Genomic DNA, 72,089 nt, shown 5'->3' with positions numbered 1-72,089 from the left:
GCTAAATCATTTCCAGTTTTGTCTGGTCCCTCTACTTTGGAATGACCCTTGATCTTTTTCCAGTAGATGGTCATCCCATTCGAGGTGACCAGATCATCAATGTTTTGAATTAACTTCCCATGTTTCAAGGGTTTGTTATTAGCACATAACATGCCTCTGGTTTTCCAATTACCAGGTGCTCCACGAACCCGTTCCGTACATAATCCGAATCTCTGATTATGACCAGTTCGTGGAGTTGATGTTGGACAGCAGTGAGAATGGCTTGATACACAGCCATCAATTCTGCCACCTGACTACTTCGGGGACCAATTTTGTATCCAGCGGAGGGTTCTGGGGACTCATCCACCCTTGTATTCCCTACGCTGGCCACAAGTTCTTTTTCCCCGTTGTTGTCAACATGGTAAGAGCATCCATCCACATAGACAGTGGGCATTCCCTCACACTTGTCTTCTTCAAAGACTTTGTGTGGGGAATTAAGGTATGCCTCCATGTTGTCCTTGATTTTTAGACTTTCGTCCTCTAGACAGTTTTCTCTGGCACATTCATGCAAGTCAGCCAGACCTTGCGCGAGGGGACTCTTCTTGTTTTGGCCATATCTGACCTCCACAGGAAAGCCTTGCATTGACAGAATCCAGGAAGTAATTCTGGAATAACTCACATTTCCAGCCCTGATTCTGTCACTTTGGAGATATTGCAGAGGCTGGTGTGGAGTCTCCACTATGATGTGTTCCCCCTGGATAAACGGGCGGTAATTTTTCAATGCCCACACCGTTGCCAGGAGTGCCTTCTCACAATCGTTGAATTTTTCCTCCACAGAGGATAAAGTTTTACTCGCATAGGAGATTACTTTCTTGACCTTGTCATGCTTTTGATATAATACTGCAGTAAAGCATGTATTAGAGAACCCTGTCTCCAAGAAAAACTCCTTGTTTCTGACAGGGTAAGCTAGGCAGGGCACTTGTGAGAGGCTTCTTTTGAGCTGTTTTACTGCCTCGGATTGTTCTGGACCCCATTCCCACTTGACCCCCCCCATTCAAGAGATGAATCAGGGGTCTGGTGATCTCTGCGTAGCCCTCAATGATCTTTCTGCTGTAATTGGTCAGTCCAAGGAGGCTCTTTAGTTCCCGCAGAGTTGTGGGGTCTTTCAGTTTCTGAAGTGCTTCCACTTTCTTTTCCTGGGGGCAGAGACCCTGAGGAGTAATCTCATGCCCCAAGAAATTAACATGGGTTTTACACCACTGTGCTTTCTGAAAGGAAAGTTTTGCTCCAGCGGCGCTCAACTGTGTCAGAACATAACGGATCTCTGCTATGTGTTCCTCCACAGATTAACTTTTGATAAGGACATCATCTACATAAGCCAGGTTACCCCTGGCACCCAGGTCGGGCATGGCCTTGTGTAGGAAAATGTTGAATTAATTTCCTGACTTGAGGTCTCCGAAGGGAGTCCAGGTCCATGTGTACTGCTGGCCCCCAAAGGTAAAAGGCAGTTTGTATTGGTCCTCCCTACTGAAAGGCACTGTCCAGTATCCATTGGTCAGGTCTATTGCAGTGAATACCTGTGACCCCTGAATCTGGGCCAGCCATTGGTCAATGTAGGGCAGAGGCCATCGGGAAGTATGGACCCGTTTGTTGAGCTCTCTAAGGTCGGCACAGAGTCTCCACTGGCTGTTTGGCTTCAATATTCCCAGCACCAGATTATTGAAGGTGCTGTGGACTCAACGGATTATTCCCCCGGACTCAAGGTTCTTAATTATTTCAGTAAGGGACTCCATGGATGCGACAGGCAAGCGATATTGCTTCAAAAACACTGGAGTCATGCCAGGGTCAGTGGGATATGTTGTTGTGTGGATGTCGGTGCGACCACAGTCATATGAGTCTACCGCAAAGAGATCTTGGAAATCCAAGAAAACTTGTTTCAACTTTTGCTTCTGTTCCAGAGTCACGCAGGCATCCGTTAGGTTGACTCTCTCTTCCACCATCTGCCTGAAGCCTGGAAAGACTTCTGGCTTTGCTATCTCAGTGGCCTCCTCCAGCTGGGTGGAGAAGTCCCTGGTCAGAGTGCTGATTTGGACTGGAGGCTTCAGGTGGGAAAGGCAGCCCTCATGGACCTGGAAAATCACCTCATCCTTTCTGAAGTCACAAGTCCCATCTTCCTTACCATAAGGACAGGAAGTGTACACCAGGAAGTTCCCCCCATGCTGGGTAAAGATCCTGTCTGGTGTAGTATTGTCATCACTGTCACTGTCACTGTCAAAACCGGCCTTTGGGATTGGTCCTAACAGTTCATTTCCTAAATCAATGGAGAAATGTCGGTCATCAACCGCCATTCCAATAATGGTGCCCGCGGCTAGAGTAATACTCTTTAAGTTGCTGTTATCCTCCTTTATTGGAATGGTGTCATGTTCTATGTTGACTAATGGTGTTGGGTTTAACCCAACCCTTGCTGTTGGAGAGAAGCATTTAGATGCATATAAGCATCAGGGTTTTTCAATTTTTGTCCTCTTTTAACTTTCTGGGATGGTGACTTCCTCTTTAACCTGAATTTCAACTGCATAAGGTAGCAATTGGGCTGACCTAAATGCTTTTTCTGGATCATCAAAGCCCATGGGATTATCTGCTAATCGGGACCAAGCTTTGAAGTTTATTAGGTCCAAACTAATGGCAAAGTGATTGAGAATATCACTGCCTAAGTAAAAGGCGGCAGTGACGTCTCGCACGACCCAACAATTATGGACTATGCTCTTGTTGCCAATGGAGATTTTGAGCATACACCTGCTTGGCAGGAGATGTTTGGAATTGGGTGTTTCCAGATCCATTTCCCATGTGTCTATCAGTTTGAATGTGGGAATGGCTTTTGGGAGTTGGCGGGACATGGCTTTGCTGATGAAGCTCTTACCGTTGTTCACACACACTCGGGCGAGAACAGAGTCCTTCCCATCACTTAACTGAATAGGGATGAACAACTGCTCTCCAATTTGCTGAACATCAGCCAGGCTATGAGCTGATTTCACATCTTTCTGGACTATAGGAGTGGGAGTTTCTGATTGTTGATTAGTAAAGAATTTCAGAGTATTTCCCTCCAGTGTGGAATACCACCTTAAACTGGAGGGAAGGTTGATTTTCAGAAATAGAGAGGACCCCCATCACCAGTCTGTTGTCCTACTGCTATTATTGTCACATCTGGAATTTGGTTGTTCTGGAAGTTAAATTCTACTTGGTCAGATTTGTGTTCACCCATGTGGCAGGTGCCGTTCAAACTAACATGGTTGACGCTCTGTTTTGATTTTATTGGTCGGCTAGTCTGGGTCCAGAGGACCTTGTTTACGCAATCTATTAGGGGTGACAACCTTCTCAGGAGGTCATTCCCTAGTAAACAAGGGGTGTCCTCTGGAGTCACTACTATGACCGGGTTTTTCACCTTGTGGCGCCCAATTTTGATGTGCAAATCCGCAGTCCCCTCGACGGGAATTTCCTTCCCGTCAAAGTTCTGAAGTTGTCCAGGAAGCGAGGTGAGAAGAATTTGGTAATTCTCCCCCCTTCCTAAATTAAGCTCATCAAAGGCCCTTTTGGACAGAAGGGTAGCTTGGGAACCCATGTACACCAGTGCCAAAATTGTATCCTGCCCCTGTACTTGAACCGGGGCATAGTATCTTCCCTCCTTCTCTGTAATGGGGCACAGATAATGCACATTTTTTGGACAACTGGGGGGCTAATTTTCTGGTTTTGGACATTGAGAGAGAAGAGATTTGGGCAAAATTCTGTGGAGAGTCTCGGGAATCTGAAAGAAAAAGTTGGCAACTGGATATGGTTTTGGGTTCCCCTGGTTCAGGTTCTGGGTCGACCCCCCCTTTTTGGAGGCAGTCACCAGGATGGGTTTGAACCAGGGGTTTTCGGTATTGTTGGTTCTGGGATAGAATGATGGGCGGCGACAGCTCAATCCCCACATCTACCCAGTATATGGAAGCGGTTTTGGGTTCCCCTGGTTCCGGTTCTGGGCCACTCCCCCCTTTTTGGAGGCAGTCATGAGAATGGGTTTGAACCAGGGGTTTTCGGTCTTGTTGCTTCTGGGATAGAATGATGGGCGGCGACAGCTCAATCCTCACATCTACCCAGTCTGGGTTGGAATCCCTTGGGACCCATTTTTCCTTGGGAGGAGTTCCCCCATCTCTGAAGGAGAACATCCTTTTCCCAGGATCCTCTGAGGATCCCTCTCCCTCAAATTGGAAGATCTGTACCTCCTCCACAAAATGGGTCTGTTTGGGTCCTTTGTTTCTCCTACCTCCTCTCTGCACCTTGGGAGGCAGACTTTCAGGGGCAGCAGATTTTGTTTCCGGTTCCTGGGTTTCCAGGGGCTGTTTACAAGTGGGGAAGGAAGTTTCCTCCAAGGCTTTACACCCCCTTCCCCTTGTGCCTCCTCCCTGGGAACCGGTGGGTTATCGGGGTGCTGCCCCTGTCATTGTTCTGGAGCACCAGGCCCAGAGTTTGGTGCATTCTGTGCCGGCATGCCCATCTGAGGGTTCTGCTGAGCCTTTAGCACGCAACCCAGCTCCTGTGCCATTTTTTGGACCTGGCGCTCAAGTTGGGAAACCCGCTCAGGCTGATACAGGGTTCAGTTTTCTCCCCTGGGCTGATCCCGGGAAGGGTAGCTATCCCTTCTCTGGTAGTATCCTGGGTTGGGAAGATTTGGGTATCCCTCCACCCTTGGCCTCCCCTTCGGTTGTCTGGGCTCAGGGAATTGGGGAAAGAAGCATGGATGATTTTGGGGCTGGAAGTTGGGTGGATACCTGGGAACAAGTTCTGCCCAGGATTTGGTGAATTTCTGCCCTCCTGTGGGAAGTTAGGAGGGAAGTTCCCTGTGTCAGGTGCTTGGCTGGACCCCCCCCCTTGGGCTGGAGGAGTCCACACGTAACCCAGGATGGGTCTATTTCCCTTGTAGCCGGGACTACCATAGTCAGTGGGGCGAGGGACCCCATTTGTGGGATTACCTCCTTGACTCCCTGTCTGTGACTGGCCCGAGGGCCTTCTGGGCTGTGAAATATTCAGTGCCGGCAGGTTTTGGTCCCCCCATCTCCAAATCTAAAACGGGGGCAACCTTTACCTCTGCCACCTTGGCAGCAGCAGGGGTGCTCTTGGTTTTGGGGTTTTTGGGCTGATTCTTATTTTCCACCGGTTTCTGCACCTCATAGATGCGGGTGGCTTGCTCAATGACCCAGTCTAAAGATCTTTTCTCGTGAAAATCTCTCACAAGCTGAGTCATTATGTATTTGGGTAAGGCATCGAAAAACGTATTAACAAATTCTTTACTGTCCGTGCGTACTCTTTTTGTAGTCTGATCTTCCAGGTTTTCCCGGATTCTGCGAGCCTGGGAATGGCTGGCAGAATGTGGGGACCTAGTCTCCTGTGTCATGGGCCACACAGAGGAGTCTTTAGATCCCTCCTTGCTGCCAGGATTTGATGGGTACCCCCCCCACTGACCTAACTGGGCAGAGGTTTTTAGGATGCTCTTAGTGGGCCTACTTTCCTGGGGTTCCCCACTAAATTTTCCTGGGGTTCCCCACTAAATTGCACTGTGCTTGGGTGCCCATACCTGGATTCCTGCCCATCCATTCCCGGGAGGTACTGGCCTATGAACGCCATACTTTTGGCTGGATAGTAATCTGCCATCCCTGTGGCCCTGTGCTCATGTGCAACAGGGGACATGGGGGTGGCAGAGTCCAAGGACTGGGAGAGATGAAGGCCTCTGGTACTAGGGCTCCTGAGGTTATGCTTAGGTGTTTCCCTTTCCCAGCGAACTTCATCTCTGTCAGCCACTGCTCCCTGTTGCAATGCAAGAGCCTGCGCTTTCAGTTCCTCAAGGCCTTACTAGACTCTATCAGTCTCTCCTGGATGGCTACCTGTTGCTGGAGCCTATCATTGTGCTGACAGAGAGCCTCATTTTCTCTCTGCGCTTCCTGGTTGGTCCTGGAATACTGGGCCAGTCTTTGCTGCCGGAGGGTTACCTCCTGAGTCCCATCTCTACTGGCCTGTTCCTTTTGGAGGTCACCCAGTCCCTGTAGGGCCAAGTGATTTTCTTCAATTTCTTCTTTTAATTGACAGACTTCCTGGCCTAAGGTGTCCCTTTCCTGACTAAGAACCTGCATCTGTGCCGCCAGGTCGTCCCTCTGCCTTTGAAAGGCACCAGCTTTCTTGCATTCTTGATCAAACTCTGCCTGGGTATCCAGGTCTTTCAAAATCAGTTTATTGCTCTCTGTCTTCTCCCTATCTAGGTGGCTTTGCAGGGTGACTACCTGCTCTGCGCATGCCCTATTGAAGTCCAGTCGTTGCTCCAGCTTTTTCTGGCTCTTTTTCTGCAGTAGGGCATCCAAACCTTCTTGGTACTCCTTCTGCAAGGCCAGAAATCTGTTATCCTGGTCAGACTTTTCCTGTTGCAGGATATCCATATCCTCCTTTATTTTAATAATATACTGTCTACTATCATTTTCTGACTCCTGGCTCCTCTGCAGCCTCTGCTGCTCAGTAGAGACCAGGTCAGATTCGGCCTTCTCTAATGCCATCAGTTGCCTATTTGCCAGATCTTGGCCTTCAGCACATTTGTCCTGTGTGGCTCCCATATATAAATATAAATATGCCGCTACCCTGGCAATCTTGTTGTGCTCATCCTTGGCCTTAGGGGCCATATATAGTTCACTCAGGGCCACATGTAAGGGACCCTGATCTCTCCATATATCTGACCCTGTTTCAGTGATCTGGGGTACGATTGCCTGCAATCAGACCGCCTGGTCCTGATGAGCCCACTCACCTCTCACAAATAGCTTATGTAAGAGGTGTTCTCTGGCTATTTTGATATCTACCAAGGTCGTCATTCTGGAACTTGATTTCCTTCCTGACTTACAGAAGTTTGTATTTTATTTTGCAAAACAGACCGTTTCCTCAGAGTGTTCCTTTGAGGGGTGTTTTTACAATGTAACACAGCGTGGTGATCCAACAGGATTTATATATCCTGTCAGTTAGCACACTGTATTAATCTGCACAAGTGATAGTTCTAATCCAGAATCCCCGGCTCGAACCCCCAATCTATTAAGTGACTCAAATCAAGCACTCCCACTAAGTCAGTGCCTTGTCTGGGATTGCTCAAGGGAAGCCCTTATTTATATATTTTTATGACAAGTTATACTCTGGATGATAAACCTTTATATAACACCCCTCTCTTTGAATCCCTCTGACCTCACTGAGCCAAGAAGTAGGTTTGTTTTGTAATTTAAAAGATTTATTGGAAAAATTAAACAATATATATATATATATATATATATATATCAAATTTTTATAATAAATTAATATTTGATAGCACCCATATGAATATAATGTTGATCAACAATAGATAATCTGACACTAGCACACTTCTTTACAATCAATGAGGTGTAGGAAGTATAGTAAGGATAAGGCAGCAGAAAATACTTTTATGGTTTCAAGGAAAAGCAATGAGGGAAAATGCAGCACAGAAATAAACTTGATATGATTTCAACAAAAGATAATGATATGATCACGTTTTCTTTGACAATTCCCTCCCCCCCTATGCAAGATAAAGAGTTGGAAAGCGAGCACACAATTCTCAGGAATACAAAATGCAATACAAGTTTCCAGTTCGCCCCAGCGAGCTTAGAGGAAAACAGGTATGATTTTAAAGCAGGAAAGATCCTTTTAAATGTGGTGGCAATGAAGTGAAAAATATGCTGAAAATGCAGTTAATTCCCTCTAGAGGTTCAGGGTGAGTGAGAGATACTTTAAATCAGTTCAGGACAGCCCTACCAATGATTCAGGGATGGTTATCAGGTTGAAAACGGGATTCAGTAATGGAAGCAAAAGACAGATATTTTTACACGTGGTTGAAATGAAGCAAACTGTCAATTCGCTGCACTTTTTCCGGTAGGGAGTCGTTGAAAAGCTTAGAATCTTAGCTTTAAGATGAAAGTTAAACCACATTCCTAGCACCTACGATTCCAAAGATACGGACGATTTTATGAAGGTAGTTTTTCAGAAATTAAATAATGATTCAAAATGGCAAAATTACACTTTTATAGGTTTAAAATCGGAGAAGGGACACATGATTCTATGATGCAGTTCTGGACAGTTTGCAATAGTTTGAATTAGATTATTTTAAACTAAAAGATTGGTTTTGCACAGTTCTGGCTGAGTACTCACACTATGAATTTGAAATAGGCCGTCAGGGTCTGGTCAGCAGGTTGGACTGGACTCCGGCGGGTGGTTCTGAAGTCACAGCTCTCTGGGTCAGCTCTACTCTGCACTTCACGGCAGTCTGGTCTGTGGTTCTCTGGTTCTGGTCTCTCTGGTTCTGGTCTGGTCTGTGGTTCTGCTGTCGGCACTTCTTTCTGGGTCTGCTACCGGTTCTGGCAAAAGTTCTTGGTAAATAATCCAACAGTTTGCCCAGCTGTAGAATAGTTTGGTTGGATTGCTGGATTCTGATGGCCTGCTGAGAAGAGTTCTCAGCTTGTGGGTTAGGCCCTGGCTTTAAGTTATGTAGTCTATCTGGAGTCTAAGTTCTGGATGTTCCTTCTAGATGTTGTGCGGTCCAGCAAAATGGTCCGCAAGAAAATGGAAAATGAATGTCTTGCCGTAATTAGCTCCTAGGTCCCTTTGCGGGTTGGTTTTTTAACGCCTGCAAAAAGTAGGCGTTAAGTACCAACCCGCAAAGGGAACCTGGAATAGGGTGGTAAGGGTTTAACGGCACCGGTTTCGTTACCGGTGACAGTTAACCCTTACCGCCCTACTCGGAATGACCCCCCCATGTGTTGTATAGGCCTCTTACAAATAACCAATACATTAAAAAAGCATAATAATAATAATAATATAAATGTGCGCATGGTCCTTCCAATGGGAACACGGCGAGTTAAGCTGGTCATGACTTCTCACTTCTGCTGAATTTCAAGGATTTAGTTGTGTCAAATCCGCTCAACTTAACTGCACCTTAACTAAAGATTGTTCAGTGAATTACGAGGGTTTTGTTATACCCTTGTTTTTTGGCCATGTCCACTGTACATGTTCCCTCAGTAGGTTTCTTTTGGACCCACTTGGTGGCCAAAGCCTGTGACCGTGGCCAATATACATGTCTTTTGGGCCTACTTGCCAGGCGCTTTGGCCCTGACCAGTGAGCATGACTTTCGGCTGTGCCCACTGTATATTTTAAAACACTACCAGGCCGCTAGCCATGGCCTTTGGCACGGTTATGCAAAAATGATTGAGTGCTGACCCTGCTCCTCAATCACTATGTTAAACAAAAGACAAAAGTACAATACAAAATGTAACAAAGCATGGACTTGTCCACTGCACATCCACACTGGACTAGGGGGACATTCATTAGCCTGCATTTAAGGAACTGCTTGTAAAAGCACCTTGTACGATGCTCAATGTCACACCCTAGAAGTTCAAATAGTCAATCTCAATCTCCTAAATGGAACAGCCAAAGAAGTCCTCAGACAAATAGAACACTTACAAAGTAAATATTTTGGTACTCAACAAGAATTACAAAACACAGTTAACTTACAAAACATTAACCAACAACTTTTGAATGCTATTCTCCTTGCAAATACAAAGAAGAAATAGCAACATTTGAAAACACATCTGCTGAAATTCCAAGTATGTGTCTGTTGTTGCATAACTTGAAATGTACACACATATTAGATATTTCCTACAAGATAGAAGTCAGTGAGGAATCACAATGGTTCCAGCTAGCCTTATATTTAACAGCAGAGCGAAATTCCACTTCCAAATGCTCTCCAACAACTCAATCTATATTAGTGTATCATAATTCAAACAGCACAACCATTCAAAGTTATAATACATCTGCAACCCAAAACTGCTAAATGTCATCCATCAGAATTATTCAAAGACATTTGTGGCAAAGTAGTATACTTCCCATTAGACCTTAACAAAAATGTGGAAACACTATGAGTAGGACAACCAGTGCAATAGTTTTTGATTGTACTAGTTAATAGTGTGCAAACAGAAGACAACAAAATGGGCAATAACTAGTTAACTTAAACAAAGTTAAAGATGTCTTAAATCATCTTAAACCAAACAATGAATGCAGCAAAGACATGAGCATAGAATAAAATTTAAAACAAACAACACAAATGGTTGAAGACACACCACAAACTGGTCAATTTGATTTTTTTGATCCTATCACTATGGACACAATTCTTGACCAGTATACAATTCACCCACTACATTACAGAGAAACCATGGAAGATGCATTAAAACATATAAAATCAAGTCAAAGGGTCTTCAATGAGTATATGGGAAAACACTTTTAGAAGCACATAGTTTTCCATTACTCCCGGTAGGATAGCTCAGCGGCAACATGCTCACCTTGGAAGCAAGACAACATGGAGCAACACAAATTTGAATCCTGTGTCCGCGCTTAGAAACCTCTCGGTATTAAGCGCGTTATAAATAACCTATCATATCATTTCATACTCATCCCTACAGGAAAAGGAGGACAACACGATGAAATTCCTGTTACAATCAGTGCTTCAGAATATAATTTCCTACTAATGTATTCTGAAGATCCAAGATACCAGCAAGATGTTGAATACATTTTCCATCTATTATTTGAAAGCCAAATAGCAACCCTATGTTACTGAGTTGCACACACACTTAAAAACCGGCACCTTTTTCCTAAACATGTTACATTCTGAACTCCTTCAAAGGGCAAAAGACAAAGATGTAGTATTACAATTATCTACAAATATGCATGGAACAAAGGAATACAGGTTCCGATGTCAGGCTGATGTATGTTGCATGTTAAGGAACATAGCCCCCCCAACATGATTAATTACTCTAAGTTGTGCAGAATATGCATAAGATGACTGACACAACTTTCTATGGACTCCAAACCAAAATAAAGAAGGAATAGATATAAAATGTACAGGAGAACTCTGCTCTTTCGATCCTGTCCATGTCTCAATATACGTTCACCATGTTCATCTGTAATAAAAGACTGTCCTCCACTTAAAGAAGTAGAGAAGTTCTTTTAGAGGAAAGAATATAGATCCAGAGCACCACACATCCACATGCTTTTGTGGATTAAAAATGCTCCCAAATATGACCAAAACTGTGATGACACTGTTTCACAATGTACTGAAAACTTTATTACCTGTGACATCCCTTCAGAAGACATACATAATGACCTATGGACACAAACCTTACATTTCCAAAGACATGTGTATGGAAAAAACTGCAGACAGTGATACAATAATAAAGGAAAATAATTCACCTAATGTTTTGGAATCCCTACACCAATGTTGTACCAAAGGTCAAGTAAATAGTTTAATATCTTCAGTAAGGCACAGTGTCAAAAACAAATCTCAAAAAACACATACAACATTAAATGAAATGAAGCATCCAATCACATCAATAATTACAACCCTATCATTCCCCTCTTGTGTAATGTTAACATAGACCTTCAATGCATTGCAGACAATTCAACTGCTGTTGCACGATATGTCATAGCTTATCTAATGAAAGTTGAGAAAACTAATCTAAAATACCTCTGGGATGACATATTGTCTGACAATAATCCATTGCCAAAAATCATACTTCTTTGACATCAAAATGCAATGCTGTCACATATAGCATATGGGTCCTACAAAGCTGCAGATTGTTTAAACGTTACTGAATTGTATGGGAATTCTGAAAACATTCTCTGACACAACCTTGGTCCAGCTTCATCACAAAAAAGACTACTTAAATCCTACTGAGAAATTACATCTATAGCCACAGAGAATCACCACAGACAAAACAACTTAAACAAATAATAACATTGACACATACTATCCAAAAAGAAGTACTGTTTGGAAAACATGTGCCTGTTCAATATAGGCCAACACTTTACATACAAAAATAATGTTACGCCTAATGAGGCAAATGGAAAATACTCAGTAGTGAATTGTGAAGGTAGTCGTGTAAGACCTTCACACCCCATTCTAATTAACCATGTACAAGTATCATTTAAATCTACAGAATATAAAGAATTGTATTACATGATCTTACTTCCACAAATCAAACCTTGGAGAAAGGAGGACACATTGCTAGTTGACCATGACACATTTGAAGCTGCATTCAAGGCAAATAAAAGCAGTATAACAAATGATGATTTTAAAAAGTACAAGGAAATGTTAGACAATTACCACAAACAAGAAAAAGACATAGAAAAACAACTACCTGAAGATACTTCTGAAGAAAGTCAACCATCTCTTACAGGAAACCATGAACCACTTGGAGAACAACTCATTTAAAATGAAGGAGAAATAGAAATGAATGAGTTTGTCGGTCCAGAAACAAAGGTGCCGGTAAGCTTACCAGCACTGTTGATTCCGGACCAGAAAAGTATGGCTTTGCCTGTTGGAGCCGCTATGCCCGACAGGTCTGATCCAGCTGGACACAGCAGGCACAGCAGGCAAAGCCGTCACGGAAGCACCTGCACCATTAACAACTGTGCCGGTGCTTCCATGTCCCCACTCCCATAATGTCCGAAGGGACTCTATCGGAATGGGGATTAACAAAATTACCGGCACCTGACATCCCGGCCACCAGACTTGGAATAACCTGTTGAATTTGTGAAGTCAGGTGCTGGTAATTTATTACAGGTCCGGCAGCACTGGCACGGTTACCGCTGGGCCCGTAATGAAGCCCTATGTGTCAATCCAAACAATCTATAGAAGATTTGCCACTGCTAAAATTACGGTTAAATGATGAACCAATAACCTAGAAAAAACTGAAGAAATTGAACATGGACTAAAACATAAAAACAATACTTGCAGTTGTAAAAACTACAAACATCTGCTCTTGTACTTAGGTGGTGAAGCTGGTTCAGGCAAAATGTTCTTAATTAAACAAAAACAGAAATGTTTTAGAAGGACAAACAAATAACTACATAACATCTGTTGTAACACCCTCACAGGTCTAGCTGTTTACACCATGTGAGGTGTAACATTACACCGACTACTCCTCCTTCCAGAAGAAAAAAGTAGAAAAAAAAAACAAATTGCAATATTACAAATTGTCATCAGAAGCTGCAACTGAAGTACACCGAATTCTATGACAAATGATTGTCTTCCTAGTAGAGGAAGTAAGCATGGTTTCCAACCTTATGCTTGCTTTAATTCATCTAAGAATGTAGGAAGTACTAAACTCTGGATATGAGGAACTGCTTGGAGGAAAAAATGTTATTGTTTTTGAAGATCTCATGTCATTAATACCAGTGAAAAGGCAACCTATATGTAAAACTCAAAAACATGTAGCAAGTGCACCTCCAGAAAGAACATGGCATGATAACCTGTTCTGTGTTTTTTTTCCCACTATGAGAGTTTGCAGCCATCACTTTATACTCACTGTACTTTTCACACAGGAGGAATATCCATTTGCATTTAAAACATTTAGCTACAAAGAATGCCATAATACACTTACTGAAGATGCAAAACTATCCTTGAAAAGGAGATTAATAAATGAGCTGTATGGACAAAATGCATCTGCCCCTGATGTAAAGGAGCAATTAATGACTCAGAATTTGAACACTGAAACACAAGTGCAGAGCTGTAGAACAGAAGCGGCAAACCTTAGACTCACCCTCTGACAAACTGGGCATGCAAAGTAAATGGCCCACATTACGGCATGATATCTTGTGCATCCAACAACCTGGCTTAACTCTTCAAAATCTGCAGTCTCCTGCCCCCCTTCTTCCATCCCAGGTCCCCTGCAATACACTGGCTAGAGACTTCACCACTAAAACTCTGGGCATCCTGAGCACCCTTGCTACTCTCTCTCTCCCAACCGCTCCCACACTACCTTGCATCATATGGCCTCCCACCCTCCTTCCTCCTCTCTCTCCTCCTTCTCCCCTGTCACACCTGAGGAGGTCGCCAGAGGTGTCCACTCTATGAAGGTCTCATTCAAACAGGCTTCTCCTTACTCCTACAGAACCATAAAGGACAACATTGGCTTGCTTGCCCCCGCACTCCCTGATTTCTCCAACCACTCTTTTGATACTGGTAATTTCCTCTCCTCCCTCAAGCAATCCCTTGTACACCCTCCCTTAAAAACCTTCAGCAGACCCTACCTGTCCAGCCAACTACCACCCTATTTCTATCACCCCCTTCCATGGGAAACTCCTGAGGCAGCTGGACTTCCCCAACTTACCTCACCCACTGAACTTGTTGACGGTCTGACAACCATCAATCTGGATTCCGAGCATCCAGAGGCACGGAAGAAAACTGCTCTTCTGAACACCCATGAAGAACTGCTCACATCTCTGGATTCTAACTCTCCATCTGTACTCATTCTACTGGATGTCTCCTTTGCCTTTGTCCGCTCTATGAAGATCTCATCCAAACAGGTTTCCCCTTGCTCCTACATAACCATCAAGGACAACATTGGCTATTGCCCATAAACTCACTGATTTCGGCAACTACTATTTTGCTACTGGTTCTTTCCTCTCCTCTCTCAAGCACTCCCTTGTGGACCTGCCTTAAAAATCTCCAGCAGACTCTACCTTTCCAGCCAACTACAACCCTATTTATATCACCCCCTTCTTTGGGAAACTCCTGAGGAAGCTGGCCTTCCCCCAACTTACCTCACACACTGAACTTGTTGGCGCTCTCCACGACCATCAATTTGGATTCCGAGCATCCAGGTGCATGGAAGGAAACTGCTCTTCTGAACACCCATGAAGAACTGCTCACATCTCTGGATTCTAACTCTCCAGCTGTTCTCGTTCGATTGGATCTCTCCTCTGCCTTTGACAGGGGCAACCACTCCATCCTCATAAAATGGCTCCATGATACCCTGGGTATCTCGGAGTGAGCACTGGACTGGCTGACCATGTTCTTAACTGAACATTTGTCCTAGGTTATTCTGGGGACCTACTCTTTATGTACTTCGTCCTCCACATGTGGGGTCCCCCAGGGCTACAACCTCTCTCCCTGGCTCTTAAACACATACCTTGCTCAGCCTGCACACCTCATTTCCTCCTCATCCCCCAACTTTCAGTGTTATGCAGATGCCACACAACTCTTTTTCAAACTTCCTGCTGACCCTCTTGCATTTTCAATCCTCCTGGACTACCTATCTGTCATCCAGTCCTGGTGCATTGCCAATGATCTCTGCCTCAATGCCAGCAAGACTTAGAGCCTTCCTATTGATGCCTGCTCCCTCTTTCTTCCTCTTACTCTGGCCATTCTCTTTGGGTTCTACCCCTTCTCATTCATCTGAAGCCAGAAACCTGGGAGTCATCTTTGACTTGTCCTACCCCCCTCACATTCAGGACATTGCCAAAAAGTACAACTTTCAACTTTTCCTTCTCAAAGGAATCCTCCCTTTTCACCCTTTCCCTTAGGAGCTCAATGTTACCAGAGCTTTGGTGCTCTCTAGGCTTGACTACTGCAATAGCCTTTCTTGAATCTACCCTCCTCCTCTCTATGACACCTCCAGCTAATCCACAATAGGACAGCAGGACTTAGCCTTGGCCTCAAGCCCAGGGACCACATCCCTCCTTCCCTACAAACTCTCCATTGGCTCCCGGTCAGTGCAAGGATCAAGTTCAAATCCATCTGCATCATCCATAAGACTGTCAGGTCCTGGGACCACGCTATCTGCAACTTGCCCTTACTAAATTCTCTCCCTATAGACCTCTACGTTCCTCTCGTACCAACCCTCTGTCGGTCAAGCGATACACTAAACAGCGGTGGCCGATCTCTTTCCTCAGCTGGCTCCCTCTTATGGCACAGCTTCCCCCTTCCTCTTTGCCTTGAGCCAGACCTCCTCAAATTCTGGAAGCTCTTCACACCATTGCTTTTCACCTCCTCCTTCCCTTCTTCCCTTCTCTGCTAATCTCTCTGCCACTGTTGGTTGGGTAACATGGCCCTTATGTGTCCTTTGGGGCCGGACCTGCCACACCCAATCACTGCAGCCTCTGCCTACTCACAGCACTTGCCTTGGAACTTACTGGCCTTCCTCACTCTAGAACTACTTTTTTATTGCATTTATTTTTTATAGTTGAAAGTTCCCTAGCACTTCCTACACTCGGCACTAAAACCTTTCTGCTCACTCACAAGCACGGACACTCTAGCACTTACTCCCTCTCCCTCTTCCCTTTTCCTTTCCCTGTACTTGCACGCTCTGAAAGCTCACATGGCCTGGTAGGTTAGTCTTTATCCTCCAGTGTATTCATTGTTTTCTATCCCACGTTCCCTCCCTGTTGCCCTGTGGGCACTTTGATACACAATTTTACTTATTGTGTAACCACCTAACAAATGCACAATAAATAAATAAATAAATAAACACAACAGAATGAAAAATGCTTGTGCTTAATGCCAACCCTTGCAAACTGTAACCAATTTAACGAAGCGGTGCTGAAAAAAGAGATGCACACCATAGTTCACATCAGCTGCACAGTCAAACTAGATGTGCATGGCATGACACTCCCTATGTGTCAACATGCAAAAGCATGACTACATCACCTTGAACAATCTATCCGAAACCCAAATGGATTGGAAACACTATTAACTATTTGCCTACACAGCAGAGTGATACTAAAACACAACCTTGACTTAGTACAAGGTTTAGTCAACGGAGGCTACAAATGTGAACAAACAATATAAATGTGCCACACCACCGCACGTTTCCTTCTTTTTAAATATATGCATGTATGCAGAGAACAGTTCTCTCTGTCTCTTGCATATGATGTTACCATTCACAAGTCACAAGGTCTAACCTACAATCTCACATGTGTAGACATTGATCGTACAGTGTTCAACAAAGGTATGAGTTATGTAGCACTATCACGTATGTGTCCACTCTATTACAGTCTATTATCTACCTTTGATGCTAACATAGTAAGCGCTGACATCACTTGCATCCTAGAATACAACCGGATGTGTGCACTGTACACTCTACATCTGGATAGGTATCCTGTACCTCAAAAAAGAAAGTCCTTAAACAGACAAGAAGTACAAACAGTAACTATATCAGATCTTCCCACAATCCCTGTAAAAAAGAAGATACAAAACAAATACAAAACCTTCAAACTCCAAAGAGACAAAAGGTTATTGTTCTTTTCAATTCAACAACACAACGGGAGTAAATTGCTATGCAAATATAGCAATCATGCTCCTATTCCAATTGCCACCCATTGGGCACAATATTTACTTGAATGGCTCAGAACAGGTTTGTTTTCAAATGTTCATTGTACAGAGAAATGCAACTAACAAACCTGACACTATCTACAGCATCTCAGTTATAAGACAGGAATTGTACAACTGTGGAGGAATTGTAAATTCACCATAAACACAGAGGAGGATCCACAAGAGGATCCACAAGAATTCCTAATGTACTTACTAGGACACATCCCGAAAACATACAATCTTGCACATTTTATACACTTGGAAACATACATGCAGTCTCTGCAACCATGTTTTGCAAGAGCTTGGGCCTCATTAGGAGTTTGGAGGTAGCCATGCCGTTTTTACCGGCATGGCTACCCCCAAACAGGGTACTGGGTCCGGGTCCCAAAAATAGGGAATTACCGGGCCATGCCAACATTAGCGGGTATGGTAATTCCCATTCTCGGAACTCGGACCCAGTACATCCCCATTCCCATTTGATCCCCCATAGGGCTCAATGGGAATGGGGAGGATGCTAACAACGGACCCGTTAATGACGGGTCCGTTGTTAGCATCCTGGTTTGCTCATGGGTAGCGGTATGTACATCTGGTCTGGACCAGACGTGCATTCCGCCACCCGCGAGGAAACCCGTAATGTGGTGGCCCGGAATGAACGGTGCCGGTACCTTACTGGCACCGTTCATTCCGCAGCCGCCAGCCTCCTAATGAGGCCCCTTGTCTCCAATGAACAATTGGTGTACCCATCTATACAAAATTGTAATTCAATTCCTTTTCAACAATTAGTCCAAAATGCAAATCATGGCATATTATGCACATTTTGCATTTTGGGAAATCTTTCACACATACAAATAGATTCACATGCCCAATATCTAATATTAATACTTTTAAGATCCAATGCAGTTGGCATTAAAAATAACTGTAAAAGTATTTCTTGGCATGAAAACATTTACAACAGTAGGCATAATATACCACACTGGTGTCACAACCACGTTAGGTCGCTGATTCTCCCAAAATTCTGATATGATATTGTATTAATATACAGCGCCTATACAAAAACAGGCCGATTCATGGAATTAATGTGCGCCGAAAATTTTGGCGCAAGCGTGCGAAAACATGCGATTCGCAGTGAAAGAGCGAAAATCGCAGTGCAAGTGCGAAAATCGCAGGGAAACCAGCGCACATCGATTCATGGAAGTCCGTGCGCGAGAAAAATATTGGATGTGCGCTGATAACAAAAGTAGGCGGAACACGGGGCGTGACACGCGCAATGGGGAACAACTCGTGAAAATATGGGCGCCACGGGGGAAGTACAGGAGGCAAGTGCACGGAACGCCCACACGCTCGCCCACAACACGTATTCATGGAATCGAATAGGGCAAACCAGCGCATGGGCAAAGATGCGCACAGGCCCATACACGTCCGCCATACGAAAGCAGGCGGTAGCGCCCCTGCGCATGAAAAAAATGTGCGCCAAAATGTGCGCTAACAAAAAGCACGTATACACAGCTCTGATGAAAGTCCCATACTGTGGCCCTCTAGGACAAATGACGTGCAAAGGGGTACGCGACAAACACGGACACCCGCTGTCTGAATAATAGAGTGTGCGTGTATTTCGTGGGTGCACGGGAAGTTTTACACGCGATCAGGCCTGGGGGAGCGGGGTACGTGTATTTCAGGGGTTCGCGGGAAGTTTAACACGCGATTGGGCCTGCGGGAGCGGGGTACGTGTATTTCAGGGGCTCGTGGGAAGTTTAACATGCGATCGGGCCTGGGGGAGCGGGATACGTGTATTTCAGGGGCTCGCGGGAAGTTCAACACACAATTGGCCTGGGTATGTGTATTTCAGGGGTGACTTTGGACACCTTTCCTTTGGATTATGATTTGTGGTTTTTCATTATTTTACGGACATGCTGGTTTTGGTTTTTGATTCCCATTGTCGTTTGTTTATTTTTAATTCCATTTATGTTGATTTTAATACATTTATTTAATCAAACTTCAATGTCTAGTATCATGTCATTGGTTTCATGCATATCATGATATGGGTTTTGACATTCACTTACACACATTGTGTGTATGTGAGGGGCATGTGTTCATTTACATACTTGCCATTGGGGTTGTATCATGTAATTGGCATTTCTAAGTGGGTGGATGCAATACTTGGGTGGGTGTTTGGCATGTGGATGCTGCGCATAAGGGCCAGGGATCTAGATTGTGATGACGTGTTGGCTGGGGGACATGTGTCAGGCCTGCTGGCGGGTGCCCCGCAATGCTGGTGGATGGGGGTGCAGGGGGACATGAGTGGGACATGATTGGGGTCCTGCTGGCAGGTGCCCCGCAATGTTGGGGGGTGGGGGTGCAGGGGGACATGAGTGGGACATGAGTGGGGGCCTGCTGGCAGGTGCCCCGCAATGCTGGGGGGTGGGGGTGCAGGGGGACATGAGTGGGGCCTGCTGGCAGGTGCCCCGCAATGTTGGGGGGTGAGGGTGCAGGGGGACATGAGTGGGACATGAGTGGGGGCCTTCTGGCAGGTGCCCCGCAATGCTGGGGGTTGGGGGTGCAGGGGGACATGAGTGGGACATGAGTGGGGGCCTGCTGGCAGGTTCCCCGCAATGCTGGGGGATGGGGGTGCAGGGGGACATGAGTGGGACATGAGTGGGGGCCTGCTGGCAGGTGCCCCGCAATGCTGGGGGGTGGGGGTGCAGGGGGACATGAGTGGGGGCCTGCTGGCGGGTGCCCCGCAATGCTGGGGGGTGGGGGTTCAAGGGGACATGAGTTGGTGATCAGTAGTGCAAGGAGACATGTGCCTTTGCTGGGGGGCATGCCCATGTTGGGTGGGCTGCCTGCGGGACATGACCAGGGATGCAGGGTAGTCCCCTGTGGTGTGTGCTGCCTGCAGGGGCCGTGGAGGGTGTACAGGAAACACGTGGGAGGACCCACACTGCCAAATCACATGTAGGACTCCCCGGCACCCCCGAAATACACGTACCCTGCTGAAATTGCGTGTGAATCTTCCCGCGCGCCCCAGTAATACACGTACCCTGCTGAAATTGCGTGTGAAACTTCCCGCGCACCCCTGAAATACACATACCCAGGCAAATCGCGTGTGAAAACACCCACGCACCCCTGAAATACACGTACCCAGGCAAATCGTGTGTGAAAACACCCGCGCACCCCTGAAATACACGTACCCAGGCCAGTCGCGTGTGAAAACACACGTGCACCCCTAAAATACACGTACCCAGCCCAGTCACGTGTGAAAACACACGCGCACCCCTGAAATACACGTACACAGGCCAGTCGCGTGTGAAAACACATACGCACCACTGAAATACACATACCCAGGCCGTTCGCGTGTAGAACTTCCTGCGCACCCCTGGAATACACGTACACTGCTTCCCCAGGCCCGATCGCGTGTGAAGATTCCCGCGCACCCCAGAAATACACGTACCCAGGCAAATCACGTGTGAAAACACCCACGCACCCCTGAAATACACGTACCCAGGCCAGTCACGTGTGAAAACACACGCACACCCCTGAAATACACGTACCCAGCCCAGTCGTGTGTGAAAACACCCGCGCACCCCTGAAATACACATACCCAGGCCAGTCGAGTGTGAAAACACACGCGCACCCCTGAAGTACACGTACCCAGGCCAATCGCGTGTAGAACTTCCCGCGCACACCTGGAATACACGTACACCGCTCCCCCAGGCCCGATCGCGTGTAAAACTTCCCGCGCACCCCTGGAATACACGTACACCGCTCCCCCAGGCCCGATCGTGTGTAAAACTTCCCGCGCGCCCCTGAAATACACGTACCCAGCCCAATCATGTGTAACACTTCCCGCGCACCCCTGAAATACACGTACCCAGGCCAATCGCGTGTGTAACTTCACGTGAACCCCAGTTATACACGTACCCGCTCGCACAGGCCCTTTCGCGTGTGGAAGTTACCGCGAAACCCGTAATACACGTTCGCCGCTTGGCGTTTGCTGTTTGGCAGTCCGGTAAACTGGTTTTGGGTTGTCGCAGACCTTTGCGCTGGATTGGGGATTTTGATGCCTTTTCCTTGCGCAAGGGCGTTCTTGGGGGCGTAACTGGCGCTGCTGCAGGGTCGCTGCGCCACGGCTGGTTTTGGAGGCTAAAATCCATGAATACGCTGTGCGCTGAAATGGATTTTATCGCACACGGCCGGCGCCACTTTTGTGCAAATTTCCATGAATTACCCTGACAGTGTTTAAAGCACTTCAAAGTGGGAAAGGGAGCAAGGGAAAAACACAATGACATTTTTACAAGGCCTTGGGCCTCATTACGACTGAGGCGGAACTGGTTAACAGGCTCCGCTAAAGGAGGCGGACCCGTTAAACCCATTCCACCTCATTACAAGCTCCGCTCGCGGGACCCCTTAAGTAACGCCTGGTCAAACCATGCACCCAAGAGTCTATGCTCTGGCCAATAGCACTGCAGCATATCACACTCATAGTGGCTTATAACTTTGATTCAAAAACAAATTTATAAGGAGCATTGCTATAAGCCAGTATGGGTGTGATATGCTGCGATGGTTGTATTTATCATTTTATACTTACTATTTGGTTTAGTAACGGGAGTCCATGTTTTTCATGTTCATTTCTGTGATAAAAGAAAATAGCATGTTAGTATTAGTATTTTATAAAGACTTATTACATTGTACAATCAACATTTTCTTCTTTTTTTTACCCTCATATTTAGTAGATGACAAACCAGAGTACTGTGCAATTTGCTCAGTTTCTGTGTTGGTTGCTAAAATCATTGGGTTTTTGGGAGCAGTAAGATACTAGGTATTTGTTTGGATATTGTAATATTTTGGAGCAGTTAGATACCAGTAGACGTATTCTAACTGTTTATTTTTTTATATAATTTCGTGGTATTGATTTATCTGTTTGGATATTTCTAAATTTTGGGACAGTTAGATACCAATTGGTGTATTCTAACTGTCTGTTTTTTTCTCTATTTGAGTGGTATTAATTTATCTGATTCGTTATTGTAGCATCTTTGGGCAGTTAGATAGCTTTTGGAATATTGTGACAGTTTATATTTTTTTACTACAAGTGTACTTAAGGTTTAAGTACAGTTTAGTTATCAAATTTTGGTTTTAAGAACATTAAATAAGCGTTTGTAAGATTTGCTGGTAATCTCTGCTATAGAGTAATGGTACTATCATTACATTCAAACCATTCACATTTCTTTTTTATATATGCCGTGTAGTGCCTTGAATTGGTTGTGGCTCCTGCGTGGTAGATTATACCTATTGTTGTGAAGGTTTTCCTACCAAGTGATATTTGACCATGTGTGAATCCAGTCAGCATGCAGTTGTTTTTGGTACCATCTGCATTGTAATGTAGAAGCATTAGTATTACGTATTTACTATGTGTTTGTATTACTAACGTGGAGCGATTATCTGAATTGCAGGTCAAACATAATCTACCATGGTTTGCATTTTGTACAAGTTGCTGAAATGGAACGGATTCACAATTAGGTATTGATATATACACAAAGCGTTCATTGGGGATTTGTGCTTGTGTCACATTGTTGCAGAGAGTGCATGTATGTTTCCACATGTATGAAATCTGGAAGATTTCATTTATAGGTATGTTTTTGTTTTCCAGTACTAATAGTAAGTACATTAGAAATTCTCGTGGATCTTCCTGTGAGTTTATAGTGAATTTCACCATTCCAGCACAGTAGTCCAATTGTAGTCTTATTCCATAAACACTATACGTGTTGTCAGGATTGTTTGCTGCGTTTCTGTGAAGTACTAACATTTGCAAACACAATGGGTCTGTACTGTGTAAGTAAATGTTCTAAACAATTGGTGGTAATTGAAATAGAATCTTCATTGCTACATTTGCATAGCAACTTACACCAACTATATTTCAGAGTTTAAATGGACCAAGTAGTTCTGTATCTGACTGCTTTTTTTGGAGTTTGTCTTCCTTCTTTGAAGAAGTACCTGGTTTACTTTCCCTAATTGATTCTTTTTTGCTTGTGGCACTTGATGAAGTATTACTTTCTTTTACTGTCTTTGGAGGATTTGCAGTGACATCCTGTTGCTTTTCTGTTTGATTTATTTTACTTTTATAATGTTTTACTTTTTGTGGAACAGAATAAGTGTTTAGATGTGGAGTGTATAGTCAACAAAGTCTATTGTATTAAAAAATGCAAGGAATATCAGCGTTTATTTTACTTGCATCAAAGTTGATTAGAAATAGACCGTCAAGTGTACGTAAGCGTGATAGTGCTACATAGCTCATGCCTTCTTTAAAGACTATGTTACCAATGTCTATCATTGCTTTCTCTAGGGTAAGACCTTGTGATTTATGAATGGTGACTGCGTATTCAAGAGTTAGAGAAAATTGTTCTCTGCGTACATACATGTCTTTGAAGGGAAGGAATCGAGCTATTGAGCATCCTATTCTTCTTACTTCTGAAAGTTTGCAAAGAGAATATTGACAAACTGAATTTTGTTGTCACGTGGGTATGTTTGAAAGCCAACAACTGTACCCAGTGCTCCATTAACTAGTCCTTGGTACACGTCAAGGTTTCGTTTCAGCATTACTCTGCAATTTAAGGATCATTTTAATATCTTTTCCAAGCCTGCTGTGTTTGAGATTGATGTTTCTAAACTATTTAATCTTGTTGTGGCTTGGTCACACATGGGTAGTGTCATTCCATGTACATCTAGTTTGTCTGTGGCGCTAATTTCCATTATTTGTTGCATTTCTTTACTTAACATTATTTCATTGAATTTGAAACAGCTTGCAAGAGTTGGCATTAAGGCCATACAATTGACATTTGTGTGGGCTAATTGTTCCACAACATCTGTAGCACAAGCATTATCACCATAAATTGCATGAATGTGCCCGGTTTTCAATATTTCTTCTGCTTATTTAAAAAGTAAACCAGCTCTGATACTTTTTAAGATGTTGGCATAAGTGAGATCTGCAGATTGGGGCATGTTTTCTGTTAATTCTCTGTATTGGAAATGTTGCCAAAGGTTGACATTTCCTATGCTGCCAACAGTTTTACAGCAGAGTTTGTGTCCTAATGTTTTAAAAATAGGCTGACCTTTTACTGGTGTCAATTGAAGAAGATCTCCGAAAACAATAATGTGTTTTCCTGCAAAGAGCTCTTCATAGTTTGTTTTGAGTACTTCTTGTAATCTGAGGTGAATCAAAGCCAACATTAGGTTGGACACCATGCTCACTTCATCTATTAGTAGCATTTTCATTTGTTTCAATACTCTGCGTACTTCCATTGCAGCTTCTGCAGAAAGTTTGTAATAATCTAATTTGTTTTGGTGTTCTACTGGCAGGAGTAGTAATCGGTGTAAAGTGACACCACCTATGTTGTAGGCAGCTAAACCTGTGGGGGCAGTGACAACAGCTGACAGTTTGTTGTTTGTCAATTGTTGAAGGAACGTACTGATGATTTTGATTAGGAATGTTTTGCCAGAACCAGCTTCACCACTGACATACAATAATATAGGTTTGTAATTTTCACAGGTGCATTCTTTGTTTTCATGTTGTAATTTCTTTTGTTACTTCTTGAAAAATGCTACGTTGCTCATTGTTTAGCTTTGATTGTAGTATAGTTAAGTCTTCTTTTATCTTCAGGAACTCATTACACGGTAGGCGGTAAGGGTTTACCGGTACCAGTATTTTACCGGTACCGGTAAATCCTTACCGCCTTACTATGAGGTCCCTTTGTGGGTTGGGGAATTTAACGCCTGCTTTTTGCAGGTGTTAAAAACCAACCCGCAAAGGGACCCAGGTAGCTAATTACGGTACCGCAATTTGCGGTACCGTAATTAGCGCCTTCCCCATTCCCATTATGCCCTATGGAGCAAAAATGGGAATGGGGAAGGGCAATGGTGGAAGGGGGAATTACCGCCCCGCCAACCTTGGAATGGGGCGGTAATTCTCCTTTCCACCAAGGCGGTACCGGTAAATTACCGGCATGAACCATGGCGCTAATAGCGCCATGGTTTACCACCTACCGTGTAATGAGGCCCATGGTGTTTTCTACTTCTATCATAGCTAATTCTGCCTCATTTTTTATTAGTGGGTCTCCCAGTGGTTCTTGGCTTCCTGTGACAGAAGGTTGACTACTATCAGGAGTGTCCTTATCTAGTTGGGCCTGGAGTTCTTCTTCGTGTTGCTGTTCATTGTGCAACATTGTTTTGTACTGTGCAAAGTTTACATCAGTTATACTGCTTTCATTTGCTTTGAAAGCATCTTCATATGAGTCATAGTTATCTAGTATTTCTTCTTCTTTTCTCCATGGTTTAAAGAGTTGTAGCAGGGACATGTAATATACTTCTTTATGTTGAGGAGTCTTTAATGACTATTTGATATGATTAATTAAATTTGGTTTGGTGAGTTTTACTAAGCTGCCTTCACAGTTTGTCACTTTGTATTTATGGTTTTGTTCATCAGGTTTTATATTATTTTTGTATGTGTAGTTTTGGGCTATGTGGTATAGATTAGTTTAGTTTAGTTTAGTTTATTCATTTGTATTGCGCACCAGACCCGAGGGTATGAGGGCGCATGAGCAGCAAGGTGATTCAAAGCTTGGTTACAGGATGCTTATACTTTACATTACATAATTAAACTTTACATTACATGCGCATGAGCAGCAAGGTGATTCAAAGCTTGGTTACAGGATGCTTATACTTTACATTACATAATTATACTTTACATTACATAATTACAGTGTGACGATGAAGGAGCATGTGTACAGTTTGGCAGGAGAGAATGCAGTAGATGTATTTAAAGAATTACAAATATATACAAGTTTAGTATTACAAATTTACAGATTCTCTTAAAGCGTGCAACGCGGAGAGCAGCCGTGTGGTGTTAGAGGTGTTAGTGGTTCGTGTTCTTTAACCAATGGATGTAGTTGCGTCTAAAAAGTGAGTAAGGTTGGGGAGTTCTGAGCGATGGTGGTAGGGAGTTCCAGTGTTGAGGTGCTTTCACCTGGAAGCTGTTGCCACCCATTTTAGTGCGTTTAAACCTGGGGACGGTGAGCAGATTAGCATGGGAGGTTCTGGTGGGTCTGATGGGGGTGTGTTTGCATATTCTGTCTGCCAGATAGCGTGGGGCAGCATTATTCAGGCATTTGTGGGTGAGCGATGCTACTTTAAGTAGGATTTTGTCTGTTGTGCTGAGCCAGTTATGGGATTTCCTGATATTGGAAATGTGTTGCCTCCTGGGAATATTAAGTGCTGCCCTAAGGGCGTTGTTTTGTAGCGTCTGAATTTTGTTGGTGATTTGTTTGGTGGCTCCTATGTAGAGGGCGTTACAATAGTCCAGTTTGGATAATACCAATGCTCTGGCTAGTGTAGTGCAGCTGTGGGTGGAGAGGAAGGGTTTGGCTGCTCTTATGAGCTTACATGTGTAGGCCGTAGAGGATGCCATCGAGCTAACCTGTTTGTGGAAGGTTAGGGAGGAGTCGAGGTATATTCCTAGGGTTTTTACTTCTTTCGAAACCTTGATTAGGTTCCCATCTATGATGAAGTTGGCATAATTGTGGTCGAGTTTGGTTAGGTTGGACATGGACCCAAGGATGATGAGTTCAGTTTTGTCATCATTCAGGCATAGACTGTGCGAAGCCATCCATGCCTGGATGATGAGATACACCCTGTTCACCAAGGCCAAATCCTGGTTGTAATCTCCCGTCAACGGGATGAGGATCTGTGTATCATCGGCGTAGTTAGTGTAGGTGATACCCAGGCCATCTAGATCATCAAACAGGGGCTTTGTGAACACGTTGTACAGAGTGGGGGAGACGCACGAGCCCTGTGGGACTCCACATGTAATGGGGATGGGTTCGGCGGCGGCAGAGGAGGAGAAGACTCGCATGGATCTGTTGTTGAGGAATGACTCAATCCAACTGATGGCTTCTTGTGAAAAGTGGGCAGCTGAGTCTAAATGATTACATAGGATTTTATGGTCAACTAGGTCAAACGCCGCAGAGAGGTCTAGCAGGAGTAGTAATGCAGTTTTCCCGTTATCTCTAAGGATGTCTATTTGGGCTTTCAGATCTATCAGGGCTGTTTCAGTTCCATGTTGGGGTCTGAAGCCGGATTGTCTTATTCCTAGAAGGTGGTTTGTTTCAAGATACTTTTGAATTTGTTGGTATGCTGTCTTGTCTAGTATCTTGAGCAGGAATGGGACGGTGGTAATCGGTCTGTAGTTTGTTGGGATGGACGGGTCAAGGGAGGGTTTTTTGAGGAGAGGGAGGACCCAGGACTCTTTAAGGTTACTGGGGACTGTTCCTGAGGAAAAAGAGGCATTGATGAGTCTGGTGATGAATGGCGAGAGGTCTCGTGCCGCGTCTTTAATGATTTGTGGGGGGCAGAGGTCACCTTTGCAGTTGGAGGGTTTAAGGCCAAGAATTATTTTTTCTACTTCGAGGGAAGAGACTTTGGAAAAGCTGAAGCGAGCAGTGTTAGATGTGTGGTGTGAGGGTGGAGGGCTCGAGTGGGCGTTGATGGGGTTGGTAAGATTGGTGAGGGAGTCTTTCTTATTTTAAATTTTTGTTTGAAGGCCAGTGACTTTGTTGTTTAGTGCATTTTGGACACTGGTGCACCATTGTTTGTTTTTAACGCAAGTATCTGGGATTGTTACCGGGGTTTCCAATTCTTTCAGAATAGTAAATAATTATCTGGAGCTGGAGTTGGATTGGGAGATTCTCTGGTTATAGGATTCTTGTTTGGCCGCTATGATTTCTTTTTTATAGTTGGCCGTTATTTTGTTAAGCAATAGTTTGTTGTGGTCAGTCGGAGATTGTCTCCAGACTTGTTCCAGTTTACTCTTTTCCAATCTAAGGGTTTTAAGATGGCTGGAGAACCATTGGTTGAGGTGCTTTTTTGGTTTGGATTTTCTAAGTTTCAATGGTGCAATGGCGTCTAAGGCTATGCGCATGGTGTTGTTATAGCCTTCTACGAGGTCATAGGGATTAGAGTCTTGGAGTTGGCTTAGTGTAGGAAGAATGAGTGGGATCAGTTTTTCTACTGTAATATTTTTTTTGCTTCTCGTGTGGATGGCTGGGGCTAGTGCCATGTTGGTTGTAGGGCTTGAGGCCTCAAGTGAGAAGGAGAGGAGGTGGTGGTCGGTCCAGGATTGGGGAGTGTTGTAAGTGATCGATACGGCACAGTTATAGTCTGCTATCCAATCAAGGGTTCTCCCTTTGTTATGGGTGGGGCTGGTTACTTTTTGTGTGAAGCCTAGTTCAGATAGGGTGTTACTGATGAGAGTGGCTTGATTGTCTTTGGGGTCTTTGTAGCCTAAATTGAAGTCTCCTAAGAGAAGGCATTGTGAGGAGTTTTTTAGGTTGTCGGTAAGGATGGCATTGAGGTCTTCCTCGAAAGATCCCGGGGGTCCGGGCGGTCTGTATAGTAAGTGAATGGATATTGTTTGGGAGTTAGCGATGGGTAGTTTGGCTGTAAGTGATTCACATGATGGGAGGTGTGTGGCAGAGTTGAGTCTGGTGTTAAGGTGGGTCTTGGCAATGATGGCCAAACCACCGCCTTTAGCTTCAGTTCTGTCCGCTCGGATGATGGTGTAGTCAGTGGGGATGGCTAGCGAAAGGGCTGGGCCTGCGGCTGCATGAAGCCAGGACTCTGTCATAGCTAGGAAGTCTAGATCTTCAGCTAAAATGAGATCAGCGATGTCCGTGGCATGGGCAATCATGGAGCGTGCGTTGATGAGGGCACCTTTTATAGGTAGGGTTTTGGCTTTGGCAGGGGTGGGGGTGGTAGCTGTGCTGAGCGCTCTATTGTTGGTTGTAGTGGAGTTGACGGGTTTAGGTTCGGGTTTTTTTAGCGTAAGGTTAGCGCAGGAGCTAATGGATGTTCGGTGTGTAAGTATGGATTGTGTGGAGTCCCTGGCTCTAGGCTCGTGTATTTTGGGAAGTCTGGATCGTAATCTGGTCAGCCTGTCCGAAAGGCATGGGGGAGCGAGTAGGGTAGGCATGATTGCGGTGCTGGGCTCTGTGAGGGTGGGTGATGCGGTGCCTAGGCTGGTCAAGTTAAGGGGTGAGCTGGGCAGGCATGCGGAATTGGTGATGTGGAGAATGGTTCTCAGTAGTATAGAGTAAAGGCCCGGGAGGAACATTGTGTGAGGGGGGTAAGGTGCAGTGTGTGTCCTGTCTAGGGTCGAAATCTAGCAGTGGACAGTGCGGCCTGCTTGGAGTAGCCGAATACTACCTAATCCATGAAGTGCAAGGTTGCAAATTGGCATCTGACTCAGGTACAGGTAAGCAAAGTGGTCATAGTAAGCGTTTGTCAATTAGCACAGCATTAGGTTTAGAATTGCGCCAGTGTACCAATTAACATCTTGGATCAGAGTAGCATGTATTCAGAATAGCGCCTGGATTGGGAATAGCACCTAGGTTCAGAGTAACACTTAGTTCAAGATAACACCTAGAATCAGAATAACCCCTAACTTCAGAATAGCACTTAGAGCAGATTAAGCACAACATTGAGTTTAGTGGCTATAAAAGTATGTTGAGCAGGGACACATTGGGCTGCAGGTCAACAGATCTAGAGGCAATTGGTGAGCAGATCAGCAGAACAGAGCAGATGGTCACAATGCGGTTAAAAATGGCAACTAGAATTGCATAGGGTAGCCGAGCAGCAGTGAGGCACAGTGCAGTTATATGTTACAGGGATGACTAGCGACACAATAGTCTAAATACGACTGAGCACCTATGTACTGGAAATGGCAGCAAGTTTGGGCACAGATACAGCATGCAATAAGGGCTGAGTGCACAAGAGTGGCAATAAGTAGCTTGTGGTAACAAAGCCTTTTCCAGAGTCTAGGCAGTTCAATTTAAAAGCGAAGTGGCGTTTACCGTTGAGGTTGGTCTGGAATCCGGCAGGGGGTCCGGGCGAACGGCGAGGAAGGCTGAGGACAGGTGAAGACAGGTATTGGCCTTATTATCCTGGGCCTTGCTGGGAGTGGGCCGGCTTCGCCTACCGGCTGGCGATAGGCTGCTTAAGGTGGCTCAATGACCAATCGGATGCGAGGACAGTCGGCTGTGCTCAGTTAGGCACTGGGGTTCCTTGAGACATGGCGGGCGGCCATCTTGGAAGTGTAAAAACCTCGTGGTGGCTAATGGTGGCAGGGGCAAACACAGCAGCTGTTGGCATCAAGTTTAAAACATGCAGGCTGTGTAGATATTCTTGCAGGTCGGCGGATCACTGGTGCAATTAGCAGCGAGAAAAAACGAATCTCGCACGGAATAATGATTCTTACCCGAATTCGAGGGCAATTCAGGATGGATCCAGGAAAGGGAGACACATGGTTTCCAAAGTGGTACTCCTGTTTGGGTAGTATGTGTCTAATAAATTGTTTTTTAAAATGTCTTGGCTGTTAGGATCATGTTTGTCTATTGTTTCTATATCTTTGTATGATTTTAGAACTCTTTTTCTAGATCTAGCTGGACCAAGAGATTTACCATACAATGCAGTACCAGTTAATCGATCAGCTGCTTCATAGGATCCACATTCTCTATGGGACAGCATTTTTATGCCCAAGCTGTATAATTTCTGAGGCACTGTTTTATCTGATGACAGGTCATTCCAGAGGTCTTGGAGCTCTGTCTTTTCTGCTTTGGTTAAGTATGCTGTGACATATCGTGCAACTGCAGTAGAATTGTCTGCAATGTACTGCACATCTATGTTTGCATTCCATAAGTGGGCAATGATTGCATTGTAATCATTGATATATTTTTCTTCTTCTTTTCTTTTTATGCAATATGTATTTTTAGGTGACTTACCTTTAACACTATGTCTAACTGAAGACATGAGGTTGTTCACTTGACCTGTATTTGTAACTGGTCTAGGGAAACCAAATTGGCATTTGGTGTAGTATTTCCCTTTGTTTTTGTATTTGCGACGACAATATTTGCCACATTTGTGTCTTTGGAATTGTAAAATGTTTGCATGAAGATCACTATTTGTGGATTCTGATCGAATTTCACGAGTGACATATTTTTCAATAAACTGTAAAACAGTGGCATCACTGTCTTGACCAAATTTAGGAGCATCTTTAATCCATGAAAGCATGTGGGCATGTGGTGCTCCTCTGGCTTGGTATTCCTTTCTCCAAAAGAAGTGTTGCACTTCTCCAAGTGTAAATGTAGCATAGCAATGAAACGATGGTGAAAATATCTTGAAACATTAACAGGATCCTGAGAACAAAGTTCTCCAGGTGTTAGTATATCTATGTTTGTTTTGTTTTCGTTTGATATGCGTAGGAAAGCATGTAAATCTTCCCATGCATATTCTGCACAACTTAATGTAACAAACCAAGTGGGTGGGTCAAGGTTTCTGATCATACAACGTACATCTCCATGACGTCGAAACCATTACTCTTTAGTACCGCGCATATTTGCTAATAGATTTGTAAGATTTGCTTGTAAAACCTCATCTTTTTGTTGAACTTTTTGTAATAATTGTGTAGCTGTCATATTTTGAAAGTGTGATCCTGATTTTAATATGTGTGCAACTCTGTAACATAAAGTTGCTAGTTCACTTTCAAAGAGTAGGTGGAATATGTATTCCACATTTTGTCGAAATCTGGGATCTTCAGAATACATTTGTAATGAGCGATATTCTGATGCTGATATTTGAATAGGACTATCATCGTATCTTCCTCCTTTGCCAGTCGGAAAGAGTAGAGGAAAAGCATGTGCTTCTATACTTTTTTCCCATATGCTGATTGGTGATCCTTTTGTTTGACGTATTTGGTACGTTTCCAGTGCATCTTCTATGGTGTCATTAGAGTGAAATGGATGAATTGTATAATGGTCTAAAGTGTTTGATATTGTAGCAGGATCTAGGAGCTCAAATTGACCAGCTTCTTGTGTCTCTTGAATTATTTCAGTTTTATCTTTCAAGTTTTCTTCAATATTAATTTCTTTGTAATATTCATTATTCTCTTTAAGATATTGCAGGGCTTCTCTAACTTTATGTAAATCTACCAGTTGTTGCCAAATTATTTTTTCTTTTGTAGGTACTCCATTTACCAAGATAATTAAAGATTGTTGCATTGGACGTTGCGCTCCTAGAGTGTGCACATTTTCTTTTAGATCTAATGGTAAATACACTACTTTTCCTCGAATTCCTTTCACTAATTCAGAGGGAGGTAATTTGGCAGTTTTTGGTTGAAGGCGTATTATTGCTTGAAATGGGTGCACTGTTTGAATTATGATGCTCTCATATGAATTAAGTTGTTGAAGGGGTTTGGGTAGTGGATATAATTCCAAGTTATTTATGATAGCACGTGAATGAGTTTGGTTGTTGTCAAGTTTTGTAGTGCAATAACTGCAAAGTATTATGGGGTCAGTTATTTCGTATTTGTTTTCTGCTATAAGGTAGAGAGCTAATTCAAACCATTTAGATTCTTCATTGTCTTCTATTTTGTATGATAGGTCTACAGTTTTTGTGTTACTTTTATAAATAGTTCTGCGGCAACATACACACACATAGTTTGGTAATTCAGCTGAAGTACTTTCAAATTTTAGTATTTCTTTTTTGTATGTGTGTAGTGAAAGGTTGCCATGTTCAGAATTGTTACGAAGTTGGTTTACAGCTAATTCATCTTGTAAGTGGGTTTCACTTCCAAAATATTTTGTCTGGATATAGTCGATTTCTTTTAGTAGGTCTTTTGATGTACCATGTAGAAGAATCTTATTTAAATTGGCTAGTCTAAAGCAGGACTTTTAGCATAGTACAGTTTATAAACTAGATTTCTTATACTTGCATGATGTGTTGATATCCTTTTGATATCATGGAAGCATGTTTTGCAAGTAGGTCCTGTAATGCAGGCCAATGAATGTCCTTGTAGTCCTGTGTACTTGCGTACTGGACAAGCATCCATATTTTGCAGTAGTTTAATTTTGATTTTGTCTTTGCTTTTCACATATTGATTGAGGAATTGACGTAAAGACTTGAACATTTTTTTGGGAATGTTACACATTGACGTGCATGGCCATTTGTACACTAGATGTTCTGATTCAGTTGAATGGAGGGGTAAATATACGTTTCCAGGGCATATTTTTGTAAGGAGTATTATTAACTTTTTCATAACCTCGACCACTGCTATGTATGGCAATTGTATTTGTTTGCTTTTGTTTGTACGCTTCTTCATTAAAGAATGGTTCTGTGCTTGTAGTGTGACTCCATTCACCTCCACAGATATTTAAGAAGTTATTTCTGTAGACATTTCATTTATTGAGAAGTCTTTTTTGTAATTCATTTATTAGTTTTCTTAGTGGTTTTATTCTGTTTAACACTAAAATAAATAACTTTCTTTTGAGAAGAATTGCATTGTCTATCAAAGCTTCTAAGATTACTTTTCTACGATAGGTCTGAAGTGTTGAACCTAGTTTCTCTCCTGTTTTCATAAGATTTTGAAGGACTTTGTGACGGAACATTTTGGCTAAAATACTTTTCTTGGTATGCTTACTTTGTACTACATCAAGATTTATAGAAGACGTTTTATTTGTAGTGATAGTTGATTTTCTGTTAATTGTTTTTTGGTTTGTTTTACTTTTTGATATTGAGGCAAAGTTTTTGTACTAGAAACTTCTTCTGTTTCACTACATGACTGTATTAGCTGTTGTGTTTCAACTTTTTTTACAAATTCTGCTATAGATGGATGTTTATGTTGGAGAGTTTACTTTTCATTTGCTCTACTTCTGCGTTCCTTTCTACGGAGTTGCTTTTTGGTAGGCATTCTTTAGGGTCTGTTGAAAAGAAAAAGAAGGCATGGGTTGGGGTGTTCTGGAATGCATGTGTGTTGTGTGCATGAGTGTTTGAGTAAGATGATAAAGATGTATGTAATGTGTGTGATTGTGCTTTGGGAAGTACAACTACTAGGGATGGGTATTCTTGAATTGCAGTGTTACTAAACTGGGGTTCAGATGACAGAAAAAAGTAAGCCAGTGGTTTGGAACAGTATAAATAGTATATCTAAAGCTATACAATTAAACAGGTGTTTGTTCTACAACATCTAAATTCTAGCGGCTGAATTGGGTAATTTGTGTGTCGAAAAATAGGAAGTTGTGGGCCATTCTGCCAGTAAATCACTGTATAAGACGGGGGGATTTTTGGTCAGAATGGTGCAGAATCTCTATTTTTAGGCACAGAAATAGCATGAATTAACCTTACAGTGTGTTTGAGTAAAAATTCAAATATTATGGTAACATTTTACTTACTTTTTTTCTAAAATTAGCAGTTTACCTCTTAGTTGTTCTTTGTACTTCAAATTCGCCTGCTTCTTTTCTGGAGAATGGTCTTCACTGCAATTGTAAAAGAAAGAAATTAGTAATTTGGTTTGTATATAGCACTGTTTTTAATTTAGACATAGATTTTTTAAATAGAATTGCTCAGCGCCTTCCTCAAAACAATTAAAACTATCTTATGACTAACCGTAGGAAAGAAAATATATTTACTATGGCTTGTGAAATTCATAATGTACCACTGTATACCACTATTCCTGTAACTAATCTTTTCCACGTAATAGTGAGTCAATGTCAGAGCCTGCTTTTCCACGTAATAGTGCGTCAATCTCATAGCCTGCTTGTCCTATATAAATGTAAGTAATTATATAAATTGAAAAAATTAAAACCAATTATGTGTTTGTACAAATATTATTGTTGGAGATTTGATCATAGAGTCTGCATGTACTTTTGTTTGATTATATGTAGTCTATATATTTTATTTAAAAAATGTTGGTTTAACATTATTTGTGTGTGTGTGTGTGTATGAAGAAATTAAACGGTATAAAGGTTTGTAAGTCACAGTTCATTTTAGGACAATGAAAAAATGATCGTAGATTCATTTTACAGATTATACAAGGTAAAAGTCGGTTAGAAAATGTGTTCATGTACTGTATAGAAAATATGCATACCTGTAGTTTGTGTTCATGCACATGGATATGGACGAAGCTGCAAGTAGAAATCTTGGAGACTTGTATAGTATTTCTTGTAGATCGTGCTTGCCAATGGTATGAGACTTGTACTCCGAGAGGTTCACCGTACATTTGCAGTACTGATCTATGATGATGCAGTTACATGTAGAGGTCTTGGATTTGATTGGTGGATGGTCATGTGATTTCTTAGCTAAATCCAATGAGGGAATGGTACAGAGAGTGAAGTGGAAATGGTAGAAGGGCTGTCCATGTTACGATATGTTTGCGGACATGACAGTAGTCCAAAGGACACCGCATATTACATTCGGGGAATTTGGGGTGGGGAGGCATGCAAATGAGATTGAATGTAGCAAGGGATTGGTCAGTAAAGTTTAGTGAGTGTGTTGTGCTAGGAGAGGTTTTCTCAGATATTCTTTTTGCTGAGAGAAGAACAGATAGCTATGGCTGAGTGTTTCAAAAAACAGATTGTGTGGATTTTGGGAGACTCGTGGATACATTGGTTGAAGGTGCATGCAGAAAGCTGTGGAGTATCTATGGATCTTGGATTCCCACATGTGGAAGTGCACTGGCATTGAGTGCATGGAATGAATAGGTTCGACTTGCTACCTCTCTGTGCAACTTTGAAGATAGAGGAACATCCAGACATACATTGTGGAGGGAACAGTTTAGGACATGTGTCTGGAATTTCTTTGCAATTTGAGCAAGTCCCGGTAAAGTCCCGCTTAGCCGCTGATCGCTGACGAGCACATTTGGTCTTCCTGCAGTGTTTCTTGAATTGGACATTTCTCACTACAACGCCCAGAAGGCTTTGCTGCCATTTTTGTGGGTGGTACTATAAAGCATTGGGAGCGCGCACACTGCGCACTCACACTGGAGCAAGTCCCGGTCAAGTCCCGCTTAGCAGCTTTGCCGCGTTTGGCGCAGTGTCTGGCGAGGTGTTTTACATTGTAATTTGGCTGCATTTGGGCTCTGTTGCCTCTGTGTGAAAATGAAACGGGCCATTTCTTCTTTAAAAACAGGTATGCCCCCAGTTTCGGCCTTACATTTTTCAAATGGTGAAAATCCAACTGATATATTGTCATCTGCTAAAATGAAGAAACCACGTTTGAGCTCCACTCCTCATGCGAGTAACTGGAACCTAAAGTTTAAAACAAAAGCAGAAATGCTAATAGGGATGGATATTCGTCCTTTCTTGGGTGATTCAAGTCTGCCGAATCCGTCAGAACTTAATAAAGTAAATAATATACCCCTACCACTTGGCCTTATGAATCAAAAATCTTCTGCTGCAAAAACGGACTCTGTTGTTGTACCTCCAATTAAGACGGTGGTCGAGGAAGGTATATTAAAAGATTCGGCAAAACCCGGCCCTGCGGGAGTCGCTACTGTCACTTTTGCTAAAGAAAATGTGTCCCTCACAGATAGCATCTTGTTATATAACGTGTTGACTGGCGCTGTTGTTCCCCCCATTGTAACTCCTGAGTTCGCTTTTATATCTATAAGTGACTCTGCAAATTCGAAATCATCTCCTATGCTGAATACTGGAGACATGCCCGCAATTGATCTTGACATACATGCTACTGCCTTTTCATCTTACACTCGTTCAGAAAATGTGTCAAAATCGCCTGCTTTGTTCACAAATATTAGTGCTGCTCATTCCGTAGCTAATTTGACATTTTTAGCCCCAACTCCGTGTAAAATAACTACCCAGGGCAATATTGAATCGGGGTTGGTTGACACCCATAGTGTAAACACTGGGATAGCTCTCATGTCTATGAATACTGCTATCTTAGCTTTAGCGAAGCTGTTTGAGGTCTTAGTTGTAAAGGCTGACCTGCACTCCACCCAGCTTAATCAGCTATTGGCAGAGAATCTCACGTTTGCCTCTAAATTGGAAAGTCTGGCTCAGGTTGACATGCCATCGAGTAGTAGGAGGTCTACAGCCTCCCAGACCTACCTTCCGACTTCATCCTCTTCACATGCTTTTCAGCCTATTCAATGTTTTGTAAATCCTATAACTGATCATATGAGCGGCACACATGACACTGCTTTAGAGCACCAGCAAAAAGTAACATACCCTTTGTTTGATGTTTAGTCAAACACTTGTGAAGTTAGTAGGTCGGGGTTCAAAAAGCCAGCTCTCACAATAAAACCTAAAAACATCAAAGCTGTGGCCAAACGTCCCTCGCAAATCAAATCTTTTGTCAAAAATCTCTCTATTCCGGCTGCAACTTCAGTAGTTGCGGCCAAGGTGATTGCCAAAAAATACTCTTCATAATCTCAGACACGAAAAGCACGGTCCCTCCCGGCGTTGGTAGCCCCGGTTGTGGATCATAGTCCATTAAATGATTTGATTCGTGTGGCCACTGATATGTCCAAAAGCTCTTGTCAAAATCAGGCATCTAATGGCTTTTCATTTAATTCGGCCTCATCGTTGATTTGTGTAGACAAAGAAACGCGACTAAAAGAATTAAGGCATGCTATCGATGAATTTATGGCAGCTAAATCTGTGCCTAATAATTTGACATTTGACACGAGTGATCCATCTCCCGTGTTTACATCCGCTGTGTCGGATGCACAGCCACCGCAAATAGTTTTACAAAATGTTGCCAACGCTGTGCCTAGACAAATTGTCCCTCAGGCGCACCCGTCGACTAAGCCAAATGTTTTTGCCAGTGAGACTTGCTGTTGGAGACATGGAATCTCTGATTCAGTCCTCACTGACCAAGTTTTTTGAGAATTCTGTCTTCACTCAAACTAAAGCATGTGCAGCAAATCAGCAAATTCCCAAAACTCTGCGTCCAACAGCAAACCAAAAACGCATGACGGTAGGATTTAAGCGCCCTGCGATTTACGCTTTGACACTTAGGGGCCAATTCATAGAATTCGGCGCACAAGTGGCGCACGCGGCTGGCACACAGTGTGCGCGTGCGAATCCCTGCGCCAGCCGCGTGCGCCAAAACCAATTTCCGCGCACAGCGTATTCATGGATTCCAGCCACCAAAACCAGCCGTGGCGCATATTGGCGCAGCGACCTTGCAGCAGCGCCAGTTATGCCCCCAAGAACGCCTTCCGCGCAGGGAAAAGCCATCAAAATCCCCAATCCAGCGCAAAGGGCTGCGCTAACCCTGTACCAGCACGGCAAGTGGGCTACGTGTATTCCAGGGGTTCACGTGAAGTCACTCACGCGATCGGGCCTGGGGGAGCGGGCTACGTGTATTTCAGGTTTTCGCGTGAACTTTTTCACGCGATCGGGCCTGGGGGAGCGGGCTACGTGTATTTCAGGGGTTCGCGTGAACTTATTCACGCGATCGGGCCTGGGGGAGCGGGCTACGTGTATTTCAGGGGTTCGCGTGAACTGATTCACGCGATCGGGCCTGGGGGAGCGTGCTACGTGTATTTCAGGGGTTCGCGTGAAGTTCCACACGCGAATAGCCTGGGCGCGTGTATTTCAGGGGTTTGCGTGAACTTTTTCACGCGATCGGGCCTGGGGGAGCGGGCTACGTGTATTACAGGGGTGCGCGAGTAATTCTACACGCGATTGGCCTGGGTACGTGTATTACAGGGGTGCGCGAGTAATTCTACACGCGATTGGGCTGGGTACGTGTATTACAGGGGTGCGCGAGTAATTCTACACGCGATTGGGCTGGGTACGTGTATTACAGGGGTGCGCGAGTAATTCTACACGCGATTGGGCTGGGTACGTGTATTACAGGGGTGCGCGAGTAATTCTACACGCGATTGGGCTGGGTACGTGTATTACAGGGGTGCGCGAGTAATTCTACACGCGATTGGCCTGGGTACGTGTATTACAGGGGTGCGCGAGTAATTCTACACGCGATTGGGCTGGGTACGTGTGTTCCGGGGTGCCGTGAACTTTCACACGCGATTGGTTGAAATCCACGTGTGTTCTGTCATCACGTGCAATGAGGGATACACCCTCGCACGTCACGTCACAGACGCGCTCACGCGCTGAGGGCCTTTGGTCCAAAGAAAATGCGTATGCGTGCAGACGCGCTTACGCGCTAAGGGCCTTTCCTCGAATTACACGCTGACGTGCAGATTTTTCACGTGCCAAATCACTCCGTATCAAGCTGGCCACGCGAATACACACGGAAGACCACGCTCCTGCCCAGAAGGCCGAATCACTGCCCCCCAGTGCCCCGAGCAGCCTCCCACGTGCCATCTGCTGCTGCCTGCCTGCCTGCCTGCCTGCTGCCACCGTGCCCTGCCATTTGGTGCCTGCACATCAGCCATCTGCAGGGGTCCAGTTGCTGTGTCCACCCCTGCTGGAACAGTAGACTCCCGACTGGGATACCATCGCTCCACAGCCCAGCCCCAGGACCCAGTTGCCCACCCACGCCTGCCTCGGGGGTCGCCATGTCGGGGCAAGCACCATCTGAGACCAGTGGCGACCCCCAGCCAGAGAGGCAGAGGGCCACCAGCTTCAGTGAGAAGGAAGTTGGTGTCCTGGTGGAGCATGTCCTGGGGCATTATGATGCCCTCTTCGGAAGACCACGCGCCAACAAGGAAGGACGGGAGAGGATCTGGGACGATGTAGTGGTTGCCATCAACGCGGAGGGGGTGGCAACCCGCAACATCAAGCACATCAAGAAGCGCTGGGAGGACTTGAGGTCCAGGACCCTCAATAAGGCCCGGCGCCTCGCGGAGGGGGGCCGGGCACGCCTGAGTGAAATCCAGATGAGGGTCCTGGAACGCGTAGACCCAGCGCTCCACGCCCAGATCCTTTGGAGGCAGACCCATCTGGAGTTGGCCGGTAAGTGGCCAAGCATTGCTGTGTGAGACAGGGCATGTTGCAGTGTGCTGGTTGTCTGATACCTGCCTGTATGTGTGACATAGGCCATGTACGTATGTGTGTGTGCAGGGACATCATGGTCAGGCATGTGAGTACAGTGATGTGTTCTATTGCAACATGGGGGGCTCTGTGCGGAATGGACACATGGAAGCATGGCAGTCTCTGTTCCTGGACATGGGTGGGGGTGAGGGATGGGTGCTGGTCCCATGTACACATATGGTGTCCATGTGTGTGTGTCTGACCTGCGTGTCTGTGACTTGTAAATGCCATGGATGCATGACACATGTCTGTGACAATGTTCAGATTCACTGATGCAGCCTAGTCATCCTTGTATCCACTGCGTCTGTGGTGTACGAGGCCAGATGGATGGAACTACGGTGAGGTGTGTGCATGTGATGGCAAGACCCATGATGCATGTGAGTTTAAAACCAACATTGTATGAATCATGAGTCCCTTGGTCATGTATGCCAATGTCCATGGCATGCGCCATGCCTGTTACTGTATGTGTTTTGCCTGCACTGACCCATGTGTTGTGGAGGGACATGATGGAAGTGATGTATGACAGTGCCACTCATCTGCTGTTGCTTTCCTGTCTAGGGGACCATTGTACAGTACCCTGATGCTTGTGTTCTATGTCTCCCTCTACACAGTGGCAAGTGAAGAAGAGGGCGGAGAAGGCGCTGTGGAGCAGAGCGGCGGGGATGCCGCCACGGCTGCAGCGGAAGGGGTGGGTGAGCCCCCACAGGGGCTTGCACCGGCGGAAGACGGCGTGGAGACATCCAGGTTGGTGGTTTCCACAGAGGGGGAGGAGGCCGCTACTGAGCCACACATGGGGCCTGGTGGGGGCATCCCCGCTGGTGCAAGTGGTGCAGTCCAGGGCCAGGGGCAGGAGGCAGCACAGGTCGCCGTGGAGGTGCCTGTGCATGTCACTGTCCCTGACACTGTGACTGCACCACCATGCACCAGCAGGGATGCCCCATCCCAGGCCCGTCCGCAGGTAGGGGAGATGTCCATGTCATCTGACACTCCTCTACCTGCGGACGAGGGGACCCCTGGCCGTGTGGAGAGGGTCCTGATTGGTGTCGCGTTGCGCACGGCTGGCATTCGTGATGAGGTGCATGCTTCCCGGGAGGAGCATGCACATCATCACGAAGAGCACCGTGCGTACGTGAACCATTTGAGAGCCGCCATGGTCGGGGGTTTCCTACATGTGTGTGGCCTTCTGGCGACCCTCTCCTCCTCTGTGGGGGCTATGCGCCAGTCGTGCTCCATGCCGTCTTCCGGCCCAGATGCCACCAGGGCCCCCTCTGGACCTGCCCCGACCAACGCAGCCAGCTCGGTGGGGACCCCATCCCTGCCACAGTCGGGAGTGGAAGGTCCAGCAGGGGTGGACACACCAGCAACTGTCCCCCTGCAGATGGAGGATGTGCCGGCATCATCTGGCAGGGCACGTGCACGACGGCATCGGTGGATTCCATCAGCCTGGATGCCGTCGTGCTGGCAGAGGCAGTGGCGTCGGAGGCAGCAGCAGGCTCGACGTGGGAGGCATCATGGCTCGGGGCCATCAAGATCAGCGGGGCAGGCATCGGCCGGAGGGCAGGAGAACCCTGGGATGGCAGTGTCTTCCGTGTGGGAGCAGTTGGTCCAGCGGATAGGTGCGGAGCGGCAGCGGGCGGAAGAGGAGCGGCTCACCATGGTCAGGGCGGAGTTCTCCATGCGTCGGGCGTTGAGGCGGGCTGAGTGCCTCGAGGAAGCTCGCAGGGAGTTTGAGGTGGACACGGGGTTGACCCTGCGAGACCTCGGGGCCAGGACAGAGTCCCGCCTCCGGGACATCGACATGGAGTTCGATGATGCCCTGGCCGGCAACATCACAGAGTGAGCCGCAGGACTTGCCCGCTGCCATTGTATATAGTTATATAGTTAGTGGTAGGTTTCCTTTGAATTTTTTTTTTTTATTTGGTTGCGATTGGACAATGCGCCACTTTTTTGTATATAGTTCAGTTTTTAGTTAGTTGACATAGTTAGGTTTCATTTGGTTGGGCTCATGGACCCGGGATTGTCTTGTAAATGGTTCTTCTATGGATTTTTTGGATTTTTTTCATGGACATTCATCTTCTTTTTGTTGTTTTTCTTTGTGCTTTTTCTCATTTCATTTCCATTCTAGTTGATTTTCAATACATTTTTACTTTCATCCTTCAATGTGTCGTATCATCTCATTGCTTTCATGCATGTCATGTTGGGTGTTTTAACATTCACTTGCAGCCATTGTGTGTGACAGACATGTGTTCATTTGCATTATTTACATTGGGTGTGTAGCATGTAATTGCCTTTGATATGTGGGTGGATGTGATAGTTGGTTGGGCCTTTTGGCAGGGGAGGATGGCCATTACGGACATGATTGGGGATTGTTGGGACCCAGGTGCAGGGGGGCATGGATGGGACATGGGCGAGGGCCTGGTGGAGGGTGCCCCGCAATGCTGGGGGGTGGGGGTGGTGGGGGACATGAGTTGGACATGGGTGGGGGCCTGCTGGCAGGTGCCCCACAGTGCTGGGGGGTGGGGGTGCAAGGGGACATGAGTGGGGGCCTGCTGGGGGGTGGGGGTGCAAGGGGACATGAGTGGGACATGGTTGGGGGCCTGCTGGCAGGTGCCCCACAGTGCTGGGGGGTGGGGGTGCAGGGGGACATGAGTGGGACATGGTTGGGGGCCTGCTGGCAGGTGCCCCACAGTGCTGGGGGGTGGGGGTGCAGGGGGACATGTGGCTTGGCTGGGGGGCATGCCCATGGTGGATGGGCTGCCTGCGGGACATGACCAGGGGTGCAGGCTAGTCCCCTGTGGTGTGGGCTGCCTGCAGAGGTCGTGGAGGGGTTAGAGGGGAGACCTGGGAGGACCCACACTGGCAATTCACCTCTTCAACTTCCCGCACACCCACGTAATACACTGCCCCACTCGCACAGGCCCAATCGCGTGTAGGATTTCTCGCGCACCCCTGTAATACACGTACCCAGGCCAATCGCCTGTAGCATTTCTCGTGCACCCCTGAAATCCACGTACCCAGCCCATTCGCGTGTAGATTTTCTCGCGCACCCCTGAAATACACGTACCCTGCTGAAATCGCGTGTGGAACTTCACGCGCACCCCTGAAATACACGCGCCCAGGCTATTCGCGTGTGGAACTTCACGCGCACCCCCGGAATACACGTACCCAGCCCATTCGCGTGTAGATTTTCTCGCGCACCCCTGAAATACACATACCCTGCTGAAATCGCGTGTGGAACTTCACGCGCACCCCTGAAATACACGCGCCCAGGCTATTCGCGTGTGGAACTTCACGCGCACCCCCGGAATACACGTACCCAGCCCATTCGCGTGTAGATTTTCTCGCGCACCCCTGAAATACACGTACCCTGCTGAAATCGCGTGTGGAACTTCACGCGCACCCCTGAAATACACGCGCCCAGGCTATTCGCGTGTGGAACTTCACGCGCACCCCCGGAATACACGTACCCAGCCCATTCGCGTGTAGATTTTCTCGCGCACCCCTGAAATACACGTACCCTGCTGAAATCGCGTGTGGAACTTCACGCGCACCCCTGAAATACACGCGCCCAGGCTATTCGCGTGTGGAACTTCACGCGCACCCCCGGAATACACGTACCCAGCCCATTCGCGTGTAGATTTTCTCGCGCACCCCTGAAATACACGTACCCTGCTGAAATCGCGTGTGGAACTTCACGCGCACCCCTGAAATACACGCGCCCAGGCTATTCGCGTGTGGAACTTCACGCGCACCCCCGGAATACACGTACCCAGCCCATTCGCGTGTAGATTCTCTCGCGCACCCCTGTAATACACGTACCCAGCCCATTTGCGTGTGGAACTTCACGCGCACCCCTGAAATACACGTACCCAGGCCAATCGCGTGTAGAATTTCTCGCGCACCCCTGAGATCCACGTACCCCACTCAATCGCGTATTTGACTTCCCGCGCGCCACTTTTTTGATGCGCTGGGACTCTACCGCCTGCCTTCGTGTGGCGGCCGTGTTTCAGCTTGTGCGTGTCTTTGCATGTGCGTGGCTTTGCCCTATTCGATTCCATGAATACGTGTGGTTCGAGTGCGTGTGGGCGTTCCGTCTGCTTCCCTGCAGTACATCCCCAGTTACGCCCTTATTTTCCCGTGTTGTTCCCCATTCCGCGCGTTACGCCCCATGTCCCGCCCACTTTCCGGTGTGTGCGCTGAGGTTGTGCGCTTTCACTGTGCGCGTCGCGCACGCCTTTCGCGATGTTGCAGTGACTTGTGCGCCATGCATGAGTTTGGCGCACATCCCGCGGTGAACACGCGCAGGGACTTCCATGAATCGCACGCGTGCGCGTGCGCCTGTTTTTTTCCGATTGCGCCTGCTGCCGCCTGCTTGCGCCTGCTTGCGCGAAGATTTTCGGCGCACGTTTGTTCCATGAAACGGCCCCTTAGTTGCATGCCTGCACTAGCTAAACAATACAATCTCAATCGTGCTTCTGTCCTTGCTATTTTTGGTGAAATTCCGGAACTTGATGACATTGGCACAATTGATATTGAGCTTATTGAATTTATTAACCAATCAAACCACACGTCTGTCAATCTATGGTTTCATTCAAGGATTGTGGTAAATACCATTTGGGCTGTGAAATCTCAATTGTGTGAACTGGGCTTTAATCTCCAGACCATGTCGGATCGATCAGACTCTTTAGTAAACTGTTCACAGATTCCACATCCAAATCAAACCTTAAGCAAAAATCATTTATCAACTCTCAATTCATGCAAGTGTGACGCTAAATTCAGCCAATGCTAGAATTAGGTATCTGTACAATCTGCTTTATCTTTCATTAGTTGGAATTCCAGAGGACAAAGTCATTTTTTGAATAATAAGAATGTGTTGTTATATGATCATGATGTTATTATGCTGCAAGAATCCGGGTTTATTAATGTGCCATCTTGGAACAATTTTGATGTTCTCTTAATACCAGCAGTAAAAGGCTCTTGGGGACGTCCTACGTTGGGTTTGCTGATGGCTGTTAAGCAGTCTTCAACCTTAAAAATCGAACCTTGGTATTCTCCAAGCGCCTTTCTGCAAATGACAAAAATCGTGGGGGAAAAGTTATTTTGCTCCGCTATAAATGTTTATTGGAATCCTGCGGGCATTTCGGATGATTGCTTCTTAGATTCTATGGCCAGAGCCCTTGACATTGTCATACTTGAGGGCCTCACCGACCTTATTCTTATAGCTGGTGACTTAAATCTCCATTGTCTGGGTCCTCCATGTCAATATGAAAGAACTCGGCTTGAGAAATGGATACATTTTGTGAAATCTCGCAATTTGCTCATGTTAAATGGAGCTTTTCCACAGGACATTCCTCCAAGGTCCAATCGAGGAAGGTCCAAGGGAATTATTGATTTTATGTACACATCGGCACATATGTTAAATAATGTCACAGCTTTTGAAATAATTCAATCAGATCTAAGTGACCATAATATCTTACATATGATTTGGTCCTCAAATTCCTTAGTTGATCATGCCAACTCTGTTTCCATCCCGGGCTCCTTTAATGTAAATTCTGCTCGGAACAGATTGACATGGACTGAGACATCCTTGGTAGCTTTTAGAAACTGCTATCATGCTGAATTGAATAGTGGAAAGCGGGGCCACGGCCCTGCTAACACAGTATATCATGATTTAATCCAATTGTTCCAACCAAGCTCTATTGCACATAAACATAAACAAACACCTCATCTTCATAGCTATGACCATGAAATAAGAGCTAGGAAAGCCAGGTTGCGTGCAGATAGGAGGGCCACTGCTAACCTTCTGCCATCTATGCGAGCATCCGTCCTTGCTAACATCAAAACCAAGTATAGAAACTGGGTAAGAGGTCTGAGGGCCAAGCTTCATCAAATTCATGGAAATAACATGCTGAAGGCCCTGGCCTCTAAGAACACAGCTCAGTCATGGAATATTATAAATCAAGTCACAGCAGGGCATCAGGTGGCAATTCAAATGAATGATGTGACGGAGGATAGGTGGATTCAGCATTATTCTGCCTTGTTTGCAGCACCCCCGTCACGGTCAGGTTTATTTATGCCTGACTCTTTGCCTCCCTTCCATATAGCATTTGATAGAGATGATATCTTGTATTTCATAAAACAAGTAAGTCATTCTCGAGCTCCTGGGCCGGATGGCCTGTCTAATAGACATCTTAAACAATTCCCGGATACCTGGGCGGAAATACTTCTTCTTATATTTGAAACCATTAATGTTACTCAGAAGATTCCTTTTTCCTGGAAACAGTCGATTGTTATCCCCATCTATAAGAAAGGTGATCGAGCCAATCCAGCTAGTTATCGTCCCATTTCCCTCCTTGATGTTCCTGGGAAGATCTACTCATAAATAATCTTGAGGCAGTTGAGAAACTGGGCAAGAAAATGCTCTAAGACAGATCCTCTACAATCAGGCTTCGTCAGTGGCCTAGGTACTCTTCCTAACATGATTACATTAAACATTCTTAAGTCTAAATACACGTCTAGGAAACAATCTTTATATTTTTCTTTTATTGATTTTCGTTCAGCGTTCGACTCTATAAATCGTAATCTACTATTCCATAAATTAAACGCTCTTGGCTGTCCTCCTTCTCTGTTGTCAATCATCATTCAGTTGCACACGGAGACTTCCGTGCGTGTAAGGCTGTCTATTGAAGTCCACCTTTCTTCATCTATTCCCACCTTCTTGGAACTAAAACAGGGGTGCATCTTGGCGTCAATACTGTTTAATTTGTTTATTTTTGATATGGGTCATTCGTTCTTTCGGATATTGTCGGATGCCCCTGAAATAGGTGGTCAGCGTATCCCGTGGCTCCTTTATGCTGACGACCTGGTTCTAGTTTCCCAAACGCCAAAAGGTCTCCAGAATTTACTTTCTGCCTTGTCCGAATATGCCCTGGAGAATTAATAAATTGTAAATCTGGAAAAATCACAGATCGTGGTCTGTAGGCCCTCAGGGAGATCCAAATTACAAAATACAGTTTGGTACCTGCAACAAGAACCAATGGTTATAGTTTCAGAATATAAATACTTAGGTTTATTCCTCCAAAATAGTGTGGGTGATTCGACATATTCGAATATGTTGCAAGCTAAACTTATGACTCTCACGTCACAGGCCAAAATTCTTGTCTATAAGTATAGCAAATTTTCGCAAAAGCATTTGTTTATGTTTTACGAACAAAAAGTCATCCCCATACTTACTTATGGCGTTGAATCAAAACAGTACTCAAATGATCACTCATGGGATAAATTGGAGGCTACCTTTTGGAGAAAGGTGTTACATCTGCCAAACTGTTTGCCCATGCCCATCCTGCGTTTTGAATTGGGTTTAAATCCACTATCTAGCAGGGTCAAATGGCGAATGTGTTCCTTTTTTCGTAAGTGTTTGCTTGCTGTTACTAATAATAACATATTGAGCACGGTTGCCTGCTATTTGTCCTCCTCCACTCTGATCTTTGCTTCGAAATGGCGAAGTCTTGTCTTGAACCCTTTACTGGAAGCTGATATCTCCTTACAGTATTTAATTGAAAATCCATTAAGAGCCAAAGCTAAATATTATCAATGGGTCTGGATCCAAAATTATGATGTTTGTTCAAAATACAGAGATTTTAATATCAAAATGTTTGGTATTAAAAGGATGGGGAAAGTGGCCGATTATCTTTTGAAATGTCCTTCGGCAAAAATTAGGAATCAGTTTTTACGTGTAAGGATGAACCTATGGCCCACGCGGGAAGTCCTGGAGAGGCGAAAAATGATTCCATCTGATGGAAACTTTTGTCGATTTTGTGAATCCCTTAGTGTGAAAGAAACATTGCAACATGTGATAGTATTGTGTCCCTACTTAAAGGACATATGAGTTAAACAATTTACTAATTTGATGAATTTGTATATGGAACGTGATGAAATTGAGACATGGGGCCTCATTACGACCCAGGCGGTAAGTTACCGCCTGGGCCTTGACTTTACCACCATGGCGTAAACTACGTTTATGCCATGGTGGTTGGCGGACTTACCGCCCCATTCCGACCTTGGCGGGGCGGTAAGTCCCCAATCCCCATTTACCCTTCCCCATTCCCATTTTTGCCCCATAGGGCATAATGGGAGTGGGGAAGGCGTTAATTACGCCACCGTAAATTACGGTGGCATAATTAACTCCATGGTCCCTTAGCGCCATGGATTTTAACACCTGCTAAAAGCAGGTGTTAAATTCGCCATGGCGCTAAGGGACCTCGTTCTCAGGCGGTAAGGGTCGGCGCTGTTTACGGCGCCGTAAACCCCTTACCGCCTGGGTCGTAATGAGGCCCATGGAGCATTTTATTTAATAGTTCCAGATTTTCGGTAATAAAGTCCCTGGTTCATTTTTTGGAAACCATTTTACCCACTGAAGTTAACTTTTAAGTACTCTGTTCTACAATTTTATGTGTAAATATTGGATGTGAATTTAGTTCTCATGGGATTTAATCGATTACTTATCTGGTTGTTCACGAGGTATATGCATGCACACCTATTCTTGTGTTTCTTATGTTAATTTTTAAAATTGTTTCAGTGTCTCTTGTTTTGTTCCAATGTTTTGTTCCAATGTTAAAGTGAAAGTGTAATTCTTAATTGTTTCATTTTGTCCAATTATGTAATTTTGAAAGGTTGATTGATTTCAGCTGTATCAAATAAAAAATAAAAAATGAAAGAAGGACTTCAGAAGATCATGGACATGTTTCCAAACTCCAAAGTAATTTTTTCACGGATTGCGCAGAGACAAATGTGGCTTCGTTCTTTCTCATGTGGTCCACAAATGGAGAAAGCAAGGCGTAATGTCAATAAGGCTGTTTGTGCCTTCCTAAGAGATTTTGGCATGTCCTCTTTTCACAATTAAAATATTATGTTTCGTAGTACATACATTTTTCGCAGAGATGGAGTTCATCTTACTTATGCTGGCAATCAGATTTTTTTGAGAAATGTACAAAATGCATTGCAACCTTTTTTTTAGAAATACAGCATCCATTTTGAAGTAGGTGTTAAGTATTTATAATTTTTGACATACAAACATCTCCCAAAGGCTCTTTTCAGAGCCACCACTTGCTCCCAGAGAAAAATGCAATGGTTACAATAGGGTAGCACCCCAATTTTTTTTATGTTTGCAAACTGTCCGCAGACTTTTAAGATATACAAAGGGCCCTGCTTTATTTATCTTCACTTCTATTTTTTAACTGTGAAAGGCGGCTCTGAAAAGAGCATTATTTTTTTTTTTGATTTTTGTTATTTTGTATTTTTTTTGGTATTTTATACACAACACAATAGGAGAAGAGGGGAAAGGAGGGTAAAGGGGGGGGACACCAACCACAGGGATAAGAAAGGGCGAGCTGAGAGAGGAAGATGTAGAGTGGGTTTTATTTGGGTAGTGAGCAGGTCTTCTCATGCTCTGAGACAATAGTCTCAAAAGCACTCCGAAGTCGCTCCCCCCCTGCAGAGTACTGTGTCACAATACATACATACAACTGTGACCCTCGAAAGGTAAAGGTCATCAGAATTCTGTATGGCATGTGAGGCAGCTTGAGGAAGACGCTGTCCCACAGAGGTGTTCCTTGTGGTGACAGGATCAGAAACGAAGGATGAAGTAGGGGCAATCAACCTACTACGCTCTTTGCAAGGTACAACCTGGCGAATTGCCCCAGTGTGGAATGAGTTCAGGTGTCGCTTCATGGTCGTGGTCCCAAAGCTGTACGCACCATGCCTCCCGCGACTGAGTACCATTTTACATTCATTGCAGGTGACACAGTTCGCACGAGCCTTAGGAACATTCCCATGAACGGTAAACAATCGCCACACCCAAGAATCACGCCGGGGGCGGGTAGTAGGGATTTCCTCTACCTCATTCTCGTCATCCTCTTCTTCCTCCTCTGTATCCTCACTCCTGTTCCCCTCTTCAGGCCGTTGGGGAGATGGTGGTGGTGGGGGGGGGTGGGGGTGGTGCTGAGGCAGATGTAGCACCAGGTGGCAATAGTGGAGCCATGGATGTCGACGTCTTGGTGATGGAAATCTCAAAATATGCAAACTATGCAGCAAAATGCAGTGTGCTCTGTGGAATAGCCAGAAACACAATGAGAATGAGCTCTAGGGCGTGGTCTTTTATAGAGGTGCTTGTGTGCGGTTCGCGGACATGCGCGCCGTCCGCAAGACAGATCGAACAGCAAAAAAGGTTCAAAAAGTCACAAAAACTATGTGGAAACTTAGGATTAGTATGTGGGATTTGTGGTATGGTGAGTTTTTAATGAGAAATATTGTGGATTACTTGGAAATGTACTTTTAAACTGTTCGAGGATATGAACAGTGTCCGCATTCAGAACACGCGATCAGCGTGGGCGCGGTCACATGCTTGCTTCGTGAGCATGTTCGCTAAGGAAGCGGCCGTCCGCAGGACACCCAATGTACGGACATTGTTTTGTGCATGCCTGTGGATGATCTACCGACAGTGTTCGGGTCCTGAACTAATTAAAAGTGCGTCACACGTAAAACGAACAGTTACGGACAGCCGTTTGTTCTTAGCACAGTTTGACTTACTTGCGAACAATACGGACAGACATAGCGTCCCCAGCACACCTCCATTTTCGTTTATTTACGAACAATACAGGACACCAGGAGTGTTCTTAGAACAGTTTCAACTTGCTAGCGAACACTACGAACAAGCATAGTGTTCTTAAGGACACCTCCATTTTCGTTTATTTACGAACATTTCAGGACAGTACGAGTGTTCTTAGAACAGTTTCAACTTGCATGAGAACATTACGGACAGATATAGGGCCTCATTACACGTTAGACAGTAGAGGTTTACCGGTACCGGTAAGGGCACCGGTACCGGTAAACCCCTACCGCCTTACTACGAGTTCCCTTTGCGGGACCCGAATTTAACGGCTGGTTTTACCAGCTGTTAAAGTAGGGTGCCGCAAAGGGACCTCGGAGCTAATTACGGTATCGCAATTTGAGGTACCGTAATTAGCACCTTCCCCATTCCCATTATGCCCTATGGGGGCAAAAATGGGAATGGAGAAGAACCTTGGTGAATGGGGAATTAGCGCCCCCGCTCACCTTGGAGTAGGGCGGTAACTCCGCCATCCACCAAGGCGGACACAGTAAAATACCGGCGTCAACCATGGCGCTAATAGCGACATGGTTACCGCCTACCGTGTAATGAGGCCCATAGTGTCCTCAGGACACTTACATTTTCGTTTATTTACGAACATTTCCGAACAACCGCGCTGTCCATGGACACCTAAATTCATTTTAATACAAAGAACTGAAAGTAATTACAACACAATATAAAAAAGTAACTTTATTTGACATATATAAACAATTTATGACTGAGAAGGTGGGGCAGAAACGGAAACAAAAACAGGAGAATTAGGGATTTCAACATAATTGGGATCAGGTGAAGAAGAGATGGAAGTGTCATCAAAAGTTTTGGTCCATGGAGGGGGTTTGCGGTTAAATGAGTGGGATATGGTGATGGGGGACAAGTACAGGTGGGACAATGGTATGTTGTTGGTAGTTTTAGGTTATCTTCCACAAAATTCTTTAAATCGTTAGAATTTGCCATAAGTTGGTCCATTTTTTGGTTAATGTGTTCCAGAGTGTTATCCACCGCTTCTTTTTCTGTGGTGGTGGCAATATTTGTATGGTCTGTAAAAAAAAATGTATATGTTAAATGTATACAAAATAATATTTATTAATTGGTTTATATAGTAAAGTGTGTACCATCAACAACATTTTTGATGTCATCTTTGATGTCCTGGGTGTTAGTGTTAGCAGTGCACGGTGGCACGATTTATGGTTGCTTTTCTTACCATAACTGCCGAATTTCAAGGGTTTTTCGGTTTTACTTTGAACCATAACGTCCCTATAACAAAGTTTTTTTAATGAATTTGATAGGTTTTTAGTAGCGCAACTTAACCATAATGTGTTTTCATTGATATACATATATATACATATATATATATGTAGTGAACCCTGTACGCGAGTGCAGGGAAAGCGGAAGGCACTCCAGGAAGCGAGTTCTGCTGGTAACAATTACGGCAAAACACTGAGGCAGCAATCCATTAGGTTCAGTCAAAAAATTGTACTTTATTTGGACATATGTCCAGGACAGAAAAAGAAAACACACGGTAAACGACGCGTTTCGCGGCAACTGGCCGCTTGCTCACGTTCAGGGCAATGAACACTAAGGAAGGACAATTTATCCACATTGAAACTCTATGATTACAGTGTAGAAAGTCACACTCATTCTCTATTCGTTCATTTCACTTATCCACCATTTTACGTTGGGTTCAAAAGGTAAAAAGTTAAAAAACTTGCACATATTTTAGTAGATTCAAATGGAACATGTGTTCAAAGCGACCATTTCTAAACATAAATAGAAACATATTTAAGTCACATCGATATTAAATCTTTTGATTATTAAGTTTATAACATAATTGAATCAATGCAGTTTTTTTACCCATTTGATAAAGACAAGAAAGGATTATAGTGCATAGTGCACACAAACTCTTCATGTTTAAGACACAAGTGTGTTTAAATTGCAAGTTCTAATACAATAGTACCTTTGTGCAAAATATGCTCTGTACAGCTAAATGCTGTTAAAGTGCTATGTGCTAGCAGCCTCCACGGAGTATACCTCCAGATAATAAAGTGCTTAGTGCATCTAATTACCTTCATTAAAATTCTCCATTTCAATATGGAATAAAGTGCTTAGTGCATAAAAGGCTTCCCTTTGGTACATTGAATGTGCCATGATTTGCTGCATGAATATAGAGTTCTAATTTACCCTTCTGGAAAGAGAAATGAGCGTATAAGTGGTAAAGTTCCTGTGTCCATACATATTTAAGCAAAAAATGAAATGCTAGCCCTGCCAAAAAGAGAAAAAGTAATGTGAAAATAAATGTTAAAATACTTTAAAATAAAGGACGTCCAGGCCTCTCTGGAAATTCATTGTGCATGAGATTATCAAATGATGTAAAAAATAATCTGCTTGGAGACCATCGCACCCTTAAACTTGTGAACAGCATAGTTTCCAGATAAACTGCAGGCAAACTAATATATTCTGCATTTACGATATCCTGAGGCTATTAGTTAAATTAAACATTACATTAGTACTAAAAACCATTCACTATTTGAGGAGGTAAGGACTAATACAACCATGCTGGAGTTAGGGGTTTGTTAAAATCTTATCATGCTTCAAACCAGTTTCAAATATCATTTCATCAATCAGGTGCCAAGGAATGTATATAATTCTTCATTCAGATTATGGCGGTATGGTTTCTTTGTTTCATAATCCAAAATGTATCTAGTTTCTTTTTGTCTCAAAAGGAGTTCCCGATTTCCACCCCTTACAGGATTGCTAATGGCATGTATTCCAAAATAACCAAAGCCTTCCAATTTCCCTCCGTGTTTCTCTTGAAAATGTAAAGCTATAGGGTATGTCGGATCGATATTTTTAATTGCTCTTATATGTTGTAAAAAACGCAATTTTAGCTTACAAATCGTACTTCTGACATACCATTGGTTACACGGGCAGGTAAGGACATATACAACAAACTCTGTGTCGCAAGTAATTCTAGATTTTATGCTCACATTGTTTTTCAATATTGGATGTTGATAGTTCTTAATGTTTTTAGCAAACTTGCATGCCTTACACTTCGTGCATTTATAGAAACCTTCAGGATTTGCTCCCGGCCAACTCGGGAACACTGATGTACTTTTGGGACTCATATAACTTGAGACTAAGCTATCCTTCAAGGAGGTAGATCATCTATAAGTGATGTTGATGTTAGCCCCCAAGGTACACCCCAAATGCTCATCTTGCTTAAGTACATGCCAGTGTTTCTGCATTATGTGTCGAATGTACTTAGAGGCTTTGCTAAATGTCAAGATGAGTCGCGTTTCCGTCTCTTCTATGTCTTTTGCAATTTGTACCTTAGGCATCAATAATGATGAACGATCTTTCTGTCGTGCCTTCAAATAGGCACGGTCCAACACTTTTTTCGGATATACATATATATGGTTAAGTTGCTGTTCCCATAGGAAGAGACTTTTTTGGGTGGCTTTTAAATCTGCTCCCCCTGGACAAATCCTCACCAAACTTTGCAAAAAAAAGGTATAGGGTCACTCTGAATGCTTTTGCAACGTTTGGTGAGGTTTGGTCCAGGGGGAGCAAAGTTATAGGGGGGGTCCCAAAACTTCTTTTTTTCCCATAGACTGAATGGGGAAACATCTTTGCTCATGCCTACAGCCCAAATCGCTGGACGGTTTTTCACCAAATTTGGACCAGGAGCAGCAGCTTGGTCCTGAAAGCGTGCTTTTGAAAATTTGGTGAAAATCCGTCCAGTAGTTTTTTAAAAAAATTACCAAAAAGTAGGTCACAAAAAATTAGTGATATCTATGTCCAGTCCGCAGACACACTTCCCTGTTCGCACCGCGGACAGTGTCATGATTGGCCAATCGGCTTGCGCCATGTCCGCGGACATGCAACGTGTTTGCTGATTGGACGGTGAAGAGCGTGAAGTGCGTCAGATTTTTGGAAATGCCCACCATCTTGTATTCGCGGACATCCGCGGACAGCGCGGTGAAACTTGGTGGAAAAATACTATTTAGTAAAGTGTTTTGGTGTGTAAGACTGTTTGGGAAGGGTGGGGGAGTAAGAGATGGGTTAAATGTTGTATTTATTTAGGTGGCAGGCACCCCTGTTGTGTTTGTTCTGACCACGGACAATACGGGTGTCCTGAAATGTTCGCAAATAAAGGAAATGGGGTGTCCTGAGAACACTAAGCCTGTCCGTGTGGTTTGTAGGCAAGTTGAAACTGTTCTAAGAACACATCAAGTGTCCTGGGATGTTCGTAAATAAACAAACTAGGGGTGTTCTGAGGACGCTAGAACTATCTGAATTGTTCGTAAACAAGGTGAACTTGTCTAAGAACACACGCGGTGTCCTGAAATGGGTGTGTCATGAGGATGCTACGACTGTCCGTATTGTTCGCAGGCAAGTTGAAACTGTTCTAAGAATAGAAACGATGTCCTGAAATGATCATAAATAAACAAAATGGGGGTGTCCTGAGGACGCTGTCCGTATTGTTCGTAGGCAAGTTGAAATTGTTCTAAGAACATGTGTCCTGGGATGTTCGTAAATAAACAAAATGAGGGTGTCCTGAGTATGCTATACCTGTCCGTACTGTTCGTAGGCAAGTTGAAATTTTTCTAAGAACACATCAAGTGTCCTGTGATGTTTGTAAATAAACAAAATGGGGGTGTTCTGAGGACGCTGGAACTGTCCGAATTGTTTGCAAGCTAGCTGAAACTGTCCTAAGAACACACGCCTTGTCCTGAAATGTTCATAAATAAACGAAATGGGTGTGTCCTGAGGATGCTGTCCGTATTGTCCGTAGGCAAGTTGAAATTGTTCTAAGAAAATGTGTCCTGGGATGTTCGTAAATAAACAAAATGGGGGTGTCCTGAGGACGCTATACCTGTCCGTACTGTTTGTACGCAAGTTGGAACTGTTCTAAGAACACATCAAGTGTCCTGGGATGTTCATAAATAAACAAAATAGGTGTGTCCTGAGGAAGCTATGCCTGTCCGTACTGTTCGCAGACAAGTTGAAACTGTTCTAAGAACACTCGTTATGTTCGCGGACATTAAAAGTGCCCATATGGCATAGTTAAAATGTTTGACTCTAAGGGTGTGATATGCTGTGGTGGTTGTGGCCAGGGCACAGAGTCTTGGGAGCATGGCCGTATGGCCATGCTACCAAGACTCTATGCCCTGGCCACAAACACTGCAGCATAACACACCCATAGTGGCCTACACAGTCTTGGATGCATGGACAAGATCAAATTTATAAGCACCAAAGTTATAAGCTATTATCGGTGTGGTATGCTTCGGTGGTTGTGGCCAGGGTCTAGAGTCTTGGGTGCATGGTCAAGACCACATTTATAAACACTGAAGATATAAGTCAGTATGGGTGTGGTTTGCTGTGATGGTTATACTTATTATAATATACTTACTGTTTGGTTTACTAACTGGAGTACATGTATTCCTTGTTAATTTCTGTGATAAAAGAAAAGATCATGTTAGTATTGGTATTTTGTAATGACTTATAACATGGAATAATCAACATTTTTTTTTACCCTCATATTTAGTAGATTACAAGCCAGTGTACTGTGCATTTTGCTTAGTTTCTGTGTTTGTTGCTAAAATCATTGGGTCTGTGGGAAAAAAAAATCCACGTTGGATTAAAAAAAAAACTTTTTTTGTTATGTTACAGTCTATTTGTTTGTTTGTTTTCAGTGTTCACTTGTTCTTTCTGGCTAATGTTCTATATGTTGGCTTGTTGCAGATTTTTGGAGCAGTTAGATATCTGTTGACATATTGTAATTGTCTATTTTTTGTTAGAATGAAGTGGTAATAATGTATCTGTTTGGTTATTTTAAAATCTTGGGACAGTTAGATACCAGTTGGCGTATTCTAACTGTCTATTTTATTATATAATTTAGTGGTATTCATTTATCTGTTTAGTTGTTGTAGAATCTTGGGGCAGTTAGATAGCTGTTAGCATATTTTAACAGTTTATAGTTTTTTAATAGAAGTTTTGTTAATGTTTAAGTACAATTGAGTTAATACATTTTGGTTTTAAGAAGATTAAATAAGCGTTTGTAAGATTTGCAGTTATTCTCTGCTTTAGAGTAATGGTACTATCATTACATTCGAACCATCCACATTTTTTTTAATATATGCAATGTAGTGACCTGCATTGGTTGTGGCTCCTGTGTGGTAGATCATACCTATTGTTGTGAAGGTTTTCTTACAAACTGATACTTGACCATTTGTGAATCCAGTCAGCTTGTAGTTCTTTTTGGTACCATCTGCATTGTAACGTAGAAGCATTAGTATTACGTATTTACTATGTGTTTGTATTAGTAAGGTGGAGCGATTATCCGAATTGCAGGTAGTACATAATCTACCATGGTTTGAATTTTGTACAAGTTGCTGAAATGGGACGGATTCACAATTAGGTTTTGATACATACACGAAGCGCTCATTGGGGATTTGTTCTTGTGTCACATTTTTGCAGAGAGTGCATGTATGTTTCCACATGTATGAAATCTGGAAGATTTCATTTATAGGTATGTTTTTGTTTTCCAGTACTTGTAGTAAGTACATTAGACATTCTTGTGGATCTTCCTGTGAGTTTATAGTGAATTTCTCCATTCCAGCACAGTAGCCCAATTGTTGTCTTATTCCATAAATACTATACATGTTGTCAGGATTGTTTGTTGTGTTTCTATGAAGTACTAACATTTGCAAACACAATTGGTCTGTACTGTGTAAGTAAATGTTGTCAACAATTGGTGGTAATTGAATTAGAATATTTATTGCTACATTTGCATAGCAACTTACACCAATTACATATGAGAGTTTAAATGGACCAGGTAGTTCTGTATCTGAGTGTTTTTTTTTAGTTTGTCTTCCTTTTTTGAAGAAGTACCTGGTTTACTTTGCCTAATAGTTTCTTTTTTGTTTTTGGTATTTGATGAAGTATTCGTTTTTTTTACTCTCTTTGAAGGATTTGCAGTTACATCCTGTTGCATTTCTGTTTGATTTAGTTTTCTTTTAGAACATTTTACTTTTTGTAGAACAGGATATGTTTTTAGATGGGGGTGTTTAGTGAACAAAGTCTATTGTATTCTAAAATGCAAGGGATATCATCGTTTAATTTACTTGCATCAAAGTTGATTAGAAATAGGCCGTCAAGTGTACGTATGCGTGATAGTGCTACATAGCTCATGCCTTCTTTAAAGACTGTGTTACCAATGTCTATCAATGCTTTGTCTAGGTTAAGACCTTGTGATTTATGAATGGTGACTGCGTATGCAAGAATTAGAGAAAATTGTTCTCTGTGTACATACATGTCTTTAAAGAGAAAGAATCGACCTGTTGAGCGCCCTATCCTTTTCACTTCTGAAAGTTTGTCAAAGAGAATATTGACAAACTGAATGTTGTTGTCACGTGGGTATGTTTAAAAGCCAACAACTGTACCCAGTGCTCCATTAACTAGTCCTTGATCCACGTCAAGGTTACGTTTAAGCATTACTCTGAAATTTAAGGATAATTTCAATATTTTTTCCAATCCAGCTGTGTTGGAGATTGAATTTTCTAAACTATTTAGTCTTGTTGTGGCTTGTTCAAACATGGGTATTGTCATACCATGTATGTCTAGTTTGTCTGTGGCGCTAATTTCAATTATTGGTTGCATTTCTTTTTTTAACATTGTTTCATTGAATTTGAAACAGCTTGCAAGAGTTGGCATTAAGGCCATACAATTGACATTTCTGTGGGCTAATTGTTCCATAACATCCGTAGCACATGCATTATCGCCATAAAGTGCATGAATGTGCCGGGTTTTCAATATTGCTTGTGCTTCTTGAGATAGTATACCAACTCTAATACTTTTTAAGATGTTGGCATAAGTGAGATCTGCAGATTACCGCATGTTTTCTGTTAATTCTCTGTATTGGAAATGTTGCCAAAGGTTGACATTTCCTATGCTGCCAACAGTTTTACGGCAGAGTTTGTGTCCTAAGGTTTTAAAAATAGGCTCACCTTTCACTGGTGTCAATTGAAGAAGATCTCCGAAAACAATAATGTGTTTTCCTCCTAAGAGCTCTTCGTAGTTTGTTTTGAGTACTTCTTGTAATCTGAGGTGAATCAAAGCCAACATTAGGTTGGAGACCATGCTCACTTGATCTATTAGTAGCATTTTCATTTGTTGTAATACTGTGCGTAGTTCCATTGCAGCTTCTGTAGAAAGTTTGTAATAGTCTAATTTGTTTTGGTGTTGTACTGGCAGGAGCAGTAATCGCTGTAAAGTGACACCGCCTATGTTGTAGGCAGCTAAACCTGTGGGGGCAGTGACAACACTGCCAGTTTGTTGTTTGTCAATTGTTGAAGGAATTTACTGATGATTTTGATTAAGAATGTTTTGCCAGAACCAGCTTCACCACTAACGTACAGTAGTATAGGTTTGAAATTTTGGCAGGTGCATTCTTTGTTTTCACGTTGTACACCATGTGCAATTTCTTTTGTTACTTCTTGAAAAATGCTACATTGCTCACTGTTTAGTTTTGATTGTAGTATAGTTAAGTCTTTTTTATCTTCATACTGATACATGGTTTTTTCTACTTCCGTCATAGCTAATTCTGCCTCATTTGTTATTAGTGGCTCTCCCAGTGGTTCTTGGCTTCCTGTTACAAAAGGTTGACTACTGTCAGGAGTGTCCTTATCTAGTTGGGCCTGAAGTTCTTCTTCGTGTTGCTGTTCATTGTGCAACATTGTTTTGTACTGTGTAAAGTTTACATTGGTTATAGTGCTTTCATTTGAAAGCGTCTTTGTAGGAGTCATAGTTATCTAGTATTTCTTCTTCTTTTCTCCATGGTTTAAAGATTTGTAGCAGGGACATGTAATATAGTTCTTTATGATGAGGAGTCTTTAATGACAATTTGATATGATTAATGATTACATTTGGTTTGTGAGTTTTACTAAGCTGCCTTCACAATTTTGATACTCTGTATCTACCTTTTTTTTTTCATCGGGTTTTATATTATTTTTGTATGTGAAGTTTTGGGCTATGTGGTACAGACACATGGTTTCTAAAGTGGTACCTCGGTTTGGGTAGTATGTGTCCAGAAAATTGTTTTTTTAAATGTCTTGGCTGTTGGGATCCTGTTTAGCTATTGTTTCTATATCGTCGTATGATTTCAGAGCTCTTTTTCTAGATTTAGCAAGACCAAGACTTAGCCATACTATATTTTCAGATTTTCCATACAAAGCAGTACCGGTTTGTCGGGGGGAAATTCTGCCGGGGTCGGCCGGACCGTCCGCAGACCTCCGGGCAGGGAGGCCCCTACTCCTCCCGTATATCCCAAAAGAGATAGAGTATGAGACACACGCAAGAAGCAAGGTGACTCTGCTGTTTATTAGACAAAACGGCAGGGATGGGTCAAGGAGCGTACGCGTCCGTCCTGACACACACACAATCGCGGGGCTCGCAGGCCCTTTTTACCTTAGTATGACGCGCTACTTGCGTCACTTGGAAAGTTTAGCAAAAAACCTATCTCCACTCTGGATTGGTTACTCGAGTGGTAGGGTTAGTATAGCATACATATAGAGAACGGTATTAGTGGTTGAGGGTTAGTCAGGTGGTATACCTGGGCTGTCCCTTCAATTTGATACATGGAAATTGTTACATGAAGACCTCTGAGGATTGGTCAATGTGAATGGCGTCAGTGATAAGAACCCCATGTTCTAATTGGTCCGCTCGCGAGTCTCCCAGTCTGGGACTATTGCTGTTCCCAGCTCGCGGTGCACCTGTCATTTGCAACAATGTTTTAATATAGGTAGGTGTAAACAATGCGAGGATTCATTCATATGTTGGGAGGTCGAATACTCCCACTGCTGCAGATGTCCAATGAGTCTTTTAATTGTATCTGCCTGTGTCTTGAAACGTGGGATTCAGGCGTCTCCTTCCTCCTGGGCTTGGCATCTTGTCAGGTTTGGCTTTGTCACGTGAGGTGGGACCGTGTTTGAGGCAAAATTCAACACAATTAATATTGTTTTTCCTACTGTGTGCCTGGTTTATCTTGCAGATGCGACCTTGGCGTTGGCTTGCAGCGTGCGAGATTGCAACATCGTGCCCTTGGCGGTGTGCTTTCGCCGGGCTCATTTTGCAGGGTCAGCAACCCAGTTCTTGCTCATTCAATGTTCATGGAAGCTTTTGCCTGCGGCCTACTTGATGGAACCGTTTGATGCAGGGCGCTTTAGGTTACGGTATCATATTGCTTTATCCTCAGTATCGTGTCTCCGTTATATTCTTCATTATGGTACATGGCTCTTAGAAGAAGCGTGAGCAAGCCTTTTTATATAAGTTCATGATGCGTCTTGCGTTTCTGCATTTTGAGAGCCTATATGGAAAATAATAAAGATGTACGTCCGTGAGTATGTCTGTCGCCTACGTCATAGCACTGAGTATATTCTTCGTGTAGATTGGTGCGGGAGTGTCCGGTGTGTATATTTGCACAGGTGTGCTGACCGTTGGCTAGGTCGTCATGGCATCTCTAACGACGTGTAGCTTTAGTCGAGTTGGTCCGTGCCGCAGGTGTCGGCATGGACAGGGCGGGCTGCTGGGCAGGTAGATGGGCACATCCGTATGTTCCTGTACCAGGGTATTTGGTCGTCTGGTAGATAGGCAAACTCCTCTCGTGGCGGGTGTCTGGGCCGTGATCCTCTAGGCCAAGCGCGAGAGGGGAAGGGCGGGAGCCTGTTCTTCCATTCTCCCACTTCAGTCCCCCCTCTGGTCGACTTGTCGACCACAAACATATCCTTTTCTTTATCTCCTCTTACTCTCCATATTTTAGTTATTCCTCCCAAATGTCCATAGTGGTTAACATGGTCTTCAAATGACCAATACATATATTCACATGTTCCTCCAGGAGTGCAGTATACCCATTTCCCTATGTAGCTCCTTGGGTTTCTTGGGTTTTCGAGCTTCACAGATGGTGGATCCAGGTGGTTGGTGATGATCTGGTTGCGCAACTTCTCTCTCTCTTTTATGATTGTGCCTGTGTGTTGGCCGTCATCTGTTGGCATCAAGAGGTGTATACCAACCATTTCGATCATCTCGTCTGTGGTGCGTGCCTTCCGGGCTTTCCAAAATCTTATTATGATCAGTGTAGCTCCAGCCAGAATAGTGCATCCAACTATAATCTTCAGTCCATCTGACAGCCAAGATGGCATCCATGACCATAATATTGAAAACCAGCTCTCATCCTTTTTCACACCTTTACTTTCATCCATCATTTTTGAGTGCATCTGGGCCAATTGTGACACAGCTTCCGTGAGGGTACCATTGTCAGCATCGTTAGCAGGAATGAATGTGCAGCATGATTGTCCTATCTTTGCGCAAACTCCTCCTTCCATTGCTGTGAGGAGGTCCAGTACATATCTGTTCTGTAGTGAAACCATTCTTACTGCTCGCAATTCCTCTTTTATTGCGTTGAATCCATTTACTGTAGAGATAATTGTCATCATTAGTTCCCACCTAGTTATCTGGAGCCATTTCGCGTTTGCGTAGGCCTGCAGTCCAGGATGTATTATTGAGGAGAAGAACATGGCTGCTCTGCTGAATAGTCTGTGCTCCGGCGGAATTGAGGTGAGTGCTGTTTCCGACCTTCCCCACAGGTAATTTCCTGTCAGGGGTTCTCCTTGTCTTTTCCTTCTGTTGAGGACAGTGTTGTTACCGTTGCGTCTGTTCTCTGGCCCTTTCCGAGGCTGTGCAGATCTCTTCTTCCTTTTGTTTCCCTCATCCATCTTGGGGAAATTCGCCATATTCACATGCTTCTGGGGTACCACTAGTGATGGTACATTAACGTGTACTATAGTGCACACACCATTCCACAAAGGGGGCAGTGTGTGATACGCCTTGTCTCCGCAGGCCCAGTAATGGTCCATTACTACTGCTGTTCCTGCTCCCCCCTCAGGTAACTCCATCACGCTTTCACAGTTGGTGTTGTATCCTACATCCACCTCTCCTTTATGTTGGTAGCATACCTTAGGCGCAGTTAGCGGCAATATTGTTATTGGGTCTTCATCCTTCTCCATCCACGTAAGCATGGGTACGTACTTGATCCAAGTCATCCAACATCTATGGTTATGTCCATCAATAGTTGAAATATTTTCTCTTGTTACCATGTTGCTGCCAACCACTCCTATGTCCCATTTGTTGTCCATGTACACCTTCCCTGTTATTATCATCAGTGGTCTTTCCCAACATCCGTTTTTACCAGGGACTTCAGCGGCGTACCAATCACATGGTAGGTACTGCAGTGTTACCTTCTTTGTTTCTCCTTTTTCAGGACCACTTGTTATGTATCTGAATCCTTCAGCATGTAGACTGCTCTTGTGGTAACTCAAATAAGTCTTAAGGAAGTTGTTTTCATATGGATATGTATCTCGTGTTTTCCACACCAGATGCACCACTGTCCCTTGAAATCTTCCTTTCGTCTGGAACAGTGCCAGGTATATTATACATCGTGCTATTTTTCCATCTATCTCCGTAGCAACAAATGTTCGAGAAGCGCTCATGGCGTATGGGATCAATGAGCAAACGTAGCAGCTGTCTTCCGTTGTCTGCTTGCCTATTTTGGTCATGTGTTGGTACCACATGTTGTTAGAGACGTGTGCTGAATCTTGTACATAGTTGTCAATGCCTTTATTATCTGAGTATGTGCTGCGTTTAACTCTATTTTCCTGGTGTGGGGTTTTACTAGTACCACCTGACGTAACACCTGTTGCAGCTGGGGGTGGGGGTAGATTAGGTTTGGGTACAGCAATAATATCAATAGCATAGCTGTACTGCCATACAGAGGCAGCCAAGAACCCGGTGATCATTAAAATCCCTATCAATTTTATTACAAATGCTAATTTCACCGGCATTTTGCTCTTACCTTGCTGCAGTCCGGCAGCTTATTCTTGCGACGTTACAGTTGCCCGCCTGAAAATTCTTAATATGCTCGTTATTAATGTTAGTTGTTGTTATTAAGCTCTCCCTATCAAGTAGTCATTCAGTGCCCAGGCGAAGAGCTGTTCCCACGCCAATCTAAGCGATCTATCTCTTAGGGCAGGCAAGTATGGTTGGAGGTGGGGCATTGAATGTTCTATGGCCAAGAGGAATGCTGTGTAGTAGACACGAACCCTCCCTCCTTTCAAGTACGTTGGCCGTTTTATTTCATATACAAATTGGTGTGACAGTTCTTCCAGGTAATTATTGTCTGAGGGTACCATCTACTCCTGGGCAGTGAATTAGTTAGTTATCTACTTTCTTAACAGTACAATAATACGCTTTACCTGCATGTGCGAGAGAAAAGAAAGAGAACATTCAGGTGTTTACATGTGTATATGTGCAAAAACAATGTCCTTCAGTTCAGTTATTACTACAGTGGGTAGGGGGTCAATGGGCAGAGGGTTTGGGGCTCAGCTGGCGGGAGTCTCTTTACCCTTTGATCGTGTAACCATGGGGTGGGCGGTATGGGGATCACCCCTTTCTTTTCTAATAGTTGTCTCTGGGGAATCTGGGGGGTGGCAGGGTATGGGGACACTTAAGCTGTTAGTTGTGGGAGAAGTCTCTTCCTCCGTTGGTGACGCTGTTGTTGTTTTTCCTGTGGCCCTGTCGGTGGCGCTGGGGCGGGTCTGGAGTTTGCAGATCTTTACGTCGTGTAGGTGGTTCCATGCACGTTTGTCCTGTAACTTTACTGCTCTCGTTGATACCTCCTCTAACAGGTGGGGGCCAGTGAATCGTGGACTGTTCCACTTTCTGTTGAAATTGCGAAGTAGTACGTGGTCACCTTTAGCAACTTTGCACAGTCTTTCCTTTTCCAATTCTTTATCCACGTCTTCTTGTTGGTCGCTGTTAGACCCGCCCCGCGTGCGCTCGAGCTGTTGAGACACAAACACTACACTAGTAATCAAAGAAGACACATATTGGTACATTTCATCACCAAGAACACTCGCAGTGCTTTCGTGGTCAGTAAATGCTCTTGATGTTGGCGTTAGGGGAAGGCGCATTTGTCGTCCGGTAACCACCTCGTGAGGGGTGAGGTGGTGGTCGGACCCTGGTCTATTCCTTAGCTCAAATAGGGCTAATGGAAGGCAATATAACCAACTCTTCTTTGTTGTTTGCTGTATCTTTGCAATTGCCTCCTTTAATAGGCCGTTCAGGCGTTCACAAGACCGTTGGCCTGTGGGTGGTATGCACATGCAAATTTATGCTTGATGTTCAGCAAGGATGTAATGTGCTGGAACATTTCGTTTGCGAAATGTGGGCCATTGTCTGACCTTAATACCTCACACACTCCCCACCTAGGGAAGACCTCCCTCACTAGGAATTTAGCTGCTCTTAATGCATCTGGGTGTGAACAGGGCCCTGCTTCAATCCACCTCGAGAATGGGCATATTACTACAATCATATACCTATTTCCTTGACATACGTTGATCATATCAACATAGTCAATATGGAGATGTCGGAACGGTCCCTCTGGCCGGGGTATAGTACCTCTTATCACCTTTAGAGTGTGGCCGGCCGTAAACTGTTGACATGTGAGACAATTGCTGATGAAATTTGACACATGAGAATTTAACTCGGGGCAGAACCAGTCTTCCCTAATTCGTGCTGCAATTACTTCCTTGCCTGTGTGGGCTGGGTAATGTAGTTGGCTCAGGGCGGTGTTCAAAAGTGCCAATGGTATTACAACCTTTCCAGTGTCACCCTGGCGCCATAGTGCGTCGGTTGGTGACATTGTGCATCCTCTTTTTACCCATATTTCTTTTTCGGCCATTGGTGCAGCCACTTGTAGCTCCATAATCTGTATGGCTGGGAGATGGGTGTACCCTTCTCTTATCAATATCTCCTTAGCTATTCCCCTCCCTCTCCCTCTCTGTGACTCTGGGGGGTTCCATATCTCACCAAAGTATGCAGCATACTTCGCATGTGCGTCTGCTGCTGCATTCCCCTTTGAGATATGATCTTCACCATTGGTGTGTGCGGTGCATTTCACTAAAGCTAATTCTTGGGGGTCATTTATTGCTTCAATTAGTTCAGCCAATAGGAGGGCATGTTGCACTGGAGTGCCATCAGCTCTCCTAAACCCTCTTCTTTTCCATTTCGACAGCCCTGAGTGGACAGTCGATGTAACATACGCGCTGTCAGAGTATATGGTCACTCGTTTGTCAAAGCTTTCCTTCAACGCCAAGATCAGTGCAACTAATTCCGCTGCTTGAGTGGAGTAATGCTGTGGTAATTGTACACATTTCATGGCCACACACACCGGTACCTCCATCATTTTTACCACTGCTGCCCCAGTCCTCCTTACACCATCCCTTTGGTCGATAGTTGATGACCCATCAATGAACAAGAGCTCACCTCCCTCTATCGCGTTTTCTTCAACCTTTCTAGTACATGAGTACATTTCAGTTATTTGCGTACAATCGTGGGCATAATCTCCTTCCTCAAGTACTTCTGCTAGGAACCTTGCAGGGTTGACCGTGCTACATCTAACAATTGATAGTTCAGCTCTGGATAGGATGATCTCATAACCTGATGCCCTTTGCGTGGTTAGGGTGGACTTAGGTTTATTCAATATGGCAAATAGTGCATGTTCCACAAACAGTGTAGTTGGGCACCCCATGGTTATTGCTGATGCTTTCTCTACCGCAAAAGCAGCTGCGGCGAGACCTTGTTCTCAAGGGAAATGACCTAGCATCACAGGATCTAAGTGGCCTCTGTAAAATGCTACTGGTTTGTAGCCCATGCTTGTTTTTGTGCCAACACTGCTTTCATTACTGCTGAGTCGCAATGTGAAAATATAAAAAATTGTCGCTCATAGTCTGGGGATGCCAGTACCGGAGCAGTTGATATCGCATCTTTCAACTCATCAAAAGCCTCTTTCATTTCCATTGTCCATCCCAGCTTTTTCTCCCCTTTATTAGCTTCCTTTAACCCCTCAAGCAGGGGTCCTATGTATGAACTGTAATCAAATACCCATGCTCTACAGTAGTTGCACAGACCCAGGAACTGCTGCAGCTCCCTCACTGTTTGTGGGATTGGCGTTTTTGAAATGGCCTGTGCCCTTTGTGGTGCAATCTTTCTTCAATGTGGGTTATGAGCTGACCAATGTAAAGTACCTGTTCTTGACAGTACTGTAGCTTTTCCATGTCTACCTTGTAACCTTTCTCAGCCAATATTGTCAACATCTTTAATGAGTCCTCTCTGCATGTTCTTTCGTTTGTACTGCAAATTATTATGTCATCCACATACTGCAACACTGTGCTTTCCACTTCAATGTTACCCAAATCCATCTGTATTACTCTGTCGAAAATTGAGGGTGATTCGCAATACCCTTGTGGCAATCTGGTGTGTTTCCACTTTGTGTTTCTGTAAGTGAAGCTAGTCAGATCTTGTGAGTCTGGGTGCAATGGTATTGAGAAGAATGCATTTTTAAGGTCGATCACTGTAAATCGTGATGCTTCTGCTGGAATGCCACACAATACTGTGGCCGGGTTTGCTGCTATGGGGTATTCTGCTTCTACTATGTTGTTCAAGGGCCGTAGATCCTGTATGAAGCGCCAAGAACCCCCTTTAGCCTTGCGCACTGGGTATACAGCTGTGTTACATGGTGATTCTGAGGGGACCAATATGCCATTATTTATAAGGACAGTTATAGTTTCATATATGCCCTCATCTGCCTCTTTTGATAGTGGGTACTGGTTCACTCTGGGGAGTATTGCACCTTTTTTCAATTTTATCCTTACTCCCCCTATACTTTTTATGCACCCCACGTCATAGGGGCTAGTAGTCCACAGTGATGTGGGTACCTTTGTCATGTCCTCCTTAAAGAAGGGGACTGGGGTGCATGCGGGTGCCTCAAGTGCCATTGCAATTTTCTGTGCTACTTGTTTGTACGCCATCTTAGCCATATTTCCAGACTCATCATAAACACCATTTCACCTTCCTCCTTTTCTTCTGAGAACAGCTCTTCATCTGACACCTGGGTGAGTCTACATCCTTCTGCTAGTGCTATCACTGCCCTCCATGCTCTTCCTTCTCTGTCTTGGGCATGTACAGCAATGTAATCAGCTGTTGCTATAATGCTCTCAATGTCCACTGGAACCACCTTTCCTTCTGGTTCATTAACTGGTGTTTCTGGTCTGAACAGATAGGCTGCTGGCCTCCTCCATATTTTTCCTTCTATCCCTGGCATCCATGCAAATGCCATGTCTGTCCCGTACTGGAAGAGTTCGCCATCTACTGGCTCCGCCCTAATCGCTGTCTGTCCGCAGTATGCTTGCAGAATCTGTCGTGCTGTGAGCATATTAATCCCTGGAGTAGAGCAAATTATGCCGTCCTCAGTAAAGGAGATCGTCATATTCAACCTGTTCATTATGTCTCTCCCCAGTATATTTACTGGTGAGGCACTATGATATAAAAGTGGAACTGACATGTCATAATCTCCTATAGATAAGGGAATGTTATCAGTAAAAGGAACCAACCCATTAGCCCCAGAGAATCCTTGGGTGTTCATGGCTTCGCCTGACATCTTAAATTTACCTTCCCTTATGCAAGACCGGGTCGCCCCGGTGTCAACAAGGAATGATAACTTTTTGTCACCTATCGTTACCTCTATGCGTGGTTCCTCCGCACTATTAGGTGTTACTGACAGGATAGGACACACCAAGGCCGTCTGTGGGCTGTCCTATTGAGGGTACAACGATTGACCATTTCCTGTGTAAGGGTTGTGTCCCAGGATCGTCACCCTACCCAGTTGTGTTTGTTGTACTTGGGGTTGTTGTGTTATCGCTACCTGTTGTTGTGGCAGTGAATGTGTCTGTGGCTGTTGTTGTGTTATTAGTTGTTGCTGTTCATTTCCCTGTTGCAACGTCTGCTGTTGCTGTATGCCCTGCTGTTCCTGTGTGGGCCTTGGTTGTCCCTGTTCACTCCATGATGGTGTTCCTGGTATTTCTCTACACGTGCGTGACATGTGCCCTAATAATCCACAACTCCAACACACCGGTGGTTCCCTACTCTGCCATGGAAAGCTCCCTGTGTTGTCCTGGTATACTGGGTGCCCTGTGGGGTAGGAATTTCTAAGTCCTCCCACCTGCTGTTGGGTATTATATCCGTATCCTCTCCCTCTCATAATTCCTCCTCTCCCCCTGTTGTAATTATAATACCCAGCTCCTGGCATTGGGTATCCTCCTCCCATGTTGGTCGTGTATGGTTGGAGTGGCGGCACCTGTTGTGTTACAGTCTGTGAAGGTGGTATTTGGGAGGGATCTTGTGCAGCCACTACTTGTGTGGGGCTTTGGGTCATTGTTGTAGGCGTAGTTATTAGTGCCCCTTCCATTGTGTATTTAGTAAGCTTTTTCTGTACTAGTTTAGCCTCTTCCATTTTCCTGTCCTCTTCCTTTTGTTTCATTTTTCCTTGCCATGTCCTGCAATGGTGCACTATAGTCAGTTGTATTTCTGGCCATGCTTTTGCTTCCATTCCCACCACTTTCTTTAGTTGTGTCTGAACTCCTTCTGGGAGCCCTTGTACTAGTATATGATAAAATATTGCTGGTGTTTTGTCCCATTGTTCTCTAGTTTCCATGCGCCACTTCTCTTGGATTTCCTGGATATAATCAACAGGATCTTCGTTCTCACGCATCTTGCGGGAGGTAATTGCTCCTATGTCTGATGTGTTTGGGTACTGTACCCTCAGTGCCTGCCATAGTGCATGTCTGCAGTTTGCGAATGGTGCCCCATCATGCGATGTGTTTGTTATTGTTACCCCAGGGAATCCCGCTCTCTTCCAAATATCATCCGCTGCATCCCCTAATATTGATATTAGAAGGCCCTTCACATCTCCTACTGCCAGTTTCTGTCCTGTGGTGTGTTTTTCCATTTCATATATCCACTTACCCGCACCTCCACTTAATGATGGGAGCCTGCATTTTATATTTTCTTTGTCTGTATGCTTCCAAGGGACATACTGTGGCTTAACCCCTCCCCTCTCCAGAAGTGACATTAAGTTATGTCTCGTTTTACCCTTTGTGTTCCATAAAATCGAGTCCTCACACCCTTCCTCTTCTTCCCTTTCTTCTACATCGTTAATTTCATCCGTATTTCCCCTGCTCGTAACTCTTTCTTCTCCATCTTTTCCCCTTCTTCCATCATTTCCTGTATTTAATGTGGGCATGTGTATTCGCCTTTCCTGCCTGCGTCTAGGGAGGTCCCTAAGCCGACATGCATAGGGTGTCAGTTCGTCTGTGAAGGGCGCAAGTTTTATTGTGCGTAACGAGCGTGAGGTGGTTGAGCATGTAGAGTGCGATGGGAGAGGGCGTGATGGGGACGGTGCGGCCTCATGTGTCTGTCTTTCCGCTATTGCTTGCTCTCCCTCCTCACTTCTCTCCAGCTCATCCTTTCTCCTACGGATCCATGGTGAGTCTGTGTTGGTCCGGGTGATGTATAGTTTATCTAGGCTTTCCCTTTCACTGTTTCTTCCTTCCTTCTCCACTCCTTCTTCTTCCTCACTACAAAAGTCAGTCATAAACAACACCCCCCACTCGGTCTTTTTCCCCTTTATTGTTACTGTTTGTAAGTCTATTAAGTCCAGTTCTCCTTTTTCTCCTTTATCAACCGCTCCCCTTTGCGCTGATGTTGTTGCTACTTCTGTGTCTCTATATACATCCCCCCATACTTCACTCTCCCTTCTCCTATCTTCTCTTTCTCCTTCATTTCTCTCCTCCATCTCCTTACCATTTTCCTCCCTTTTCCTTTTTAATTCCTCCTTTACTTCACTACTCATCTGTTCCAGTATTCTTTCATCCTCTTTCTTCCTTTCCCATTTCACCCTTTCCCTTTCTAATATACTCTCTATCACCCTCTCTTCTTCGTATTTCTTAGTCGTTTCTGATAGTAATCTCCTCTTCCACATTGCCATTTCTCTTTCTTTCTCTTCTTCTTCCCTTTTCTTTTCTCGCAGCACTGCTCTTGATACCCTTTCTGCTGCTGCTTTTACCCTTTCAGCTTCTCTCCTTTGCTCCTCAGTTCGTTCCCTTATTTTTTCCAATTCGTTCTTACCTTCTTTCCTTTTCCTCGCTCTCTCTCTTTCCTCCCTCTCGAGCTGTTTGATCAATTCATTCTGCTCATCCCTTAATTCTGCTAGTCGTTCCTCCAAAATCTCTTCCTTTTGCCGTAACAGCTCTTCCCCTCTCATTCCACTCTCCCTGGTATTATCCTTGTCTGTTTTCCTTACTACCTCCTTCTCTTCCCCTGTTAATGAACCTCGTAATTTTAATAGTATCTGTGCAGCTACCCACTCATCATTTCCTATTTCCACAGTTTGTTCTTCTCCAGTCCTCCCCTCCCCTGCTGGCATCTTCCTATGAGCCACATATGGTGGAGGGCTGTATGCCGGGTTCGAGTACCCCTCAGCCGCCCTTAACTGACCTCTTTCTATTTCTCCTAACTCCCTTAAAGGGTACAACCCCCCTCCCTCTGTTTTCACTCCCTTTGCTAGGGGTATATCGTTGCTCGGTTCCTTTTTTATTTCATTTGATGTATTATTCTTTTCTCCTCCCTCTTGTCCGTTCCCCGTGTTCTTTGGGTCTTCACTCCCCTTTTTCCCATCCTCTCCTTCCACCTTAATCTCTTTTTCTTCCGGTATTTCCCCCACAGTGAACATTCCATTTGGTCCTGGTCGGGACCCTTGGAACATCCTCCATAAGTTAAACACCTCCACGTGGTTTGCCATCTTCTTCCCTTTGTATGTATTATGCAGATGGTTTAGTAGTGAATGTTGGGCATATGGATCGAAGCTACCATTAGGCGGCCACGGTGTTATCATTTTGTTGTCCGTCCCCTGGGTCCATTCTATGCTATACTTAATCAGTTTCTCCCAATGGGGTGACAGTGTTGTACATATGTGTTGTAGTGGGGTAGTGAGGGTGTTCCCCCACCCTCCCGATCCTGTCCCGTATGACATAGTAGCGCTCCACTTGTTACCCTTCCCCTATTCGGTAGCGGTTATCTCACTAGCAGTTTACAATATACAGCCTTATATCGTTACCTGGCCCCGTAAGTTTGGGGACTTGCGATAGTCCGCTAAGGAAAATTATAAAAATATAGTATTTACATTTGTATATTTTCTTCTGTCTTTCTTCCTTTACACGACACCCTTACGGCCCCCTGCGGCCGAGGCGCACGTAGCCCCCTGCAGCTGCGTACCCCTTATGACGTTCTTATACAGTCGTCCTATTTTCACTTGCTCCTCCTCCTTCTTCTACACTTGCCGTGGCCGGCGTTCTCCGTGCGCAGCCACGTCCCCCGTTTCACCTTTCCCCAATCAACTCATTACCGTTTATCTCCGTTTCCACTCCCTTACCACAGTTCTCTTCCCCACCACTC

The sequence above is a fragment of the Ambystoma mexicanum genome, chromosome 5p (genome assembly GCF_040938575.1).
Source record: "Ambystoma mexicanum isolate Mex_15411 chromosome 5p, UKY_AmexF1_1, whole genome shotgun sequence".
In the NCBI taxonomy this organism is placed as follows: Eukaryota; Metazoa; Chordata; class Amphibia; order Caudata; family Ambystomatidae; genus Ambystoma; species Ambystoma mexicanum.
Note: the sequence above shows the minus strand (reverse complement) of the source record.